Source organism: Culex pipiens, chromosome 3 (assembly GCF_016801865.2).
Source record: "Culex pipiens pallens isolate TS chromosome 3, TS_CPP_V2, whole genome shotgun sequence".
Classification (NCBI taxonomy): domain Eukaryota; kingdom Metazoa; phylum Arthropoda; class Insecta; order Diptera; family Culicidae; genus Culex; species Culex pipiens.
This window is the reverse complement of record NC_068939.1, coordinates 64,424,944-64,488,672: the sequence shown is the minus strand read 5'-3', so window position 1 is coordinate 64,488,672 and position 63,729 is coordinate 64,424,944. Positions and strand designations below refer to the sequence as shown.

General features: G+C 34.1%; 3 protein-coding genes across 5 annotated transcripts in view; 1 reads left to right on the top strand and 2 right to left on the bottom strand.

Annotated features, from left to right (window-relative positions):
* The first annotated feature begins 4,488 nt into the window (after nt 1-4,488).
* On the top strand, nt 4,489-16,334 carry LOC120418569 (transient receptor potential cation channel subfamily A member 1-like). The gene is made up of 13 exons (XM_052709318.1): nt 4,489-4,736; nt 4,813-5,008; nt 5,070-5,366; nt 5,557-6,366; nt 6,421-6,735; nt 9,314-9,421; nt 9,495-9,707; nt 9,828-10,226; nt 10,333-10,449; nt 10,603-10,765; nt 10,828-11,100; nt 11,163-11,293; nt 15,575-16,334. Exons 1-13 carry the CDS (start codon nt 4,489-4,491, stop codon nt 15,713-15,715), a joined length of 3,411 nt encoding a protein of 1,136 aa, XP_052565278.1. The 3' UTR covers nt 15,716-16,334.
* On the bottom strand, nt 15,754-37,503 carry LOC120418567 (zinc finger protein on ecdysone puffs-like). Of its 3 annotated transcripts, none has more exons than XM_039581010.1 (6): nt 37,276-37,503; nt 32,303-32,662; nt 28,644-28,795; nt 19,081-19,649; nt 18,285-19,010; nt 15,754-17,695 (listed from the first exon to the last, which is right to left on the bottom strand). In XM_039581010.1, the coding sequence occupies exons 2-6, from the start codon at nt 32,570-32,572 to the stop codon at nt 17,397-17,399; spliced, it is 2,016 nt and encodes a 671-aa protein (XP_039436944.1). In that variant the 5' UTR covers nt 32,573-32,662; nt 37,276-37,503; the 3' UTR covers nt 15,754-17,396. The 3 variants fall into 3 exon arrangements, with proteins under 3 accessions (XP_039436944.1, XP_039436945.1, XP_039436946.1); XM_039581011.2 differs by lacking the exon at nt 28,644-28,795 and adding an exon at nt 24,425-24,510 and having other exon boundaries at nt 37,276-37,436; XM_039581012.2 differs by lacking the exons at nt 28,644-28,795; nt 37,276-37,503 and having other exon boundaries at nt 32,303-32,461.
* A 15,440-nt stretch (nt 37,504-52,943) lies between these two features.
* LOC120418524 (uncharacterized protein CG5098) overlaps nt 52,944-63,729 on the bottom strand; it is a 22,331-nt gene continuing 11,545 nt past the window's right edge. The window contains exons 6-9 of the mRNA XM_039580961.2: nt 58,399-59,477; nt 54,469-55,222; nt 54,199-54,401; nt 52,944-54,132 (exon numbers count right to left, since the gene is read on the bottom strand). Coding sequence (XP_039436895.1) covers nt 53,725-54,132; nt 54,199-54,401; nt 54,469-55,222; nt 58,399-59,477 — 2,444 coding nt within the window. The 3' untranslated portion in view covers nt 52,944-53,724. The remainder of the gene's footprint in view (nt 54,133-54,198; nt 54,402-54,468; nt 55,223-58,398; nt 59,478-63,729) is intronic.

Here is a 63,729-nt window from a genome sequence, read left to right as displayed (position 1 = left end):
TATTTGAACGTTACGCAGATATGGTTGCTGGTAAAGTTACGTAAAATCGGAGAAAATATCTTCAACTCGCGCAAGGTGGAGGACGGAGAGAATCTCGAAAATGAAGACTTGAAGTCTATTATATCACAATCAACCGTGTCGGAAGTGTGCCTGATTGCGGAGAGTCCTTTTAAAATTCTCAAGGTATGATAGTGAAGTGTTTGAGTGAAACTTTAGAAGTACCGTCATCTGGGGTGAATCGGGACACATAGAACGAATTGGGGCAGCAGTTTTAGCATATTGATCGGTATTTTGAACTTTTCGGGTGGTTTTGCATGGTTAGTTTAGATCCAGATCCACAATTTGTGCATTTATTTTTCAGTATTGATTCTTCTAAGGGTTTCAAATACTACTGTCCTAAATCAGAATGTAGTCCCGGTTCGCCCCAGTTGACGGTATTTGATTTAAATCCCATATATAATATCCCGAAATTGTCTGATGACAAATCTGATGTCCGTTTTCAAATATCTCACAAACAGTAATAAATATGTGCCATAATAAATCGTCGTTAAAGTCTTTAAAAAAATCTTCTCAAAAATTTAAAATATTTTTGAACACTTTTTAAAATTTGTTCTAAAGAGGAAGGATTTTTTCAGGAGTAAGGAAAATTTCCTATAAATTTCCTATAAATTTTGTTGTCAATGCTTGACAAGTTTTATTCAGCAACTCCCCACGAAAACAGTACGGTTCTTAAGGGGTAACATACATGTAAATCGACAAAAAAGTCAGAGGCTGGTGTGAGCACAACCTTAATTTTATTTATAATTTGTTTTCAGGGCATTAAAATATGCATTTTCATCTATTATCAAAACAAATTTGAAAACATTTGGTTGTATCATTGCCGAGATATAGCAATTTGAAGTTAGCAGTTTAAAAAAACGGGTGCCACAATATCGCAACACTGCCTTGACCAAATCGGCTCAAAATTTTGGTGAAGACTCGTTGAACCGGTCCTGTGTGCATGATGAAGGCCGATTTTCAAAAAACCTATTTAAAAAAAAAGATAGAAATATTTTTTTGTTTTTCATTTAAAAAATCGTCAGTTTTTGATTTTTGTATTTTTTTAAAAAGCAAAATTCCAAAATCGGGCTTCGTCATGCACACGGAATAGTTCTTGAGAGTCTTCATCCCGAGTTTCAGCCAATTTGGTTCATCCCATCTCGAGATATCGTGGCACCCGTAAATCAACTCGGTGTTTCGAGAAAAACGCTCAGAAAGTTTGACAGTCCGCTTTGCGCACGGCAAAATGTTGAGCTGAAAATCTTCATGAAAGTTTTAGAAGTGATTGAAAATCATCTTTTTAGTGGATTCAATAAATTTTCTGTAATATTAATTTTTGTGATTTACTACATGTATGTAACCCCTTAAAAAAAAGTTTCCCGATCAGGCCCAAAATTGGCGTGGAGGTTCCTTGGCCAAAATAATTAGACCCACATTTTTGGGAAGAGGGGAGGGGGTAACGGTCAATAAATGAACAGCCTCCGCGGAATTTTTGGCGTTTTTTTTTACACGCGAAAAAAAAATTGGAACGATGTTTCTGATCGCAAAAAATACAGATTTGATCAAATTGAGTTCTGAAAACTTCTAGGATCATCTAGACCAGGCCTGCCCAACGTACGGCCCGCGGGCCGGATCCGGCCCGTGAAGCCATTTCATCCGGCCCGCGACGGCTTTTCAAAATGGTTCTATGACCGGCCCTTCATAAAATATTCAATAAATTAATTGAGTGTCTAAATAAAAAAAAATATCTTGAGATCAATTTTTCAGATATTATAACAAAACTATTATTTGTTTATTTTGCTTTTGACATACAATGTTACTAATTCAACGTTTGTAAGGATTATGCCTTTGTATTTTTTCAAATGATTTTATTTCACATCTAAACATTCTTTATGTTTGAATTTAATTCTTATTATTTCAATATTGATGTTATAAGAATTAATTATTAAACTTGAAAAATATGCAAAAAGATTGCAAAAGACACTGAATTCTAATTTCTTAAAGTTTTGGCTGTTTTTATTTCTAATTCAATTGTTTCTTTTTTGAGGATTTTGATTAATTAATATTATTTTTTTCAGAGCAACTTTTCAATGATAAAGTTTTGCTGGGAAATAGCTTAAAAAAAGGCAAATTAGTCATATTGAAAATAAAGATCGCTGCAAATATTTAAAAAAAAATAAAAAAACAATCTAAAGAAGTCAAGAAATAAGATAGCATTTTTTATGATCTTCAATAATTCTAAGAAATTTGAAGAATGACGAATTAGATTTATATTTGTATACACTTTTTTTTTATTTCATGTCTTTAAAATAATTTTAAAATGTTTTGTAAAATATTTGAATAAAGGTGCACAACAACGCAAAAAATGTTTTTTTCGTAGAGAAGATTTGAATCCAAATTTCGTTTTAATAAATTTTATCTTGTCTTGTTGATTTTTCAAACTTGAATAAAAACTTGCAACGACGCAATTTTGATATATTTTTTAGTTTATGGTGTCGGAATTCAATTTCAACCGACAAGAACAATTACAATATAATTTTGTCCAAAACAAAATAAAAGTAAATCAATTAAAAACATCTTTGAAAGTAATCTTTGTATTTCTTTCTTAAAATCAAGTTATTTGAATCTTATTTGCAACACTTGTTTATGTAATTGTTTACTTAAATTAATCTATTAAAATAAATTTTATGAAAAAAAATGTTTACTGTTTTTTACTTTCACCAACATTAGTTCCGGCCCGCCTCTGCTTTAGAAAAATCAGATCTGGCCCGCAGGGCCAAAAGGTTGGGCACCCCTGATCTAGACATTCCAACAAATCACTGGAAAAAAGAATTGTCTTGATTGGGTGAGTTACGCCCGAGAACCAGCGAGTTGAAGTTACCGTTCCAACTTTTTGGAGCCTTGGGCGTTGGAATGTTAATAACAAAATAACTGAAAGTGTTATGGAATCTTCTTGAAAAATCCATTTTTGCATAAGGGTTTAATAACAGTTTATGATATCATAACTAAATTTGTTATTGGTCTGATATTGGTTGAAACCCAAACTAACATTTTTTGTTATGGAAGAATACCTCAAACTGTTATTGGGATGATCGGATTATGGTTGTTAAAATAACAAAAAAAATAATAACAAAGATTTTTTTAAGAATAACTAAAAATGTTATAAGTCTGTTAATACAATAACAATCCAATAGCAAAAAAAAAAAAATCATAACGACGAATAACAAATCTAGTTATAAATAACATAAAATGTTATTGGCCTAGTATTTTAAAATATCAAAAAATGTTATTCCCAAGTTATTTCCGTCTGCTCGGGTAAACAATCTGATAATATCACAGATTTTCTTAAATTATATGATGAGCCTTGGATGTGGCTCAAATATTGGATTAAAGTAACAACAAAATTAGGCCCATGTTTTTATTAAATTTATTAAGTATGCCTTACTAAGAATGAGGCGTGAAATAAATTTCGACGGATTTTGCAAAAATATACTTTCCACAAATCAAATCATAGGGTGAAAATAAAAATGGGAAATTATGAAAAATCTTTAGTGATGCCGGGAAACCGTGGTGTAGGGGTAAGCGTGATTGCCTCTCACCCAGTCGGCCTGGGTTCGATCCCAGACGGTCCCGGTGGCATTTTTTGAGACGAGATTTGCCTGATCACGCCTTCCGTCGGACGGGAAGTAAATGTTGGCCCCGGACCAACCTAAAGGTTGGGTCGTTAGCTCAGTCCAGGTGTAGGAGTCGTCTCCCTGGGTCCTATCTCGGTGGAGTCGCTGGTAGACAGTTGGACTAACAATCCAAAGGTCGTCAGTTCGAATCCCGGGGTGGATGGAAGCTAAGGTGTAAAAAGAGGTTTGCAATTGCCTCAACAATCAAGCCTTCGGACACCTAGTTTCGAGTAGGAATCTCACAATCGAGAACGCCAAGGCAATGCTGTAGAGCGAATAATTTGATTTGATTTTTAGTGATACCCCTGGTTTGATTCCTTAGACAAATTAAAGCATCTGACCAAATTTTGAGCCAAAAGAGGTCGTTGTTAAGAGTTAATGTTTGTATGGATTTAAAAAAAATACTTGGCGAATTCTAAAAATAGTGTCAACAGTGGGATTCTTGTATAAATTTAAGGATAAACAATTTTGTCAAAGAGTGCAAAGCTATCCAAGTCCTGAAAAGTTATTAGCAATTCAAATAAGTAATTAATTAGAAAAACCTCGGCATTTTTTTCTGTGGAGCGATAAGCTGTTCTGTTTTTGATAGAATTCTGCCGAACTCGAAAATCAAAATTTACCGTGAATATTTTTAAAAAATTGACTTTGAAGAATTAAAAAAAAAAACTAAAAAAATACTAAGTAGATCGAAACTTTGATAGACTAATTACAAGATTTTTTTATAGTAAGACTATTTTTTTAATATTAATAATTAATCAATTTTCCCCTTCATCAGATGGCCGAGTTCGGCAACATGGACGAGTTCAAACGGTTGTACGAGGCCGATAACGAGCGGCTGGCGTTGCAGGATCACCGCGGTCGCACCGTCATGCACCAGGCGGCGCTGAAAAATCGTATCAACATTCTGGAGTTTATTCAAGCGCACGGCGGAGACTTCCACCTGCAGGACCTCGCCGGCAACACGCCGCTACACGTGGCCGTGGAAAGCGAAGCGCTGGATGCGGTGGAATTTTTACTGAACATGTACGTAGAGTGCTTGAGGTGTTAAGGTATGAATTTAATTGGAATTTTTCGGATTTTTGTTTTTTGTTTTACTCAGTCCCGTTGCCACAAACATTTTGAACGAAAAGAAGCAAGCTCCAGTGCATTTGGCTACCGAGCTGAACAAGGTTAAAAGTTTGCAGCTTATGGGAAAATTTCGAGATCTGTTCGATATTCAGCAGGGTGGTGAGTACGGTCGAACTGCTTTACATATAGCGGCAATTTTTGATCACGAAGAATGTGCAAGGGTTTTGGTAAGTTGTTGTAAGTTGTTTTGGACACAGATATCATAACTTTATAATATGTATTTGAAAGACTTCAGAATTTGGAGCTTCTCCACAGAAGCCATGCAACAACGGATACTATCCAATACACGAGGCGGCTAAAAATGCCAGCTCCAAAACGATGGAAGTTTTCTTCCAGTGGGGTGAATCTAACGGATGTACTCGCGAGGAAATGATTTCCATGCATGATTCCGAAGGAAACGTGCCGCTGCACTCGGCCGTCCACGGGGGTGATATCCAAGCGGTTGAGCTGTGTCTGAAGTCGGGGGCAAAAATTTCCACCCCGCAGCATGATCTGTCCACGCCGGTGCATCTGGCCGCTGCCCAGGTATTATTTGATGTTCATCAAAAGTAATAATAGGTTAGATGTCCCTATTTTGAAGCTACTATGCAAAGTCCATTTCTCATTAAAAAATTGACCCGGTGCTGCGTTCAGTTATCCCATAAATATTGATGTTTTGTTTATGGAATTAAAGCTTGATCATAAAGATTCATAAGCCTTATTTACTTTCATCCAGGGTTCCATCGATATCGTGAAGCTCATGTTCGAAATGCAACCATCTGAAAAGAAGCACAGCCTTCATCGAACTGACATCCAAAAGATGACACCTCTGCACTGTGCCGCAATTTTCGATCGTCCTGATTTGGTCGAGTACCTGGTCCAGGAGGGAGCGGAACTAAATGCTCTGGACCAGGAAAACCGCTCCCCGCTGTTGCTAGCCGCTTCCCGGGGAGGTTGGCGCACCGTCATGGTCTTGATCCGGCTGGGAGCCAACATAAGTTTGAAGGATGCTAATTGTAGAAATGTTATCCACTTGGTCATTACGAACGGAGGTCATCTGGATGAATTTGCCCAAGAAGTGTCCGGTACACCGTCGGAGTTTTACTTTCTACAACTTTTGAACGCCAAAGATAACACGGGATGTTCTCCGCTGCACTATGCCAGCAGAGATGGACACATGCATTCGTTGCTAAATTTGATCAGACTTGGCGCTTCTATCAACGTGAAGAACAAGTACAACGAGAGTCCTCTGCACTTTGCCGCTCGCTATGGACACATCAATTCACTTCGGCAACTGCTTGAGTCTGAAAAGGGAATATTCATCATCAACGAGGGAGATGGCGAAGGACTGACTCCACTACATATTGCGTCCAAGGAAGGACATACCAAGATTGTTCAATTTTTGCTTAATCGAGGTGCCTTGCTTCACCGTGACCATAAGGGTCGCAACCCACTTCACCTGGCTGCAATGTCCGGTTACACGCAAACCATAGAGTTGCTACATTCTGTTCATTCTCATCTGCTCGATCAAGTTGATAAAGATGGAGTAAGTTTTTGAAATTTGGAAAATTAAAATTCAACCTCATCGAATTGTTTTCAGAACACGGCACTTCATCTCGCGACCATGGAGAACAAGCAGAGTGCCGTACTGCTGCTGCTCAACCTGGGCTGTAAACTGCAGCACAACTATTCGGACATGAGTGCGATAGATTATGCGATTTACTTTAAATATTCGGGGGTGGCCCTCGCGATGGTCACGCACGAGAAAAGGGCTACGGAAATTATGTCCCTCAAGTCGGACAAGAATCCGAGCGTTACGCTCGCGTTGATTGCCACCATGCCGCAGGTCTTCGAGGCCGTTCAGAATAATTGCATTACGCGGGCGGAGTGCAAGAAGGATTCGATGAACTTTTATGTGAGTTTTGACATTTGCTATTGAAAATTTTTAAGTAATGATTAAAAATTATTTTTTTAAGTCTCGTCTTTGTAAAAAATTGGAATTCAACAAAAATCTTCATTTCTATTAAATTTTTGTTGTTCTCTTTAGAGCAATTCTCTCAGATTTCGGTCATTCGATTTTTTTTTGCAATTTGTAATCCGACTGAAACATTTTTTTTGCCTTCGGTATGCAAAAAGAAGCAATTTGCATCATTATTTTGTCCATATAATTTTCCATACAAATTTGGAAGCTGTCCAAACATAAATGTTGTATAAAAATTCAAAAATGTGTATCTTTAACAGGATTTTTGATCGATTTGGTATCTTCGGCAAAGTTGTAGGTATGGATACGGACTGCACTGAAAAAAATGATACACGGTGAAAAAATGGTGATTTTTAATTCAACTTTTTGTCACTAAAACTTGATTTGCAAAAAACACTATTTTCAATTTATTTTTATTTTTTGATTTGTTTTAAGGGACATCAAATGCCAACTTTTCAGAAATTTCCAGGTTGTGCAAAAAATCTTTGACAGAGTTATGAACGAAATATTTATCGCAAAAAAATTTCAACTTCATTTTTCGATGTGAAATAAAGTGCATCGATTTCAAGTTAAAACCATTTTTAGGCAACTTTTTTGAAAATAGTCGCAGTTTTTAATTTTTTTTAAATTAATGCACATGTAGCCTACTTTCTCTATATTTTGCTTTTTTGAACTTTGTTAATACGACCCTTAGTTGCTGAGATATTGCCATGCAAACATTTAAAAACAGGAAAATTGATGTTTTCTAAGTCTCACCCAAACTACCCCCCGGGCAGACGGTAATAACAAAATTCATGCAATTTTAAAAACAAATACTGTTAAAATAACTAAAAGTGTTATGGAATATTCTTGCAAAATTCATTTTTGCATAAGAGTTCAATAACAGTTTATGTTATCATAACAAAATTTGTTATTGGTCTGATATTGGTTGAAAGCCAAAACAACTTTTAAATAACATTTTTTTGTTATGGACGAATACCTCCAACTGTTATTGGGATGATCGGATTAGTTGTTAAAATAACAAAAAATAATAACAAAGATTTGTTCGAAGAATAACTAAAAGTGTTATTAATCTGTTATTACAATAACAATCCAATAACAAAAAATTCATAACGACGAATAACAAATTTTGTTATAAATAACATAAAATGTTATTGACCTAGTATTTTCAAATATCAAAAAATGTTATTCCAAAGTTATTTCCGTCTGCTCGGGCCACCATTTTCTAACGTCGATATCTCAGCAACTAATGGTCCGATTTTCAATGTTAAGATATGAATTATTCGTGAATTTTCCGATCTTTTCGAAAACAATATTTTCAAAATTTAAAAATCAAGACTAACAATTCAAAAGGGTCAAACATTTAATATTAAGCCCTTTTGAAATGTTAGTCTTGATTTCTTGATTTGAAAATATTCCCGAACAGACGGTAATAACTAAATTCATGCCATTTCAACAACAAATACTGTTAAAATAACAGAAAGTGTTATGGAATATTCTTGCAAAATCCATTTTTGCATAAGAGTTCAATAACAGTTTATGTTATCATAACAAAATTAGTTATCGGTCTGATATTGATTGAAAGCCAGAACAACTTGGGAATAACATTTTTTGTTATGGAAGAATACCTCAAACTGTTATTGGGATGATCGGATTAGTTGTTAAAATAACAAAAAATAATAACAAAGATTTGTTCGAAGAATAACTGAAAATGTTATATACCTGTTATTACAATAATAATCCAATAACAAAAAAATCATAACGACGAATAACAAATCTTGTTATAAATAACATAAAATGTTATTGGCCTAGTATTTTCAAATATCAAAAAATGTTATTCCCAAGTTATTTCCGTCTGCTCGGGTTGTTTTCGAAAAGATTGGAAAATTTCACGAATGTTGGCATTTGATGACATATCAAAAAAAAAATCAAGCTTTAGTGACAAAAACTTGAAGTAAAAATCACCAAATTTTTTTCACCGTGAATAATTTGTTTTCAGTGTAGTCCTTATCCATACCTACAACTTTGCCGAAGATACCTAATCGAAAAAAAAATTCCTTCAAAAGATACAGATTTTCGAATTTTCATCATTTTTGTATGGCCAGCTGCCAAATTTGTATGGAAAATTCTTTGGACAAACTAATGATGTAAAATGGCTTCTTTGAGCATACCAAAGGCACCAAAAAAGTTTCAGCTGGATTAAAAAATACAAAAATTTAAATTAAAAAGACCGATTTCGTAGAGAATTTCTCTTTATTGATCGTATTTGTTGTTGTTTTTGCTGTTCTGATTAATAGGGACCATCCATAAATCACGTGTACACCTTAGGGGGGGGGGGGATTGAGAATGTTCTCGCTCCATACAAAAAAGATTTTATTTGTATGGAAATTGTCCACGATGGGGGGGGGGTTTAGATTTCCAAAAAAGTGTCCCCTTGGTTTGTGGATGGTCCCATAACAACTTTAATCATTTTAGTAAATAATAATACAGAATTTTCAATACGCGTTTTCAGATAAAATATTCTTTTCATGCATATCAAAACTCACAGGAAGAGGTGGAAGAAATTAGAAAGGCGGAAAATAACCCAAAGTGGCGACCACCTCCATTATATGTGGCAAATGTGAGTTACCTACTTTTGAATTTTAACTTCAGATTTCGTAAATTTGAACTGATTTATGCGTGACTCATTTCAGGCAATGGTCACGCACGGTCGCGTCGAACTGCTGGCCCACCCCCTGAGCCAAAAGTACCTGCAGATGAAGTGGAACTCGTACGGAAAATATTTCCACGTGGCCCATCTTTTGTTCTACAGCATTTTCCTGCTTTTCGTAACCGTCTTTGCGTCCCAGTTGATGCACAATGATGCCATGGAGGCGCATCCTACCGTCAATGTAAGTCCATTAAGGGTCGAGTGTGTCACAGCGAAGGTCACACAAGTGAACTAGTTAACACCCCCATGCTGCTGCGTTAGTTGGGTCACGTGTGCTGGCCAGACTTATAACTTCATTATAAATTCTACTCACTAGGAATCTTCACCCGACCGCGAACAGGCAGCAGCTGGGCACGACTTGCTGGCAGGACGTTACGGTAACGGTTACAATATTGGCCAAAGTGCTACCCACCTGCTGGTGACCATCGAGGGTCAAATGGTCATTACGACCACAACCCTTGCGTCCGGATTGGGGGTCATTACGTACATCGTCTGTAACGCTCTTCGCGAGCTTGTCCAGGTGTACCAGCAAAAGTGGAACTACCTAATCGAGCCCATCAACCTGATTTCGTGGGTGCTGTACTTCTCGGCCATCGCCATGGTGTGGCCAATATTTGTCGAGGGCCGCTGCGTCAGCGAAAACTTTTCATCCGCTTCGGTGACGGTTTTTCTGTCGTGGTTCAACTTGCTCCTGTTTCTGCAAAGATTCGACCAGGTTGGTGTGAATTTAAATAAATTGAAAACTACTTTCTGCTTCAACAAATCAACTTTGGTTCCAGTTGATAGCAGAGATGATTTATTTCTGCATTTGTTCCGCACAGGTTGGCCTCTACGTTGTGATGTTCCTGGAAATACTTCAGACGCTCGTGAAGGTGCTGGCAGTCTTTTCGATTCTGATAATTGCGTTTGGTCTTGCTTTTTATATTCTACTATCGAAGGTAATAAACGGGTAAAACTGTTGACATTTTTCAAAAGCAGGAGAGTTTAAAAAAATATGTATTATAAAGTTTTGCATCTCTTATTTAAGAGTATTTGTTTTTCTATGTGGGTCCATTAGAAGGTTATAATCATACGTTTCCCATTCTTCTTAGATTCAGGACCACCAAGCGAACCACCAATCGTTCTCGTCGATCCCGATGTCACTGATGCGTACCTTCTCCATGATGCTGGGCGAGATGGACTTCCTAGGCACATACGTCCAACCCTACTACAATTCTAACCTTCCCTTTCCAATACCAGCTTTCATTGCGCTCTGTAAAAATCTTGCCAACTTTGACTTTAAATCAGTTTCATCCAAAATGAACACAACATTCCAGGCCTCTTCATGGTACTGATGCCGATTCTGCTGATGAACCTGCTCATCGGTTTGGCCGTCGGAGACATCGAATCGGTGCGTCGGAACGCCCAGCTGAAGCGGCTGGCCATGCAAGTTCAGCTGCACACCGAGCTGGAGCTGAAACTGCCCCGGATCGTGCTGGACAAGGTGGACCGGATGGAGGTCGTTGAGTACCCGAACGAGCACAAGGCCAAGCTGGGCTTTCTGGACACGGTGCTGAAGAAGTGGTTTGGGAATCCGTTTTCGGAGGGTGGTAAGCATGTTTTGTAGCGGGAAAAGATGTCAAGTTGTCTTTATCTATTAAATTTGGTTTAGGTGAAGCTGATTCAATGCTGGACAACAACGAAGATTTTATCATGATGGAGTTGGGTAAACAAAAACGTAAGCTTCGTGAAATTGGAAACGCTTTAGACAACCAAAGTCAAATGTTGAGGCTCATAGTGCAGGTAAATTGATCACTAATCGTCAAAAACAATCCCATACATTTTATGCGTTTTCAAAAGTCATCAACATCTAACATTCCAAATCATCAGTGCACAGAAAAATAATCATGGTAATATTACATCTGGGAAGTGTGTTCTAACATTGACCAAAATATGAGATCGATTCGACCTCTACAGCCAGAGCAATCCAACTGTCTCATTGTAGACGCACTTGGCAGGAACAATGAGACAGGTGGGGAACAATGAGACACTCTACGGAAATCAATACTTTTCTAGTAAAACGTCATGTTTTTGTATTGTTCCATTGCAGGTGACTTACCTTGAACATTTTAAAGCAATTTTGCCAACTTGAAGCTTTCATTAACAAAAGTTATACTAAAAAGTATTTAAATTTAGTAAAATCCATTTATTTATACCATATAACTTTATATGTTTGGCTAAATGAAGTCAAAATTCATTAAATATGTCAAAAATCACTTCCGATTCATGTTTTGAAGGATTTCTCTAGATTTTGAAAAGTTTAATGAAGAAAAATCAAAGTGTCTCATTGTTACCCATAGGCTGAAAAGAGTGGGGAACAATGAGACAGCCCTGGATTCTGGGTAAATTCTTAATTTTGGTCAATTCTAATGAAAGGCCATTGTAGCCCAACTCATGCCCTATGAAATGACGAAAAAAGTTTGGAGAAATTTTAGTTTTTGTATTATTGGCAGCCTATAAGCGAAAATGTAATTTTCAGTCATAATTTACTTTTACACCCCAAAATCAAACATTTATGAATAACTTTGCAAGGGAGCGTCCATAACCAAAGCCACTATGATGGCAGACGTGTATCCAGTAGATACACCTTTCCCAAAAATATCAGCCTGATTGGTTGAAACTACGACTTGTGAGAGCCATTTTATCATTGTTCCCCGTGTCTCATTGATGACTACTCTACCCTACATCTTTTATGTCAGAAAAAGGTGTAATTTTACCTCTGGAAATGTGTAATTTTACCACTTTTCTGGTGAAATGTCACTTTTTCAGTCTAAATTGAGGTAAAATTACATCATAAAAGAGGTAATATTCAACCTTCCAAAAAATACAGCTTCCAAATTTACATTGTTTTTTTACTGTGTGGGGATAATAATTTCAAATTTGTACGTTTTTTGTTTTAACTTTTATTTTTCACAAATCGATACCTCTGTGCTCTCTTGTTTTTAGCTTGCTGGTTTTCCTATCTAGCTAGCATAAGAGAGCACAGAGGCATCGAAATATCTGTATTTGAGACGATCTGCCGTGACGTTACAACGGGTTTACGTTTCTTTTTCCGTTTTTTGCTGCATCTCGGGAATTTCAGATATTTTCAATAATTTTACAGATTCTGAAAGTACGTTAAATTTGCAATAAGAATCAACATTGGGCTAAGGATTTCGACGGCAACATTTCAAAAGGCATCGTGTACATTTTGACACTTTCTGGGTTATTGCATATTCTTAAAGTACTTCTAATAAGCTACTTTTCAACCAAATATAAGCAAAAGTTACTTTAGTAAAGTCTGTTTAATAGTGAGTTTAAATAAAGTAACATAAACAAAATCTCTGGCGTCAGCCTATTTAAAAAGACTACATAAACCTCGTGACGAAAAAAAGCATCATGAAAAAGACGCCAAGTACATTCGGTGAAGAAAAACGAATTATAACAAAGCTCCCCCTCCAATTACAGCAAGGTGATATAGACGTTTGCGATTTCAAAAGAAGCTATGTTTTTTTTTTCTTAAATATAATTACGAAATCCGTCAATTTTGCGGGCATTCCAGGGCATGATCTCCTAGGTGTACTGAGCTCCAATCCCAAATATGAGATTGATTGGTTGCGACAGTACCTGGCGCTTTGACTTTGAATTTTAAATGCCGAAGAGTGCGAAAAGATTCATCCACTATTGAAAATGGCAGCGGTATTGTAAATCCTGTTACATTTTAAATAGTGGACGAATCTTTTTGCACTCATCGGCAAAATTGTTCCCTGGAACACGAAAATAAGGTTTTATAAAAATGCAAAAATCGTTAAGGGGCTCATAACTGGCAAAATCCAAAACGCACCGATTCTACGGGTTAAATTCCATTTAAAATTCAAAGTCAACGCACCAGGTCCTGTCCTGAAATGCCCGCAAAATTGACCCGTTTTATTACATCCTAATAAAATATAAGTTGTCATTACTTGAGACAGGATTGCCACATTTCAAGCTTTAAGATTCGTTTGAAAGGTACAGTAGTTGTTCGGTAATTGGGCTGAGAACGTAGCCCAGTCACCGAATGCTGCTCGTTAACTGGGCTGAACAAAAAATAACGAGGGGACCACCGGTGCATAATATTTTCCAGATGAAATATAAAAATAAAAGCTACTCAAATTTATTTACAATGCTTACTTTTCATATTTCTTTAATTGTAACTTGAAATTAAACAAAAGTTTGAAAAAAGCTTTTTTGTTTATTGAATATGATTTTTGCATCCATTAACCCCTCGGTCATTTTAGTTTGTTTTGGTTGTTTGACGTTCGTCTGCTTTTTAACTAGGCTACGGCCCAGTTATCGAGCGCCCAGTTGGAAAGCAGCCCAGTTTAACAACGCCCAGTTACCGAACAACTACTGTATTTCGATAATTTTTCCAACGATAGGTCACATGATACATAAGTGTAGATAAGTGGGACCCGAGTTAAAAAAAATGTACATAAACATCACTTAAGCGGTCATAACATGGGTCATGGTTGCCAGATCTTCGAAGTTTTTGACTTGTTGGATAGGTATTTTGGTTACCTATCCTATGAAGGTTCGGATGATGGATCCCATAGTTTACATGCTGATAAGTGAGATCCGGCTTATAAAAAGTACATAAATATCGCTTAAGTGGTCATAATTTGAGACAAGGTTGCCAGATCTTTATTTTTTTCTACTCGCTTAATAGATCTTTTGAATACATAAGCAAAGATTGGTGGGATGTAGTTCCGGATATAGGTATTACATGAATTAGTGTGAATACATAAATAACATGCAGGTGGCAATAACTTTAAACAGGTTTGCCGGATCGTCAACGTTCAGATTCGTGAGGTTTTTTTTACGAATAACTAGGGGAAATTCTCGTATGTTTGGCAGGTTAAGCACTCGCTCCTAACTCCATCCAATTGGCTGATTTTCACTATTTAAACAACTAATTTTGCAATACTTTTGATAGAAACTTGCTTGCTCACTTCTTATTGAGCTATATATCGCTCGATTTCAGTTGAAAACGCTTTTAATTAGCTTTAATTGAATGCCAAAGTTCTCAACTGCCAACATTAGAGGCACGCTGGAATAAGATGCTGTTCCCCTAACTAACGATCGTTTCATACTGATGACTACGATCAAGCTTAAAAAATACATAAATATTAATTGGTAATAACTTTGGACAGGGTTGCTGATTTTCCAAATTTTTTTTTTTTAAGGTCTTTCAATTACCTATTCGAACATAAAATACGGTTTTTAAAGGTATTTTGAGTCGATTTCTCGTGTTTTTTTTATATCCGAATTTATGCGATTAAAAGCTTAACGATGCAGAGCAACCAAGAAAGTTATTGTCTTCTGTTAACAAAATTGTCAAATTTACGGACTCAATCATGCAACAATGTGATTGTAAAAATAGTCAAACTTTATTGTAAATTATTTTTTTAGGGGATGAATAAAAAACTATTCAGATAGTTCCCGTAATTTTGAAGATACCAAAAACGGCTATAACAATAATCTTAGAGCAAAATAACAGTTAATGAAGACTCAGACTTACCTTTGAGCATAATTTATTCTGGATTTAGCTGGTAGCTGGATTTTCTGGCATCTTCTCACGGTCATTGGAAACGGTCGTGGATATACCTAGGGGTTCCCAATTGGTGTGAAAAAGTTGAATTTATAGAAAAATTGTGGATTACAATTTTCACTTTTAAAAACCACGCCAACATCAGGAATAATTGTTTGAACAAGCTCGCAAATTTTTAATTCAGTTGAAAAAATATTATTTTTCTTGAAAAAACTTTCATCCTTAACCACATGATCACCCCTAATTCTGGCTCGATGCCGCCATCATGCGACCACGTGCTCCGTTTGTTTGTCAACAAAGCTGCAGCTGGATGGTGAGACGAAGTAAGGGGGGAGAGGTTTTGACATTTGTATGCCCGCATCTGACCCGCCGCCTATTTCGTTGGTCGTTGAGCCGACAGTCGTTTCCAACGACCGAGTCCAGTTAGGAACTGATCGTACAATAACTTTCAATTGCAGAAGATGGACATCAAAACCGAGACAGACGATGTCGATGAAGGAATTGCCCTAGGAGGGGATGGAAAAGCTTCGGCGTGTTCTCCGAAACTCCGAAAAAAGATCCGCGCCGCAATGGTTGTCACCAAATCTATTCGCAAATAAATTATATTCTTTCAACGAAACCAAATAAAACAAACGTATTTTTTAAACTCAGATTTTTGCATGGTTTTATTTTTGTCAATCACTAGAAGAATATTTTTCGGTTTCACAATTATGCTCCGTTACATCGGTACCTGTTTTGTTTTTGTATGCTTTGTATTTTTTTTTTCGTTTTTCATTGCATTTTAGCGGTGATGTCGCGTGTAATTTATTAACTTTTGTTTGCTTGTTTGTTGTGAATATTTTTTTATTGGGAATTTATTTTTTTCTCTTTTTTCAAATCTCCAATAAGTTAGACAGGGAGTTTCGCACGGATGATGCACGTTTGCTACAAATATATGCTTGTCAAATGGGTTGCCTTTTTTTCTCAAGTTCAAACATGTTTGCGTGCACTTCTATAACACAAATGGATCGCTACGAATTACGCAAGCGTCGTTTCCGTTAACTGTGGGTGTTTCTGCTCTTGCAGGACCAACGATTGTTTTTCGAATGATGCACCCAAACAGTCATGTGGAGTGTGTGGTAAGGGATGATGACGACGGTCCTCTACTAAACTGCCCGTGGTTCAATTTTTGCGCCCATTGTCCAATTATTATAAAACTAAATCTTTTTTGTTTGAATTTTTCAGTGAAAAAATCAATCAATTCGAAGCACAATATTAAGGTGATTTTTTGCTGTAACTACACAAAGAGAAGCATATTTTTTCGCAGAGTTTTCAACGTTTGCCCCACAACAATGCTACTACTGTTTTTTTTGTTTCCTGTGAAATACAATTACATTTTGTTCATTATTTTTAGGTAGATTACTTAACGATACCGAGAATTTAGTGTTTTTAATTTTAAACTTGTTTTGTTTGCTTACATTTGAGAGAATATATTATGCTTTTGTTTTCATTAAATATTATTTGCTTTCTGTTTTGCTGGCAGATCAGCATCAACGGTTTACACAATTATCCATAAATTACTAATAAATACGTAAAAATGTGCACTCGTCTTTCTGAAGTATCGAGGTTCGATAGAAGCATTAAGCAACCCGCACTTTTGTGTGTGGTTGGTTGTTTATGATTTGTTTTATTATGGAAAGCCTGGACGACACAGAAGCGTTCGAGTGCACATTTACTAGAAGTATTTGTTTCCGTTTGCTTGAATTGTGGTGATTAATTTCTTCTTTGCAGGATTCTTTTTTTGTTTATATCTGTAACAAACACATTTTCTTGGTTTTCTATATTTAGTCATGCATAAACATTTCTTCTGTACTTGGCGTTACAGCGCATTGATGAAGTGTATTTAAATAATGCAAATTTAAATAATATTCTATAATATTGGACGCAATGCCCTATCTAGGATTACACAAAGGAAAACTAAAATGATCGTTAGTAAACGAAAAAAAAGATTATCATTACAGGATGTTAAAATCATTGAAGATTGCTATATTTGTGTGTGGCATCATTACAAACGTTATCATCAAATAGTAGAGTTTGATAGAATAAAAATACAATATTTTGAATGTGTCGTGTGATTTTTTTGTTTTGTATCATTGCAGAGAGTAAGTTTTTTTGGCTTCAGAATTGCTCTGAAAATAGCTGACTTTGCACAAAACCCTTTTTCTTTTGTTATGATCAGTTGAAGCTGAAAGTGTTGTGATGAATCTGAGTTTAAATTTTTTGCTTATTTTCTTTGCCGCTTTAGTAGCGTCCACCGTAACGGCCGGAACGTGCGGCACGTCCCCGCCCGCTGTTTTTCTTGCCTCCGGGGGTGGTTTTCTCCTCCTCTTTCTCCTTGGCCTCGTCCTGGGAGGCGTCGTCGGATTTGGCGGGAGCCGCCTCACCGGAAGAAGCGGTGGACTTTTCGTCCGCGGACGCGGCCGCGTCACCGCCCTTGTTCGCTTCGGCGCCGTCCGTCTCCATCGGTTCCTGCTGAGATTCGCTGTTGCCGTTGGCGTCGTCGCTCTTGCTGTCGTCGGCCATGCTGGCGTCGCCAGATTCTGGAGCGATTGGAAAAAGTTTGCTATGAAAAACCTGTTGAAAATCTAAAAAATTGTTGACAAATTACATTAATCTACAAAAATGTCTTTTTTAAATCGCTAATAACTTTTCAAGATCAACTCGGATCGCTTTGCACTCTTCGACGAAATTGAGCTTTAAATTGGGGGGATAGGCGTTATAGCCTGTACGGTTGTCAGACCGTTGAAAAGTGGTGCGGATAAACGCCCTATAAGAACTTGACATTTCGCTCAAGTAGGTCTCCCATAATGATGATATGTTTGGTTCTAAGAAATGCAGTAATAAAAAAATAATATGTACTAATAAAATAATGCGCAGGATTTCACCTTTTTTTTTTGCTTTGTACAGATATGTTGAGTGATTTTTTTAATATCTCGGATTAAATTTAAAAAAATACACCATCAAAAGCCATTTCAGGGAGGAGAAATACAACAACGTGGTATATTTAAATTTCATCAGGCCACAAATTCAATAGGTGGTGTCGTGTCTGCATTGTACATGTAAGTTATAAATGGATGAAAAATAATAAAGATTTGTCAAAAAATATATACATAAACATTCAATCCTGACCTTCACCCGTAGCCTCCGACGGGTCGTACAGCTCGGAGTCCTTCTTCTCGGCGTCGCCGTTCTCGGTCTCCTCCGCGGCCTTCTTCTCCTCGGCGGCAGCAGCGGCCAGCTTCTGCTTCTTGGCAGCCTCAGCCTCCTCCAACGCGACGGCGGCGCGCTTCTGCGAGATGCGCACCTCCATGGCCTTCTCGTTCAGGAAGCGAATGAACGCACGGTAATGGGAGTGCGTACGAGCGTGGATCTCACCGGTCTCCTCGGTGTCGAAGTACTTGTGACAGATGCGGCACTCGTGACACTCGAGCTTGCTGATCAGGCTGATGCCGAGGGCACGGTTCTTCTTGTACCGCGGCAGCTTGTTGTCGATCTCCGGGGCAATCTCGTCCCCGAACTTGTAGTCCAGGATGCAATCCGCGCTCTCCTCGTCCTTGACGATTTCGTCCTCGGGGACGTCCTCGTCGGGCTTCGGTTCTTCCGCAGCTGCGCCATCTTCCGCGCCTGTTGCGGGCACCTTTTCGGCACCCGCCTCCGAATCGGCTGGCTTGGCCGCATCCGCACTAGTAGCAGTAGCAGTGGCCTCACCAGATTCGGACGTGGCTGTCGAAGCTTTGTTCGATTCTGTTTTTTTCGCTGCCGAAGAGGCAGCATCTTTGTCCTTCTTCTTGTTTTTCGGGGCCGTTTCTTCACGAATGTCTAGCAATTCATCATTAGCAGTGGAGATAACCAATTCTGGAATGAAACGGAACCTTGGGTCAGTACAACAGCCGATGACCAAACATGTACAAACGGTACAACTTACGTTTTGCTTTCTTCTCGATGTCAAGTCGGCTTGGTTTTGTCTTGCAGTTCTTCATATGAACCACAGACAACAAATGGTCATCGTACTCGGTGCGGTTGTGGAACTCCAACTCGCAATCATCGCACTTGGGGTGCAAGAACTTCTTCAGGTCCAGATGCTTCTCCGATCTCCGATGGGCGATTATATGGCCATAGAAGAACAACTCGCACATCGGACAGTACTCGCGCATCTTGGAGTAGTTCTTGGCCTTGCCCATACGCTTCAGCCGGTCGATCTCGATCGTCTTGAGCTGTTCGGCGATCCGGGCCTCCTGGCGCAGCAGAGTGGCCCGCATGCGGTAGCTCTCCTCGATGCTCTCCTTCATGACCCGGTGGGTGCGACCCGTAATATGGTTCTCAAACGAGGTCGCATCGTACATGTGCTTATCGCACATGTGACAGTACAGGTACTCGTTCGAAACCTCATCGTACGGCGAACTCTTCGACTGCTGCTGGTTCTGCTGCTGTTGCTTGCTGTTGTTTCCTGCATTGCTCGAGTTTCCCTTCTTATTGTTTGCTCCCTGCTTGTTGCTGTTTGCGGAAAAATAATAAAATAGTTGAAATAAAACCAAAAAAAACTCAGTTAATGTTACATCATTGAAAGCGTGAAGAAAATGACCACATTGTTTCAGCTTTTAAACTTATATAACTAATGTATATTAGGGTGGTCCAAATCCGGACTTTTTTGGGGCTACCCCCTGAAATCAAAGATTGACCCATCACTAGGCTAAATTCCAAATTTGAGCTCATTCTGACCACGGGAACCCCTCCCTCCAATCGCTTAAAGTTTGTATGGGAAAAATCGTCAAAATGTATGGAGAAAAGCAACTGTTTTACTTTTTTACCTGTGGAAGGCACCATAATTATCCGATTCTTACCATTTCTCAAATGTAGAACCTTCATTAAATTTAGAACAACTTTATCGAAGACACCATATTTTTAGGATTTTTTCCCGCGAAGTTATTAGCGCCCAAAACTGACCCTTTTTGCGCGTCCAGCTGTAAGGGGCTACCTAACAACGATGTTTATTTCCAATTCGTACACGCACGTGCTCTCTCTCAGGTTCAAACTCTCTCACGAGCTTGCTCGCCTGCCTGCCTGTTTACCAACAAGCGCGCGCTGTTTCTCTGCTTGGACTTTTGTCGTCGTCGTCGTTTTCGTTTGCTATCCGCTGCGCTGCGTTCTTTACATGTTTATTATAATGTTGAACTAAAATAGCAGGATTGTTTTGAGATATATTTAGCATATAAATTCTTAAATTATGAAAAAAAAACGAAGTTGACTTTATAGCTGTCGGCCACCATTGCTGGTACCAACCACTAGTGTCTTCCTTTTTATCTACAAGGACTTCGCCACCCTGGGCTCCTAAGTGTATGAAAGTATGGCACAGAGCGACGGCGCCGAATACCCATATTTACACAAAGAATTTTAAATTATGACAAAAATAAAAAAAACTGCGCTTAAAAAATAGTTTAAAGAAAAGACAGCTTAGGCTCGATTAAAAAATTACAGCAAATGTCATGAGAACAGGGTTTGTTTGTTTTTCCAAGCATTACACGAAGTTTTTCGTATATGCTAAAGAAACATGATAATGATTCAATTATTTAAAAATCTTCAGGTAATATAAATGTTGTTCCTTTAGGTAGTGTGCTTTATCAAAAATATACTTAATTAAATTATTTTTTTATTCTTTCTGGATATTTCTTTCTGTGTTCCTAGACCACCTGCAACAAATATTGCAACTGTTTATGACCGATTTTTTGCGAAGCTACACCAAAATGTCACTTTTTTCAATTTTCAATGTGATTTTTTATATGAAAAATTTCATTTTAATTATGATCTAATAATTGCAATGTGCTTTAAATGCGTTTTCTTATCTGAAATGCCAAAAATATTGACCAAAAAAGGTCTGCAAGTCATTGAATGGAAGAGGAGTTTTTTTCATAAATTTGCTCCTTTCGTTGTCCCGTCACGAAAAGAAATGACTGGCAAAAACTCAAATCTCAAGCAAATCTTTCAGTTCAAGGAGCAAAAGATTCGTTTTTCAATTTGTGATAATGTGTAGAAGAGCAAAAGTTTAAAAAAATCAATTTGGCAAAACTGTGTCGATTTTTTTGGTGTGCCTTTTAAAATTCCAGTTTTACGATGTTGTCCCGTCACGCTACATTTTCATTTCAGGAGAAGCACAGGTATAATAGTGTTCATTATGCATGTCATTTCTATGTTGGAAAATCAATTATCTTTTCAAATATGTAATAACATTGGGGGGTTTCTTCTTTAATTGTGCCACTACAGCCAAAACGCTGAAAAAAAATTGGGAATTTTTCGAAAAGGAGCCGAAGAATCGGTCTTATCATATTTTGTCAGTTTACCTGTAAATTTTTCGATTAAGGAAACATCTCTTTCTGCACAATCGTTAACTACCTTCAGATCTTGCAGTTGCGGCCTTCCTTAAAGATACTCATTTGGATTCAGTTAAAAAAAAAACTAAAGAAAATTCCTTCCTTTTATAAAAAAAACTGCACGGTATTTCTTGTAACAAAAGCAGATAAATTAAAATCCAAAACGTTTGCAATTGTCGTCGTGCTGTCACACCCGCCATTTTGACGTTCCGAGAAAAACGCGTTTTAATGTTTGACCTTGAATATTCAAAAACGAGAGCACGCAATGTAAACAATAACAAACACGTTTTGTTTGGCTGACCATTCTGTGCATTGTCCCAAAGTTTGGTTGAAGTTGGTTGCTGGAGTCCCGAGTTATAATTACAAATGTTTACGGTAGTCTAGCTTGTACGTGCGACAAACGCATCCTGACTTTCCTGGCCTGAAATCCCTTTGGCCTTTTGTCGCACTTACATGAATTTTCATGGTGTGACAAGATAGCACGACAAGATTGAAACTACTTTCATATGTAGAGTGACAAAAATGCACGGAGTTTTTTCGGTTTTTGTTGAATATCTCAGGATTGAAATCGAAATTTGGGGATCTGTGAAGGTCAAAAGGTGAGGCTTTGTGAGCTGCACAAAATGGCGTTCTTAACTCAATTTGGCCCAAAATGCACGTACGACAAGTTAGCACGATGGCGACGAATTAGGTTTGGATCAGAACAGATGACGATTCATGGATGAACTAATTCATCAAATTTGTATTCTCTCTCACAAGCTCTTATAATATGATAACTTTTGTTGATCACATATTACATCAAATTATATATCTTAAAACAAATCTGGTTTTTCAGTTCAACATTATACAGTCATCCCACATATTCGGAACACCCACAAATTCGGAACACTTTTATGATAATTTGACAATAGCATGCCAAAAGTAGCTTTTCTGTCCACCTTACTATTTTTAGAAACTTCGTATGGACATTATCTTGCTATTTCACTAATAAAAGTAGTACTTTATGAACAAAAAACTTCATTCCAAGACCATTTTGTCCAGAGCACCAAAACACTGCCTTCAAATGGCCTGTTTCATAATTGTGGGATGTTATTGTGCCTCCCACTATTGTGGAACACCTGAATTTAACTGATATTTTCACAAACAAAGTTATCAAACCATGTATAAATCATGACTAAGCTTGAGTTTCATTGGTTTCAGTGTGTGAAGTCATTATTTGGTAATAAATATGTACTCCTGGAGAGATCCAAAGTTTGTTTACATTCGTAAGAAAAAAGTGTTCCGAATTTGTGGATTTCAAGGGTCAAAGTAATTCTTCAAAAACTTCATATAAAAGTTAAAATTTGCAGATGTTCGATACAGCATTCGAAAGATCGCAAGAAAAGCTTTCAAATGAAGGTAAAAGCGAATCATCAAGTTCAATGATCGATTTGCTATGATTTTTTTAACATTGGCCGATCTGGAAACCGTTCCGAATATGTGGGATGACTGTAATAAACATGTAAAGAACGCAGCGCAGCGGATAGCAAACGAAAACGACGACGACGACAAAAGTCCAAGCAGAGAAACAGCGCGCGCTTGTTGGTAAACAGGCAGGCAGGCGAGCAAGCTCGTGAGAGAGTTTGAACCTGAGAGAGAGCACGTGCGTGTACGAATTGGAAATAAACATCGTTGTTAGGTAGCCCCTTACAGCTGGACGCGCAAAAAGGGTCAGTTTTGGGCGCTAATAACTTCGCGGGAAAAAATCCTAAAAATATGGTGTCTTCGATAAAGTTGTTCTAAATTTAATGAAGGTTCTACATTTGAGAAATGGTAAGAATCGGATAATTATGGTGCCTTCCACAGGTAAAAAAGTAAACAGTTGCTTTTCTCCATACATTTTGACGATTTTTCCCATACAAACTTTAAGCGATTGGAGGGAGGGGTTCCCGTGGTCAGAATGAGCTCAAATTTGGAATTTAGCCTAGTGATGGGTCAATCTTTGATTTCAGGGGGTAGCCCCAAAAAAGTCCGGATTTGGACCACCCTAATGTATATGTACAGTACCAGAAAGCCACTCAAAGATAACTTCCCAGAATTACATTCAAAAAGTAATTCACAGAAAGTCGAGCATCATGTTCTTAGAAATCATTTTGTTTAAAGATTTGAAGAATCGTGCAACTGATTTTACAAGAAAATAAATTGCCTTTCGACAAAAAATAACTCTAATAAACTGGACCAGACAGCGTTAGTAAAGAAATCGTATTGATAAGAGACATTTCCACCAGGCTGAAATGCTGTCTCGCAATACGATAACTCAAAGAAATATTGATTTCTTTATTCATAAATAAAAAACCACTGTATGAAACTCAGGTAAGTTTCAACCTTCTGTCTTACATTGAAAAAAGCTATTGATCACTAGTTATTCCGGTGTTGACCAAGTAGAATGGATTTGGGTCAGACTTGGATAGCATGAGTGGTGAGAAAACGAGTATATCGAAAGAGAAGTTCTGTTGTTTGTTTTTGAAGGACTTTTCATGGCGATATTGTTTTTTTTGTTGCTTGAACTGTTGTGATGATATTTACAATATCTAACAAATTGTATTAACATGAATATTGTGTTAATATTTCTCAAAACAACTAAAAATTTGCTAATGGAATGGTGTGATGAAGGAGCAAACAAAAGTACAACGATTTAAGCACACAACATCAAATATAAAACAAAATGATGTCAAATATAAACGAAACAAATGTGATGATGTACTTAACAACCGTATAAACAAATCAAGTGTCAATTAAAATCATTTTACATCAACAACAAAAAAAAAACAGGTTTTCCCTGTTATATGTGTGGTTCAGAGACATGTTATAAGTTCACCTACGAAAACAAAATGAGAGAATGTTTGAGAAAGCTGTCGGTATTACCTGTTCTTATTTTTACTATTATTATTACTAGACTGAATTGGATTTCGTCTTTGATATCCAAGATTTAACCTTGAAATATAGTCGTTCTGAAAAGGACAAACCGATAAAAGAGAAATATATATATAGGATTTAAATTAATGAGAATTTAGTCCAGGAAAAACGGGCGTGGATGTGAAAACACAAAAAAGGGGTTTGTGGGGAGGGTGAAAAAAAGGGTTTTCAGTTATTGCTACCACGACGGGAAAAATAACAAAATAATGGTTAAGAAATTATTTGGTTACAAGAAAGTTATACCAACGGAGAAAATACATCGGGAGAGGAAATCAAATTTGAATGATGGGAGCACAAATTTGGAGTTTTTTTGATAATTTTCTGATCTTTTCGAACCGTTTTCAAAATTTTGTATGTGAAGGTAATTCCTTCGTTTGCTAAATATCAAATTAAATCCAATTGAAGTCTAGCAGATTTTAATTTCAGCTAATTGTTATAATTATACCTGTTTTAAACTAATTACAGAAATGTGAGATTCGTGGCTTTAAAGGTTGGTAAAAGATTCTATCAGTATAGAAAACCCAATAAATATGAAATTCGTAATTTTTCGAACATGAACTTGTTGAAACCGTTTGAGTATCCTGAGATTGTAAAATGATAATTAACACTTAAAAAAGTGAAATGTGAAAATTGAGCATTATGCTTATTCAAAATAAATTATCCTATATTATCCACTTACATGAATAAAACTGTTGTAAATGAGCAGCCCTCTACGAAATCGGCCGATTTCGACAATTTTTATTTTTTGTATTTTTTGATTTGGCTGAAACTTTGTTTCTGCATGAAATTTCGATTTTTTCCAAAAATCACTATTTTTTCAAAAAACACATAAGTCGGTGGTAGATTTTGGGAAATTGTGTTTTTGTGAAAAAAAGTATATAAAAAATATGGGTAATTCTCTACCAACTCACACGAAATCGGGAAAAGTTGCCCCGACCCCTCTTCGATTTGCGTGAAACTTTGTCCTAAGGGGTAACTTTTGTCCCTGATCACGAATCCGAGGTCCGTTTTTTGATATCTCGTGACGGAGGGGCGGTACGACCCCTTCAAGTTTTGAACATGCGAAAAAAGAGGTGTTTTTCAATAATTTGCAGCCTGAAACGGTGATGAGATAGAAATTTGGTGTCAAATGGACTTCCCTAGTAACATTTTAGGTTTTAAGTAGGCCATAAAAGCCTATTTAGGCCGTATGAGGGTTTTCAGAACCGTGATAAAACCTGAAAGTTTAAAAATGTTACTAGGGTTTTATGTAAAATTAGACGCCCGATTTGATGGCGTACTCAGAATTCCGAAAAAACGTATTTTTCATCGAAAAAAAACACTAAAAAAGTTTTAAAAATTCTCCCATTTTCCGTTACTCGACTGTAACAATTTTTGGAACATGACATTTTATGGGAAATTTAATGTACTTTTCGAATCTACATTGACCCAGAAGGGTCGTTTTTTCATTTAGAACAATTTTTTTCATTTTAAAATTTCGTGTTTTTTCTAACGTTGCAGGGTTATTTTTTAGAGTGTAACAATGTTCTACGAAGTTGTAGAGCAGATAATTACAAAAATTTTGATACATAAACATAAGGGGTTTGCTTATAAACATCACGAGTTATCGCGATTTTTCGAAAAAAAAGTTTTGAAAAAGTTGGTCGTCATCGATCATGACCGTTCAAAACTTTTTTTCGTAAAATCGCAATAACTCGTGATGTTTTTAAGCAAACCCCTTATGTCTACATATTAAAATTTTTGTAATTGTCTGCTTTACAACTTCGTAAAACATTGTTACACTCTAAAAAATAACCCTGAAAAGTTAGAAAAAACACGAAATTTTAAAATGAAAAAATTTGTTATAAATGAAAAAACGACCCTTCTGGGTCAATGTAGATTCGAAAAGTACATTAAATTTATCATAAAATGTCATGTTCCAAAAATTGTTACAGTCGAGTAACGAAAAAGGGGAGAATTTTTAAAACTTTTTTAGTGTTTTTTTTTCGATGAAAAATACGTATTTTCGGAATTCTGAGTACGCCATCAAATCGGGCGTCTAATTTTACATAAAAGTCCCTTTGACACCAAATGTCTATCTCATCACCGTTTCAGGCTGCAAATTATTGAAAAACACCTCTTTTTTCGCATGTTCAAAACTGGAAGGGGTCGTACCGCCCCTCCGTCACGAGATATAAAAAAACGGACCTCGGATTCGTGATCAGGGACAAAAGTTACCCCTTAGGACAAAGTTTCACGCAAATCGGAGAGGGGTCGGGGCAACTTTTCCCGATTTCGTGTGAGTTGGTAGAGAATTACCCATATTCTTTATCTACTTTTTTTCACAAAAACACAATTTCCCAAAATCTACCACCGAGTTATGTGTTTTTTGAAAAAAAATTTTTTTTTTTTTTTGAAAAAACCGTTTCAGGCTGCAAATTATTGAAAAACACCTCTTTTTTCGCATGTTCAAAAATGGAAGGGGTCGTACCGCCACTCCGTCACGAGATATCAAAAAACGGACCTCGGATTCGTGATCAGGGACAAAAGTTACCCCTTAGGACAAAGTTTCACGCAAATCGAAGAGGGGTCGGGGCAACTGCTGTGTGAGCTGGCGGAGAATTAATTCTCAACAGTCCTCAACAATACCTAAAACTTTTCCGAAGCTGCTGTTTGAATATTTACGTACCATTTTCGCATGGACAGCAGCCAAAAGAAGGCCCCCACAAAGTTTGAGCCAAATAAAAAAAAAAATACAAATAAAATCAATTTCCGGTTTTTGTAGCGGATTGCTCAAATGTCAATAAACTTGGAAATTAATTATAATTGAAACTGCCGATATTTGATTTCTAGTACTATTTTCTATTTTACAAATAATATTAAGAAATGTTATCAAAAGCATGTGTAGAGCACTTGTAGATTCGATCACTTTTTAATTTAACTCAATATTGCAAAAAAAAACGTAACACTACCGAAATATTAGAGCGATTTCGGGAAACTCTAGCATAGAGAGCAATTGAATAAATCCCAGAGGAAATCTTGTCAATCCATTAGGACATGCAAACACGCAAGTAGCCAAATTATAATTCATTCAATTACCGATCTGAGACCAGAGTACATTTCTCTGACGGATTTTTCGCAAATTACGGAATCTACGTTAAATTTGATCCAAGTGTTGCGTTACAGTTTGTTGATATTTGTGAAATCGATCAATGTTTTTAAAAACATCGTCATTTTATACTTACAATACATGATTTTATAATCTTTCATTAATATGTTAAATGTTACGTAAACTAGGGGAATACCCATTACACCTCTCATCCGTAAAATTTTAAAAGTTAATTAAAAATTTCCGAATACGCCAACATTTAAGCCAACAATATCGTCTTGTACGGCGTTTTTAGCTTGTTACAAAAATATCTTCAGATTATGAGGAAAACTTCAATTGGCCAAAAACTAATTGCTAGGAGTTTGTGGTGCACTAAATTTCATAACTTTTAACTTTTGAGTATGAGTGTTGGGGGCAGCTCCAAAAAGATATTTTGTTTTTAACACATTTTTTCAGTAATTTGAACAAAAAAAAGAGAAAAAGTGAAACGTATGCTGAAAGACCTTGGTAATTGATCGCTCACTACTGGCTCTTAAGCTAAATCTAGCAGAACTAAGCTTTAACAGTATAATCATGTCTCATGGTTAACTCAAAACTAGAAGTATCATGCGCCTCCACCGCAAAGTTTCAGTAAGTATGGAGACGCATCATAGTTTATAACCTTAAGAATAAGTTTTTTTTTGTGTTTCGCTGAATGTAGTCTGTACAGTTCACATACTCTCTAGAAGTCACAGAAATAGGGCTATAACGGACTATAACCAGAAGTTTCGGCTTTAGTGAACAGAATGTGCAGCAAACTAATGATCTAGAAGTGTCTAATCGAGGAAAAAACTGCCGAAGTGCAGCTGTACACATACTCTCTGGACCGGGGGAGGAAGTACTTTGGGAGCTTTTTGGTACTGGCCGAATACACCGCAACTCTTCAAAGGAAGAACACACGTGACCACCACGTGCTTGTGTGTGAGTTAGGCAAAAGCTGAATCATCCGAAACAGAAGTGGTGAGCTTTTTTCACGTGAATTATTCGCTTTTTGTTGTTGTTGTTGTTGTTTTTTGGAGAAAATGGTAGAAAATCTCTTACCTCTCTTTCTTGTTCGAGGAGTCTCTAGCATCGGATTTGTTTTTATTATGGGAATTTTTGGCCAGAACATTTTTGGAACGGGTGAATGCATCCGGCTTGCGAATGCCACCTTTATAGGGGCCGTTATTGTTACGGTTCTTGCCGTACCGATTCTGAATGTGGAAGAGAGAGAAAACAACGAAGAGAAGAGAATAGAAGAGATGTTTTGTTTTATGGACAACACTTTTTTCTTGTTTGTTTGTTTTTTTTTTTTGCGGGGTGTGTGTATTGTACTCGAAAGTTGCATTTTTGGGTCGGTGTTTGCGCAGCGACTTGAAAGCTACAGTTTGGACCATGTGGCAGCCTGGGAACACTGGAAATATTGCGCTGCCTAAACACCTTGGGAGTGAAATGCACACTGGAGCTGGTTCTGTGGTGGATTTGTTCGAAAGCATGGAGAAAGGGCCAGAAACAAGGAAATTTATCTCGTTCGATGTGTAGTTGCGATGAGAATGTTTTAACAGTACGGTAAACACGGTATTACTATTAGTATCGATATTAATTTGGAAACATAACATGAGCGAAAGTGTTCTATAACTAGGCAGTAGCACTTGGAAATCAATCTTTGAATCGCTGAGAGTATGATATTTAGAAAACAAACGGAAATATTAAAGGTAAATATTTGTATGTGGTTGACTAGATGAAAGATCAGAAAATTGGAATTTAAATTTGACTGAACGTAACTGAAATTGTTCATAAGGACTGAAGGTAATTTTTAAAAATAATAACAAAATGGTTTGAAATGTTCACGATCAAACATTGTAAGAAACTCAAACTTTCATTTCCTCTTTCACCGACATTACACTTTTAAAGAATAAAAAAAAGCTGCTCCACGTTATTCTCTTGCGGATATTATTAGCCTAACTATAAAGGATAATGATAGTAGGAAGTAACTGAAAACCAAACGAAAGCAATCAGTTGTTGTGCTAGTGCTAGTGCTCTTGGACAATTCTCTGGGAGATCAAATTATTTGTTTATAATGCAATTTTAAATGTAGACTAAATCATTAAAATTCTTTGTTTTGATAATCCCAACAATCTCAGATTTTGGTCCAGACAGTCGAAAAAAGGAAAACAATTTCTTTGTGATTTTCCATGTTTAGTATAATAATGTCGAACTAATATCTTTAAAACATGCAGTCAAATTATAACAACAGGTTTTAGGAATAAAATATTAGTTCCTGAATCTTCAAAGAAATTGAGAAATCTTTTAAAAGGTGTTAATACACCTAGCTTGGCTTATTGTAATAATTTTCAACCAGATTATAACAAGTTTCTTGAATTTTTAATATTGAATTGAATGTCATAAGGGGTGACATTGGGTCTGGGGTGAGATTGGGTCATCCATATTTCAGCATTTTGGTATGACTTAGTTTCAAATATTTTGGCCTAAGATTTTTTATTTAATTGATAGGGTTTGATTTAACAAAAATACGTTTTTTTTTCATAAACTTATAATTTTGGGAGGTTACAGAGCTAAGAATAACAACCAACATGTAACTCAAACCAGATGTAACTCCTACACACCTACTTAGAAATATACAGTTAAAAGTAACCTTTTTGATAAATTATTGAACGTTTATAAAAGAATACTACATAAGAATACTTTTTCTAAATATAAAATTTAGAAGATTAAGCTAGTATTTCAAACTCGGGCTCAGTTCACACAATCACTTGAAAGTTCGACAAGGGTAATTGTTTGTAGGTTTCTTTACTTTTAGCGATTTTTTTTATTCAGCAAATCGGCCAATTTTCATTCGATTTTGATTATTACTGTTGAATTTGACATTTTTAACACTCAAACGTTCGAGTAGTCATTTGACCCCTATGTTTTACTTAAAAAATTTATAACTTTCGGTAGAATTGACCAAACTGGATGCTTCCGATTGCAAAAGATCCAGATTTGTCTATATTTTTAACTGTAAGATTAGGGACAAATACGGTCCATTTTTACCGGCGATATTCCGGATTCCGTTAGGGTACCTCGGCTCTCCTATATGGGTTTTTGGTCAATATAACAAAAACATTCCCACAGAATAATGCCAGAAATGATACAAAACTTCAAGGCATCATCCTAATACCACTGACGGCACGTGATGGCACGTCAATTCGTCAGTGCTAATACGCCTTCAACTTCAACTTCATTGGCTTCATTTTCGTCTCAAATCACTCGATGTTGCAAATGTTGATAAAATTCTAATATTTTGCGTCAGCTGTCTGAAATTTTTAAATCCACGTTAATAAATCCAAAATTGAGGGTAAAATTTTTATAGTTTACTCTGTATTTATCCAGACGTTTAATTCTATTGGCAATTTGAATTTATAGAATGACGAATCCAAGAAAAATCGAATACTTGACTATGTAATACCGTCAACTGGGGTGGATTGGGACACATGGGGCAAATTGGGACAGCAGTTTTAACCATGTAGGAGCACAATATTTTGATTTTTCTGGTTGGTTTCAGTTAGAACAGACTCAGACCAATAAAATGTGTACATCAATTTCCAAATTTAAAACCTTTAAGAGCTCTAAACACTGCTGTCCCTATTCAGACTAAAGTATCGATTCACCCCAGATGACGGTATCTTATGTTTGAAACTTGATGAATAGTTTTGGAAAAAACAAGTTTTTTTTTCTTCGCATTTTAATCTTTGTAAAAGTATAATTTAAATTTGTTTATTTTCATCCAAATTTCTTTTTTTTTATCTAAGGCTGGTACAAATTTTATTTAAAGTTTTTGTCTCCCCCCCCTTCAAAGTTGGTCCGAAAAATCAGGGGGCAAAAAAATATTTTTTCAAAAATCTTCAGAATTTCAATGGAAATTGAAGTGAAATTGGCTGAAATCAATTGAGAATGCATTCCCCTGCGTTTAGAATCATTTTTAGCATGTTTGGGTTGATTTAAAAATCCTTTGAATTTTTGAAAATTGTCGATGTCGATAATCGCAAAAAAAAAATTTCGCTAAAATTTTTGTTTTTGTCAAATCTTAAATTTTTTGAAAACTAATGATTGCAAAACAACTGAACTAGTGTAAAATGCATTTTAAAACACTTTTTCCATGCAAATGTTGAAACTATGGCTTGTTATTTCAATATTTATATTTTTTTATTTTTCTTTCCCCCCCCCTCCCTCGACCCCGGCCAGAGCCGAGGGACAAAAACTTTGAAAAATATTTGCATCGGCCTAAATTTAAAAAAAATACACAAATATTTGCTATTTGCTCACCAAATGTAATGAGGACTGGAATTTAATTTTTTTTATGAAAGCCACGGAAAAACTTTTGAATACACGAAGGAGTTTGAAATTTCAACAAAAACGTGTTGTGGGTGGTTCCTAACAAATAATACATAATGATTTTGTCACACATAGCAACTTATTTAGTTAATTTATCTTCAACAAGAAGTGTCTATCCAGAGAATTTTTCAGCTTTGTTTAGACAGGTAGAGCACTAGCGCACGGGTGAAGAAAATAGTATATCGTAGAGGTAAAAGTGAAACTAAAGTGAATGAACAAGTTTAAGAGAAGGGGCTTTGAAAGAATGAAAAATAAACAGGTCGTTTGTGATGATGTAGGAAAGAGAAGGGGGCGAAGGGGCGATCACCGGAACGGCCACAACTTACCCGGACGAAGGGGAATCCATTCATATCGTCGAATCGGGACGATTGGACGCCGTCCAGGAGCGACGGCGGAACCTGGTTGGAGTTTTGATTGCGGAGTAAATTATTGATCAGACTGTTGGCTAACGTGAGGGCGTCATTATTGCCACGGCCCCCGCCCACACCCGTGTCCCAGGGGTTGATTCGGCCAGCACCATAGTTGTTGCCGAAGTTGCCACCGCCACCACCACCACCACCTCCTCCGTTGCGACGGTTATTGTTGCGATAAGCCATTTCTAATTTGCTTGTTGCTTCTTTTTTTTCGTAGAGATTTGAAAGGGCGGTGATGTGTGCTGCACTGGTTCAATTCAAACGTTGGAGTATCTGCAAAGGAATCGGAACACGGCGGGGCCGATTAGAACAGGTGAAAAAGTTGGGCGCCTCGACGCCGGCCTGGCCTGGAGAAAAGTGGTTATGAAACAGTTTCACAGCATGGAGCAAGTCATCCACACTGACTGTTGCCGGCACCGCCGCCGCACGCCGTCACATGTGGCGGCACTATGGAACATGCGCATTTTGGGGGGAACATTGTTCTTATGGGAGACTTGGGCTTTTTTGAGACAGAAATGCGTTTTTTAAAGGAATTAAGTCCTTTAAATTTAATTTCAAAAAGAAAAAGGAAATTGATAACTCAGCTTTTCTAAATTTTCTTGATGGAAGCTCTGCAAATCATAGTAACCCTAATTTCCCCTAAATTATTCGTCCTCTCCATCCAAAATCCCGGCTTCTCGCCAATTTAATCCTCAACCTGCACTTCGTTGACGAACCACTCATGGAAAAAGATTGATTCCAAGTGTTCCCACGGGATTAGCACGTGGCTCTGGCTGTGGAATATCTACCATAGAACTGGTCTGGAGCACTTTCACTAATGACCACATGTAGAGTGCTCATTTGGTTACGACGAAGACGCTTTAACTGACATGCATCCTTTCCTGAGAGATGGGGTGAGGGCAGCTCTCTGACTCACAATATTATCGATTGGTGAATTTTTCCATGTGGAAAGCACATTATACAAATTGCATCCTTTATTAGGTAACTTTGGGAACTCAAAAGTTGCCCAGCTCATCCGCACTTTCGCACCATTATCGGTCTACAAACTGCAAAAAATGCTCATTAAAAATTTGAACCACGTCCACAATTAGCGTCACGGTTAGTTTAATTCCCCCTAGCACTCGCACACACTCACACTCGCCAATTATCCAACTCCCACGGGGTTGGTTCTTGGTCGGTTCCCGATCCAGCTGTTTATTCACCTTCTCCAATGGGATGTACACACTGCGTGGTCAAGAAACGCTCCCCTTTCGGGTTATTGCTAGCCGGCAGAAGATTGAAACGGATCAAGTATCACGGTTCTCTCGGACTATGTGGTCAAGCGAGCTAACCCTTAAATGTCCAAAGTTTGATCATCTTTGATCGTTCTCTTAATATACAACAACTCTGGAGTTTTTTTTTGAAAAGGTCCAATAAACCAAAATTTCAGTTTTTGCTTTTTGGGTGTTTTTTAATACCCCTGACTCAAGGCGGTTTCAAAAACACCCAAAAAGCAAAAACTGCAAATTTGGTTTATTGGACCTTTTTAAAAAAAAACTCCAGAACTGAAATGATACCTTCATTTTGTTTTTTTTTTTTGTTTTGTTAATGTAGTTACATATATTTGTTGCTATTTTCTTTTTCAATTTAATTGTGTTGTATAAAAATTTAATATATATGCTCAATAATTTGGAGAACTTTTCAACTGAGTTCAATTCATAAGCTTTTTCAGGGTGAGTACATAAATAGATGTTTAAATGTTGCCAAGGAATCAATTGTGAGAAAAAATTGTGATTTTTTGTGTTTAACAGTCTGGACCCGAAGCCTGATTTTTCTGTTACATTCTTATTGGAATTCCATATAAACTGTCACGGGAACAGCAGGCACCGGGTCCTGACTATTAATTTGTTGTTTTTACTGGATTTATTCCGCAAAGATTGAACCTGCTCCATAATAAAAAAAAAAAAAATATTGTTTTTAATGGCTTGTGTCGTTAAGGGTTATCTCCAGCAGATTGTTTCCAGCAATAAGTACGAAGTAGAAACCTTTCGTAATATGCCGGCCGGCTGGTTGCAGATTTCATTTTATCGCTTCTAATGTGGACGTTTGGATCAAAAACGCACACACACACTTAAATCCACTTTTGAGATTGTCGAGAATCGCGTCGGAAGGAAAGTTGGAGCAAGTATTGGAGAGCAAGTGCGTGCGTGGAAGTGTGCGAACGTCAAGTAGATCAAATTCAGCAGAGTGTGGAGCAGCAAGTGCAACCCATGTGCCCTATACATTTCGACGTCGTCGTGCTATCTTGTCGCACCCGCCATTTTGACGTTCCGAGAAAAACGCGTTTTAATGTTTGACCTTGAATATTCAAAAAAGAGAGCACGCAATGTAAACAATAACAAACACGTTTTGTTTGGCTCACCATTCTGTGCATTGTCCCAAAGTTTGGTTGAAGTTGGTTGCTGGAGTCCCGAGTTATAATTACAAATGTTTACGGTAGTCTAGCTTGTACGTGCGACAAACGCATCCTGACTTTCCTGGCCTGAAATCCCTTTGGCCTTTTGTCGCACTTACATGAATTTTCATGGTGTGACAAGATAGCACGACAAGATTGAAACTACTTTCATATGTAGAGTGACAAAAATGCACGGAGTTTTTTCGGTTTTTGTTGAATATCTCAGGATTGAAATCGAATTTTGGGGATCTGTGAAGGTCAAAAGGTGAGGCATTGTGAGCTGCACAAAATGGCGTTCTTTACTCAATTTGGCCCAAAATGCACGTACGACAAGTTAGCACGATGGCGACGATTTAATGATGGGATGTTATTCTACAGAGTGACGTGTTAGAGAGTGGCGTGGATATTGCTGCTTATTGTCAAAATGCAATTTAAAATGACTTTTTTTGTATTTTCATACGATGAAGAGGAAACATTTTTTGAACACATTTTTTTCTATGATATATTTTATTCAAACATATTTTTTGAAATTTGTTTGGCAAAATTCAAAAATTTCGATTATGGATTATGTAAATGTGATAGATTTGGTTTAAAATTTTTTATATTGTTAAATACGTAATCAGGAAACAAATTTGTTGTAAAAAATCAAAGAATATAAGGATCCTATCCTAAGTTATCGTGGTTTAAATTAAATTTACTAATTTACTAAATTTTATTAAATAAAACAAAATTACATTTCTATTCATATTGGTTGATTCCTTTTTCCAATAAATCACAAAGATGATGATCTAGCAATACTGTCTTGAGATGTAGAAACTTAGTGAAATTTTTGGCGGTTTTGGGATTGGATGTTATAATTTTTTGAATTACGCAATTTGAAGCTTTCCGAAAAGTTTTAACGTTTGATGATGTTCTGGTGTACTGCAGCTTAAGTAAAATTCATAAAAAATGCGTGACTGGATGTTGTAATTTGTTGCCGTCAAACTAACATTCAGAACCACCTTTGACAACAATGATGGTCTAGCAACCCTTTTATTTAAAATTGTTGAGTCCATAAAAATGTGTGGAGGTGCTCACTTGTCACCTACAGGTGAAAAATACTAGATTGAACAACAAGTTGCAAAATGGTGGCATACCAATTCTGAATAACATTCTGGATAGAATTTTTCAGTTTGGTTTGGCATCTACGTTTGGTCAACTCAAAAAACAAAACAGGTGCCGAAAAGTATTTTTTATACAAGTCATGAAAATTTGAACTTATTATCAATCAAATGAATGCTGCAGCATTGTTATTTTTGGCGATGAAAATCAGGCTATTTCGTCATCACCGAATGACAGGAAAATTTTAATGGTTTCAAAACGAAATTTCAAAACGAAATTTGTTTACTTTTTTTAATTTAATTTAATTTTATTGTGGTTGATAAAACTTTTCATGTAGCTGAAAAAAGGTTTGCTTTCAAGATAAACTTCTAAGTAACACAGATTTTAGATAAAAAGCAAACATAACAAAATCCATCCAAACCGATGTGAAATCTGGAAATAACTATAACTTGTACCCTTTAAAAAAAATCAACACCAAGAAACTATTTAAATTATTGATGAAGTGTGTTTTTTATGTTTCTACCGATACCGGAACCACTTTTAACCAAAGATAATATCCACTCGCGAGCACTGCAACGGGGGACTCCCCCCATCCTATCTGTAACGAATCTCACCTCACCTCTCTATCGATTGATATTTTTGACGCAACTGTACAAATGGCAGAAACTAGAAAATTATTCTTGAATGATTTTACTTGTGCATCCATAAAGAAGAATTATAACATTTTTTATGTCTCCTTATGATATTTTATCCGGCTTTATGAATCATTTTCTTTTGCCAATGGTGGCCATCACAAATTGGTAACTTGTCATAGCCCAAAAAAGCCGGCTACATTTCTTATTGCTTCTACTACGGCATCATCACCTTCATCAACAGCAGTAGCAATAGCAATACCTATATGATTGAGGGGTGAACGCCAGGCAGACAGACGAAAAATCGATAATTTTTTGCTGCTAACTCCGCTATTTCACTCTCTCCCTCTCGTAACGAGAGTCGAAATGGGATTACGCCCTGCCTTTTTTTCCTATAGGAAAAAATGGTCCGGCATTTTTTCCAAACTTTTATTGGAACAATTGAAGCATAATTTAAAACCAAATATTGCGTGACCTATTGCACACGGAACGCCAATCTGAAGCTTCCTGGTTCGTAATTTACTACAAACGCAAAGTCCCTCACGAGACAACTTTTCGCAAATGGTGGCCACCAGTGCCGATTTCGATCTCTCTGGCAGGCTCCCTGAAAATTTTCCATTGCCACTTTACCACAAATAGTTGGTGGGCAACTCCATACTATTCCTACTCTGCCACCTACCGCGGCCATTTCGGAAGCTTTTCCGGCCACATTTACTTACTTCTTGACGAGGAAAAACCACTTGAAAAAATTGAGACACTTTCTTTGAAATTTACTTGGAGAGAAAAAGGGTACTTGACACCGCGAAAGAACAAAATCAATTGAAAGCCGGAGCGAGTGAACACGGCATTGGCCACTCTGCTCACGAGGTGTTCTACCCTAGTCGGTGGTACCTCCTACCCTACCCTATCGAACTTGACAGCCGGCTGCGCATAAGCGTTCATCGGATAGTTAACAGGCCCTCCCTCAGCCACAGCCGGCCGTATTTACTAATACTGCTACCTCGGACTGTCAACCCGCAAGCCGGTGTTCATCATTTGACATGACTTGTGTATCGTGAGCCGGCTTCTTATTTTCGAGCGAAATCTACAAAAATGAACGTAACTCGCCCGTTCAGTAGTGACGTCTGCTATAGAAGTGAAATATGCAGTTCGAGAGAATTCAATTTGATTGAATGACAAAGTTATTAAATTTGTTAAATATTCAAATCTGTTAAATCTATTGAATTTATTTATTTAAGCTGGAAGGAAAAAAAAATCATCCACATTAACGACCCCCGGGTCTTTTGTGGTCTCTATTGCAAGTTTCTGCTCGAACCTAGGAGTCCGAAGGCTTGAATGGGGAGAGCACCCAAACCTCTTTTTACTCCAAGGAACCTTCCACCCCAGTGTTTGAACTGACTACCTTTGGATTGCGAGTCCAACCGCCGCCAGCGATTCCACCGGAGTAGGCTTGGTTTGGTTGTTGTTTGTACTTATGGCATGGAGACAACTCCTACACCTGGAATGACTTAACGGCCTAACAACCAAGGCCGGGACCGACATTTTACTTCCTCATCCGATGGAAGGTTGCAGCAGATGGGAATCGAACCCAGAATCATCCGCTTACAAAGCGGACAGCGTAACCATTCGGCCACGCACGCTGGAAGGACTCCCCTTAAAATTTAAGATCAAATATCTTTAAAAAATATTATCTTATTTAAAAATCACGCGACACCCATACTTTCCATTAATATAATTAATAATTCGGTTTTTTAATATATTTTGGATACGAAGTTTCAAATAAAAACGTTTGCAAAAGCATGCACCTCACACAACCGTTTTACTACAAATAACTAGTTCTTACGCTCCAAAATATAGAAGAAAATGCGTCTACAAAAATTCATTGAAAAAAATACACGCACTGACTTCAAAACTACTTTCAAACCCCAAAAAGGAGACGCACGGTAGTTCAATCACCCACGCGGAAGAGCGCGAAAAAGGAACGGGGAAAAACTCTCACAAGCAACGGCGCGCAGAACGAGAGAGCGCGCGCTGGTTTTTCCTTATTCTCTCTCAATGCGTCATGCATACTCGCTCATAAGAGAGACGCACGGCGAGGACGAGCTGGCTGCAGCATGGCGTCGGTTGCTCTGAAAAAGGCGAGAGTGCAGAGGCTCGTTTGATGCACACATTCCCATCGCGTTTTGAGCGCATAAGTGCATCTCCAGCGCTGGGTGCAAACATCGAAGCAAAGCTAATTTGCACCCGACGTCAACCCCATCGCGGTACCTGTCGCGGTAGCAAATTTGCTCTCAGTTCTTCGGGATTTCACTTTGCTACCCGGTATTCAGTCTGTTTGCTACCGCTTCAAATGGAATTATGCACGGAAAAATCGAATCAAGCACGGAAAAAAAATAAAAAAATTAAAAAAAAATCAAAAAATTTCAAAAAAATTCAAAAAATTTCAAAAAAAATTCAAAAAATTTCTAAAAAATTCAAAAAATTTCAAAAAAATTTCAAAAAATTTCAAAAAATTCCTAAAAATTTCAAAAAATTTCTAAAAAAAAATCTAAAAATTTCAAAAAAATTCAAAATTTTTTTAAAAATTTCAAAAAATTTCAAAAAATTTCAAAAAATTTCAAAAAATTTCAAAAAATTTCAAAAAATTTCAAAAAATTTCAAAAAATTTCAAAAAATTTCAAAAAATTTCAAAAAATTTCAAAAAATTTCAAAAAATTTCAAAAAATTTCAAAAAATTTCAAAAAATTTCAAAAAATTTCAAAAAATTTCAAAAAATTTCAAAAAATTTCAAAAAATTTCAAAAAATTTCAAAAAATTTCAAAAATTCAAAAATTCAAAAATTCAAAAATTCAAAAATTCAAAAATTCAAAAATTCAAAAATTCAAAATTTCAAAAAATTTCAAAAAGTTTCAAAAATTCAAAAATTCAAAAATTCAAAAATTCAAAAATTCAAAAATTCAAAAATTCAAAAATTCAAAAATTCAAAAATTCAAAAATTCAAAAATTCAAAAATTCAAAAATTTAAAAATTCAAAAATTCAAAAATTCAAAAATTCAAAAATTCAAAAATTCAAAAATTCAAAACTTCAAAAATTCAAAAATTCAAAAATTCAAAAATTCAAAAATTCAAAAATTCAAAAATTCAAAAATTCAAAAATTCAAAAATTCAAAAATTCAAAAATTCAAAAATTCAAAAATTCAAAAATTCAAAAATTCAAAAATTCAAAAATTCAAAAATTCAAAAATTCAAAAATTCAAAAATTCAAAAATTCAAAAATTCAAAAATTCAAAAATTCAAAAATTCAAAAATTCAAAAATTCAAAAATTCAAAAATTCAAAAATTCAATAATTCAAAAATTCAAAAATTCAAAAATTCAAAAATTCAAAAATTCAAAAATTCAAAAATTCAAAAATTCAAAAATTCAAAAATTCAAAAATTCAAAAATTCAAAAATTCAAAAATTCAAAACTTCAAAACTTCAAAACTTCAAAACTTCAAAACTTCAAAACTTCAAAACTTCAAAACTTCAAAACTTCAAAACTTCAAAACTTCAAAACTTCAAAACTTCAAAACTTCAAAACTTCAAAAATTCAAAAATTCAAAAATTCAAAAATTCAAAAATTCAAAAATTCAAAAATTCAAAAATTCAAAAATTCAAAAATTCAAAAATTCAAAAATTCAAAAATTCAAAAATTTAAAAATTCAAAAATTCAAAAATTCAAAAATTCAAAAAATTCAATTTGAATTTGAATTTTTAAATTTTTGAATTTTTGAATGTTTGAATTTTTGAATTTTTGAATTTTTGAATTTTTGAATTTTTGAATTTTTGAATTTTTAAGTTTTTGAATTTTTGAATTTTTGAATTTTTGAATTTTTGAATTTTTGAATTTTTGAATTTTTGAATTTTTGAATTTTTGAAATTTTGAATTTTTGAATTTTTGAATTTTTGAATTTTTGAATTTTTGAATTTTTGAATTTTTGAATTTTTGAATTTTTGAATTTTTGAATTTTTGAATTTTTGAATTTTTGAATTTTTGAATTTTTGGATTTTTGAATTTTTGAATTTTTGAATTTTTGAATTTTTGAATTTTTGAATTTTTGAATTTTTGAATTTTTGAATTTTTGAATTTTTGAATTTTTGAATTTTTGAATTTTTGAATTTTTGAATTTTTGAATTTTTGAATTTTTGAATTTTTGAATTTTTGAATTTTTGAATTTTTGAATTTTTGAATTTTTGAATTTTTGAATTTTTGAATTTTTGAATTTTTGAATTTTTGAATTTTTGAATTTTTGAATTTTTGAATTTTTGAATTTTTGAATTTTTGAATTTTTGAATTTTTGAATTTTTGAATTTTTGAATTTTTGAATTTTTGAATTTTTGAATTTTTGAATTTTTGAATTTTTGAATTTTTGAATTTTTGAATTTTTGAATTTTTGAATTTTTGAATTTTTGAATTTTTGAATTTTTGAATTTTTGAATTTTTGAATTTTTGAATTTTTGAATTTTTGAATTTTTAAATTTTTGATTTTTTGAATTTTTGAATTTTTGAATTTTTGAATTTTTGAATTTTTAAATTTTTGAATTTTTGAATTTTTGAATTTTTGAATTTTTGAATTTTTGAATTTTTGAATTTTAGAATTTTAGAATTTTAGAATTTTTGAATTTTTGAATTTTTGAATTTTTGAATTTTTGAATTTTTGAATTTTTGAATTTTTGAATTTTTGAATTTTTGAATTTTTGAATTTTTGAATTTTTGAATTTTTGAATTTTTGAATTTTTGAATTTTTGAATTTTTGAATTTTTGAATTTTTGAATTTTTGAATTTTTGAATTTTTGAATTTTTGAATTTTTGAATTTTTGAATTTTTGAATTTTTGAATTTTTGAATTTTTGAATTTTTGAATTTTTGAATTTTTGAATTTTTGAATTTTTGAATTTTTGAATTTTTGAATTTTTGAATTTTTGAATTTTTGAATTTTTAAATTTTTGAATTTTTGAATTTTTGAATTTTTGAATTTTTGAATTTTTGAATTTTTGAATTTTTGAATTTTTGAATTTTTGATTTGTTTTGAATTTTTGATTTTCTTTGAATTTTTTTGAATTTTTGAATTTTTGAATCATACATCATACATATCATAAAGAGAGCAGACATATAAAAAGCATTCAAAACTTTGCCCCCCGGCTTGCCGGTACTTGTCGGGTATCAGAAAATGAGTACCCGACAGGTACCGACACATATTTTTCTTCTACAGATGAACTTGAGATCAAATTTGATACCTGCTTTGCTACGCGCGGTGGGAGACTCGGGGGCAAACTCGAGAGCAAATTTGGTTGGAATCAAATCGGGTAGCAAATAGTTAAACTTTCGACAATTTCGAAAAATGAAATTCTTTGAAATTTTCAATAGGATTAAAAAGTTTAATAAACTTTTAGCATTTCTAGGCATGAATCAACACATAATTATTGATTTTGAAGGTAAACGAGAGCAAAAAATGATAAAAACCCATATTTGTCCCCCGCGGTGGGCTTGTTTCGGTGGCAAATTTGCTACCCTAGCGGTGGGGATGACGGAGTTTTTTCAAGGTGGCAAATTTGATCTCGGTATTCATGAGCCGGGTGCAAATTTGATTTGCACCCCAGCGCTGGAGATGCCCTAAACAGTCAACATAAGCACATAAGGGAGTTTAATGGAAGCAGTCATGCCCCGGTTTTGCACGCCTCGGTTTTGCACGCCTCGGTTTTGCACGCCTCAGTTTTGCACTGCTCCGGTTATGATTTGTTCAGCTGCCTCGGTTGTTATGAACCATTTGATGAATTGATCATATTTTTCATTTTTTTTATTAACTAAGTTTAGTAATATTTTCATTCGCTGTTATAAAAAAATTACTGCAATTTTATTTGAAAGGTAGACAAATTAAAAGAATCAAGCTTTGTTTTATTCAAAATAAAATGAAAGCTTTGAAATCAACTTTTAAAAACATTACAGATTTTTTCTGTTTCCTGTTTAATTTTAACGATATTTGATTATTTGGGTGGACGATTCCCGTGAAAGATAAAATACTACTTTTTGTTTTGTTTTTATTTAAAATTAAAATGTCGGTTTCGTAACAAATTATATTATTTATGCCTTTTGATTTAAAATTTAAATTTTGTAAAAGGAGATAAAAACCTTTAAAAAAATGTTAATGTGGCAAATTTCGCAATAAAATCAAATTATTTTACTCATTTTTTGCTGGACACGATTGTTAAATCTTGCTTTGATATGAAATTCAGTTAACTAAAGCAAATCAGTGAAAACTTTTTAATTTTATTAGTCGAATATTCAAAAAAGCAGTTCAATAAATGAGAATACGAATGCCCTAGATTTTATTTCAAAATATATGTAGAGTAGAGCCCACCCATAAACTAGATGGAATCTTCATTGAAAATTAGGAGATTTTTTGTGTCACCTTCAAATTTTTTAAAGATTTTTTTAAGTATATTGAAGAATAATATATATTGAAGCATAAAAAGTAGTTTCTGTTATTTAAATATAAGATTTTCAGAGTTATTTAAACATTTTTATCGTTCCGCGAAATTTGCGTGAAATTTGGTGTTTTGAAATTGAGGTCCTCTTGAAATTTGCAATTTTCGAGTGTGAAAAATCACTAAGCCTAGCTATAATCGTATGAAATATCATACTAACATCAAAAATTATAGTGTTTTGGAATCGGGATGATGTCAGCTATCGATTGCACTTGTAATTACATGAAAATTTTCTCAAAAATACATATTTTCCTGTATTTTAAAAATGCAATGTTTCTCGAAAAAATACTCAACATTATTTTTATTGCAATATGGGTATCAAACGATCGGGGTTTTTTCATAAATTTCGAAATTTATAGCCCATTTTTTTGATAATAGTGAATTTTTCACAAAACTGCGTATTTATGAAAAATACTCAAAATTTCATTCTTTTTGCTAAGGCCGATGCAAATATTTAAAAAAGTTTTTGTCCCTCGGCCCTGGCCGAGGTCAAGGGGGGGGCAAAAAAATAAAAAAAATATAAAAATTTAAATAACAAGCCATAGTCTTCACATTTAAATGAAAAAAGTGTTTTAAAATACATTTTACACTAGTTCAGTTGTTTTGCAATCATTAGTTTTCAAAAAATCTAAGATCTGACAAAAATAAAAATTGTATCGAAAAAAAAGATTTTGCATCGAAAATTTTCAAAAAAATTTAAGATTTTTTAATAAACCCAAACATGCTTAAAATAATTTTAAACGCAGAAGAATGTATTTTAATTTGATTTCAGCTGGTTGCACTTGAATTTTCATTGAAATTTTGAACTTTATTGTAAAAATATTTTTTTTGCCCCCTGATTTTTCGGGCCAATTTTGAAGGGGGGGGGGGTGACAAAAACTTTTAAAAATATTTGTACCAGCCTAATGGGTATCAAATGAGCGGTTTTTTTACATTTCGAATGTACTAACAACATTTTTTTTAAAATACTTTAAAAAGTCACAAAACTACGTATTTTCGAAAAAATACTCAAGATTTCAGTTTTTTTCAATGTTGATATCAAATGATTGGGATTTTTTCATACATTACGAATAAAGTATCATTTATTTAAATACCTAAAAAACACTAAAATTTTTAGTTTTTACAATATGGCTATCAAGCGATCGGGATTTTGCATACATTTCAAAAGTTGTAACACAATTTTTTGAATATACTTAAATTTTTCACAAAACTACGTATTTTGGAAAAATGGTCAAAATTTCAGTTTCAACTGATCGAGATATTTTAATAAATTTCAAAAACTATAAAAAAATTTAAATACTCATTTTTCTACAAAACTATTTATTTTCAAAAATATACTCAAAGTTTCAAAGTTTCAAAATTTGGTATAGTCGAAATGTTTGAAAAAATTCCGATAATTTGTTATAGAACTGAAACTTTGAGAGTTTTTATTTCGAAAATACGTAGTTTTGTAAAAAAATAGTATTTTCAAAGAAGGTTGTTATAACATTCAAAATTTATGAATAAATTCAGATTTTTTGATACTTATATTGCAAAAAAAAACAGAAAATCGAGTATTTTTCCGAAAACACGTAGTTTTGTAAAAATGTTGAGTATTAATGTTGTTATTACCTTTGAAATGTATGAAAAAATCCCAATAATTTGATACCAATATTGCAAAAACTGAAATTTTGAGTATTTTTTCGAAAATACGTAGTTTTGTGAAAATTTTCAGTATTTTCAAAAAAACGTATGACATTCGAAAATTATGACGAAAATACGATCATTTGTTACCCGTATTGCAATAAAAAATATTTTGAGTTTTTTTAAGAGTAAAAAATTGCATTTTCGAAATACAGGAAAAATACGTATTTTTTGTGAAAATTTTCTTGAAACTATAATTAAAACGATAACTGCCATCATCCCGATTCCAAAACACTATAATTTTTTGATGTTGGCATGATTTTTCATTCAATTTTAGCCAAAAAATCAAATTATTCGCTCTACAGCATTGCCTTGGCGTTCTCGATTGCGAGATTCCTACTCGAAACTAGGTGTTCGAAGGCTTGATTGGCAATTGCGAACCTCTTTTTACACCTAAGCTTCCATCCACCTCGGGATTCGAACTGATGACCTTTGGATTGTTAGTCCAACTGCCTACCAGCGACTCCACCGAGGCAGGACCCTGGGAGACGGCTCCTACACCTGGACTGAGCTAACGACCTAACCTCTAGGTTAGACCGGGACCAACATTTACTTCCCTGTCCGACGGAAGGCGTGATCAGACAAATCTCGTCTCAAAATTTGCCACCGGGACCTTCTGGGATCGAACCCAGGCCAACTGGGTGAGAGGCAATCACGCTTGCCCTACACAACGGTCCCGGCCAATTATAGCCAATGTCTCCCATATAACCAAAATCATATAAGCTCTGTGCTTCAGTTATGCACGCCTCGGTTTTGCATCCCCCATATGCGGTGCTAAACCGAGGTATGACTGTATGTTGTTTGTGGAGACATGATATTGACAGATTTTGTCAGATTTATGACATTATGACCATTTTGAACAAATTTTTGGTTAAAATTAACGAATTTAATTGAAAATAAAAAAATAGCTTCAATATTAAACGGGACAAACCCTGAACGAAAAGCTCCAGGAGGATAATGCGGGAATCGAACCCGCGCCCTAGGAATCGGTAGCTGAAGCCGCTAACCACCGCTCCACGATGCCCTGCAAGATTATGATATTTATAAATTGATACCAATTACAGTCACGAAACGTAAGAAAATAAAAAAATAAGGAATACAGTAGTTGTTCGGTAACTGTGCTGCTTTTTAACTGGGCGCTCGATAACTGGGCCGTAGCCCAGTTAAAAAGCTGACATACGTCAAAAAACCAAAACAAACCGAAATGCCCGAGGGGTCAATGAATGCAAAAATCATGTTCAATAAACGAAAAAAAAATTGTTTTTTTCTCTATTATTTAATTTCAAGTCACAATTAAAGAAATATGAAAAGTAAGCATTGTAAATTAACTTGATTTACTTTTATTTTTATATTTCATCAGTAAAATATTATGCATCGGTGGTCCCCTCGTTATTTTTCGTCCAGCCCGGTTAGCGAGCAGCATTCGGTGACTGGGCTACGTTCTCAGTCCAGTTACCGAACAAGTACTGTACAAAATTTTGTTCTTGACCTCGAGGAATTCATAAAAAAAAACAATGTTTTTTCCAAGTTCCAAGTTTTTTTTATTCAATGTTGATTTATCTTGTGGTCAGTATTTAACTGATGTTTTTTTAAATAAAGCTTCAGTTTGGTATGATTTTTGTTTTGCCACATATGTCAAGCAAAATGTTTGAAGAGACTATTTTTAAACAATTTTGAAATTACTGACTGATTCCAAGAATGGATTGATGTTTTTTTTCATGTAATTTCAATGTCTATAGTAGGAGATTTACAAGTACTCACAAAAAAGTTCTAGAGTAACATTTGGAAATAAATAATTTGAAATTACTTAATGAATTTAGCTGAACAATTAGAAAAATTTACCAAAAAACCATTGCCAAACTCGAGTTGGATTCTGTTTTCAAGTATTCAATCTATGTGACAAAATGAAAAAGAATCTTAACTCTAAGCTGGCCATAGAGCCCTTTTTTATGTTAGTTTTTCATTAACCCCTTCCCGCCCAGAGCAAAATTGAGATTTTTCACGGTTTTCACCACAATTCGTAACTGGATCGACCGAATTGGATGAAATTTTGATGGTTATAAGCCAACAATCTATATAATCTAACGCAAGTTGAATCAGGTTGAAAAAATGCATAGTTGCAGAGAAATTTAGTTTTGAAGACAAAAATTAGTGGTGCTGGAGTAACCATGGGCGGTAGAGGGTTAACTTTACGTCTTGTTTGATAAACAAAAATTAATAGAGATCATTTGATTCATAAAACATGAATATTCAGGCGGGGTAATTGTAGTTGCTGAGAGCTGGGTCTCGTGGCGCAGGGGTAGCGGCTTCGGCTGCCGATCCCGATGATGCTATGAGACGCGGGTTCGATTCCCGCCTTATCCACTGAGCTTCTATCGGATGGTGAAGTAAAACGTCGGTCCCGGTTTCTCCTGTCTCGTCAGAGGCGCTGGAGCAGAAATCCCACGTTAGAGGAAGGCCATGCCCCGGGGGGCGTAGTGCCAATAGTTTCGTTTCGAGAGCTGATATTTTTATATTTTAACAACTCTGCTAAAGATGATTCAATATGAAATCATATTCCAGTAAATGGCCAGGTGGCAGTTATTGATCTGTTATTGCCTGTGTGCAGATGCGGCGAATGACACTTTGGGCACTTTGGACACTTTGGGCTGCATATGATAAACTTGATCAAAAGTAACGCGAATCTGGGCGCGGTTTAACCCTATGTGCTCATATGCATGTGGAATAGCAAATGGTTCCAATACCCTAAATGGATAAAATGTCCGCAATCTGAATGATAAGGAAAGACTCTGCACAGGATTTGTAAGAGCGCCTTGAGATTAGAAAGAGAGATATGGATGGGCATACACGGAAGTTGAGTTAAGATTACAGGACACTCTCATAACACGAACTTAAAATTATCGAAAGATATCTGCTCGTAAATCTTCCATACTACAAAAACTGTGTATGGGTAAGAGGTGGGCCATCCAAGGAAAAAAAAATGAAGCTTATGTAGGTAATCTCAAAAACTCAAAACTTTAAAATTCGATATCTCTGGAACGAAATGTATTCATTTCTGTCGATAAGTGATGCTTATGTAAAATTGGACGCGGAACACGATGGTGAGGTCAAATAAAAAAAATAAGTTGGGGTGTTTTGAGATACGGCCATTTAAAGTTTTCAATTGCGCAATACAGGTAGAAACAATAAATTAATCAAAATTTTGAACACGGAAATTGATTCTACGTCCAATTTCCTTCAAGACCGCCGTTTGAAACTAGGAGGTTCGCTCAAAGATCGCCAAAAAGTCGATTTTTTGGGGAGGTACAAAAATGGAGGGGTGGTCCGATTTGGACGAAATTCGGGATTCTTGCATGTTTTGATAGTATCAACAGCCCTGCCAAATTTGAGCAGGATTGGAGAGGGTAATTTTCAAATTTGCACTTTTTCGTGCACACACACTAAAAAAATTGGAATTTTACATTTGACGTAATTCTTTATCAAACCGATTATCAAATCATGTAAACGTCTTTTCGATGTAAGATTAGGTTTATTTTGATGTAAATCGATAAAATTCCTTTGCGTGTACCTTTACATCTTGCGTACCCTAAAATTACATCAAAAATAACCTAACTTCACGCCTAATTAGATGCACATGTCTGGAGCATCAAATTTGATGTAATGTTACATCTAATAAAACCCAATATCACGCTCCTTAGCCACAACACGTTTGTCAGAATGGTGAAACGTCAAAACGTCAGCAAGGGTTCACGTCGCAGCGGGAATCAATTTTTCGTTCAGGTTTTTTGCAATTGTGTCGTTTACTGACCGGAACCTACTACAGTTTAAGATAAAAACAAGCAAATCGCTCATAGAGGTGAGTTTAATCGATCTTGAGGTGATATGGAACAGATTGCTAATATATTTTATCGATTTCTCTTCGCTTTTAAGATCGCGGACATGGAACGTGAGGGAAAATTTCGGTTCAAGCCAAGTTCAAGCCGCTGTTCCGATGAAGCTGGCTGGATACTTTCTGAAAACGATTCAAAGATGTTCCCGAAGTGAACCGAAACTGTCACCTGCTGGAGGGTTTGCCAACATGCTTCAAATGGCTAGTGGAACAAAAACAAAAGCAGTGATTGAAATGGAGCAATTGTGGTGATTATTCGCAGTTGAAAACACAAGGATAGACAAGTTTGTGTCATGAGTAAACATTTTTGTAATTTACTAAGATTCGCTGAGTGATAAGTGCAATAAAAACGTATTGTTTTAAGAAAATTTAAACACGTGTTTTCTCGTCCAATAGGAATGACAAGATTCCAATAAGAATTATGTCCGATCAATATTACGATTAATGTAATTTTACACGATCTTCGAAGCTCTTTGGAACGTGTAATATTACGTTTCATTTGACCCAGCTTTGCGTCTTATTTGATGCTCCAGTTATGTGCATCTAATTTGACCGAATATTACACGTTTTTTTCGTAGTGTGCAGTTGAGATGGAATGACCCAAAATAATTCAAGAGTTAAAAAACAATTTTCAAACAAGAATGTAATTACCGTCTTTTTGACAAAAAATCATAAATTCCCGTCTTGTTCCCGATTTTCTGCGGATTTTGGCGAATTCCCGACTTGAGTGGCCACTAGAGTGTAACAAAAATGACTTTTTGGCGGGCATTCAGGGGTTTGTTCAGGTGGGCATACTGAGCCTAAACCCCAAATATGAGCTTGATTGGACGTAACAGGAGCTGGCGCTCCGCCCTTCAATTTTAAATGGGATTTAACCCGTAAAAAAAGATTTTTTGAAAAATGTCACTTTTTGAGGCATATTGGCCACCAATGCGTTTACCAAAAACATCACTGGCGTGTAGGCCAGATCCTTGCGCATCTTTTGGTATATATAACATTGAAGTTTGGAGCATCCTGGAGCTCGGTACAGACCTTCAAAGTTTGGCATTTTTTTCGAAAAATCGGCCCCGGCTAAAAAGATATGCGTCGCACCTCGCGACGCCCGAGACGCCCTTTGATTTTGCTGGGACCGATTTTTCGAAAATATGCCAAACTTTGAAGGTCTGTACCGAGCACCAGGATGCTCCAAACTGCAATGTTATATATACCAAAAGATGCGCAAGGATCTGGCCTACACGCCAGTGATGTTTTTGATAAACGCATTGGTGGCCAAAATGCCTCAAAAAGTTACATTTTTGAAAAAATCTTTTTTTACGGGTTAAATCCCATTTAAAATTGAAGGGCGGAGCGCCAGCTCCTGTTACGTCCAATCAAGCTCATATTTGGGATTTAGGCTCAGTATGCCCAGCGGAACAAACCCCTGAATGCCCGCCAAAAAGACATTTTTGTTACATCCTAGTGGCCACCCTTAACGCGAACCTCGAGTTTTAAACCGAACTTTGCACCTAGGGTACAAAAAGCCGTGCGGGCTACGACGCAGAAAAGATACAAATACAGTTCCCTCACGTTGTTTCATTTTCCGCTGCAGTCACACAACACAATTTGCTGCAGAGAGAGTGAGAAGCAGTTATTTTTCGTTTCTGGAGTTTTTGTTAAAATGTCAAATAAACAAAATTTCCGAGTAGTGCGGTGCCTGTGTGGACGCGCAGTCCTGTTTTTTCGTGTTATTTTCCATCTCTTTTGTGTCGCTGTTCGGGTGAGTGGATAATTGGCAAAGGGAGCGCGTGGTCGTAAAAAAATATTCGGAGTGGGGTAATTCTCTACCAACTCACACGAAATCGGGAAAAGTTGCCCCGACCCCTCTTCGATTTGCGTGAAACTTTGTCCCGAGGGGTAACTTTTGTCCCTGATCACGAATCCGAGGTCCGTTTTTTGATATCTCGTGACGGAGGGGCGGTACGACCCCTTCCATTTTTGAACATGCGAAAAAAGAGGTCAATAATTTGCAGCCTGAAACGGTGATGAGATAGAAATTTGGTGTCAAAGGGACTTTTATGTAAAATTAGACGCCCGATTTGATGGCGTACTCAGAATTCCGAAAAAACGTATTTTTCATCGAAAAAAACACTAAAAAAGTTTTAAAAATTCTCCCATTTTCCGTTACTCGACTGTAAAAAATTTTGGAACATGTTATTTTATGGGAAATTTAATGTACTTTTCGAATCTACATTGACCCAGAAGGGTCATTTTTTCATTTAGAACAAAATTTTTCATTTTAAAATTTCGTGTTTTTTCTAACTTTGCAGGGTTATTTTTTAGAGTGTAACAATGTTCTACGAAGTTGTAGAGCAGATAATTACAAAAATTTTGATATATAAACATAAGGGGTTTGCTTATAAACATCACGAGTTATCGCGATTTTACGAAAAAAAGTTGGTCGTCATCGATCATGGCCGTTCATAGTCACCCGCGACAGACACGGACGACGAAACGAAGAAAAACGCAAAAAGTAACTTTTAAAAAACTTTTTTTCGTAAAATCGCGATAACTCGTGATGTTTATAAGCAAACCCCTTATGTCTATATATCAAATTTTTTGTAATTGTCTGCTCTACAACTTTGTAGAACATTGTTACACTCTAAAAAATAACCCTGCAAAGTTAGAAAAAACACGAAATTTTAAAATGAAAAATTTTGTTCTAAATGAAAAAATTACCCTTCTGGGTCAATGTAGATTCGAAAAGTACATTAAATTTCCCATAAAATAACATGTTCCAAAATTTTTTACAGTCAAGTAACGGAAAATGGGAGAATTTTTAAAACTTTTTTAGTGTTTTTTCGATGAAAAATACGTTTTTTCGGAATTCTGAGTACGCCATCAAATCGGGCGTCTAATTTTACATAAAAGTCCCTTTGACACCAAATTTCTATCTCATCACCGTTTCAGGCTACAAATGTTGAAAAACACCTCTTTTTTCGCATGTTCAAAAATGGAAGGGGTCGTACCGCCCCTCCGTCATGAGATATCAAAAAAAGGACCTCGGATTCATGATCAGGGACAAAAGTTACCCCTTAGGACAAAGTTTCACGCAAATCGATGAGGGGTCGGGGCAACTGCTGTGTGAGTTGGCGGAGAATTACCCAGTGAAAAGTGATTTTTTTGTGTGTGTGCCTTTTGTTTCGCATTTTTGTCGTGAATTGTGTGCTGCGAGGAGAAGATTACCCTCTAAAAATGCAGCGTCATCAGTGCATAATTGGCAAAGGGAGCACGTGGTCGTAAAAAATATTCAGAGTGAAAAGTGATGTTTTGTGATTTTCAAAGCCCTTTCTATATCATCGTTGATCGGAAGGCACGGCGTCGGGTGGACTGTGTTTAAATTTTTCGAATAAGGTTTTATTTTTTGCGGTGAAAAAGCTATTTCTATATAATGATCGAAAGACGCACTGACAATTTGAATCGTCGAGTTAATAGTGGAGCAAAATAACTGTGTGTGAGTGTTTTTGTGTGTTAACCAGAAAGACCTTCCCATAGCATCGTTGCTCGGAAGGCTCGCCGATGGGTCTGTTATGAAAGTCCTCCCCATAGCGTCGTAGCTCGGGAGGCATCGAAAAGCCAATACCTTATCCTACTAACCAAAAAAAAAATAATCACGTGATGCTTGAAGGAGATGCTGTGGATTCAACGGTCTCAAGCGGTATCAACAAGTATATAGCGAAAAACTATGTGCTTGATGAGTCTGCAACTTCAACTATCGGACTAACATTCCTCCCTTTCGTTGAACTGCAGGCTTCTTGGGAGGGCGCCGGTATTGACTAATAAAGTAGAGATCTTCAGAGGTTAAACAGTGAACGGATGGTTGGCTCCCACTGATCATTTTTGATTCATTGTTTAACTTCAGCTGATCTGTCAATAACGGAGTAGCAGCTCATTGGCAGTCAACCATGCTCATGCTCATGCTCAAGGTCAAATAAACAAAATTTCCAGATTTTGCTTTTTGGGTGTTTTTGAAACCGCCTTGAGTCAGGGGTATTTAAAAACACCCAAAAAGCAAAAACTGAAAATTTGGTTTATTGGACCTTTTAAAAAAACTCCAGGTTTCTTTGTATAATATTCGCTCGCACGGCGTTCTACTCAAGGTTTGCACGCCCTGTTAACACCGCGTGCAAACCTTGAGTGCGCCGTTCGGGTAGAACTCGGACATAGTGGCCTTGTGTGTTTGAGATTCGCCTGCACTGGAAACTTGTACGGCTTGAAAACATATACTACGAGACTGATAAAAACACAAATGTCATAAATTTTTCATACAGTTTTATTTTTGCTGCACTTTAAGTTTGCTTACTAAAACTTTTTTTTTACGAGAATTCAATATAGATTTTACTTCTCCAGATTAGACACTATTTTACAGACTACACACGTGGTGATCAATTTTTATCAATTATTTTTTATTTAATCACATGCATCCAACGAATTGCTCAATTCGTCTATTGTGTTGTTTTTCTTTCTGTTGCTCACTTTTCAATGTGTTCGATTCAATTTCCTCAGTTTAGTGTTTTTTTTTGTGATTTCTTTTGCAAAAAGAAAACTTCCCTAGCCTAGACGAAAATATGTTCATTGTATCCTTCTGCTTGAGAGACAGTACCTAACATTATTAAATAAATTACCTTGCTGCTCACAACTAGTTCAAAGATATCGCCCTGAAAATACACTCCCGAAACACGATCGAATATCTTCCTCTCTTGCTTTTTTGATCTGGCTTTCCCGTCTAATTTAAAATTAAATTAAAAAATATCATACACTAGCTGACTGACTGCTATATTTACACGAGTAAAATGTACATTTTCGTGAATTGAATCTGGTGACTGCTTTGTGTTGGCAAAATACTCAATCCACCGTAATATCTTTCGTTTGAACAACTGACACACAGTTGCAGAGTGGTTTAATTTATTTTGTGGCTGGGGAAAAAATGACCCAAAAAAAAAACAACGGAACATAATACAAGTTTTAACCAAAACGAAAAAAGAAAAACGAACAAAAGCAACAAGTCCTAGCGCCTAGCCCTAGTTCCGTAATACTCAAGAATCGCCGCCCTCGGAATGATCCTTGCAGTGCGCTTTGAACTCGTCGCTCAGCTCCCAGTCGTGCTTTCGCGCGCACACGACGTGCGCTTCCGCGTTGCAGCCCCGCCTCAGGCAGCTGACCACGGCGCCCGAGTGGCCACATATCCGACACGGGTGCCGGCAGCAGTTCCAGATGGCCGCCTCCAGCCCGACGATGCGCGTCCCGATGATGTGGACGCCCGGCGCCCACACCAGGCAGTCCTCGTGCAGCCACACCTCGTACGAGTCTTCGCCGGCCTTGACCATGCCGTAGAACATGTCCGGGGGTGGAGGAGGAACGGTGGCCGTTAGCGGTGGTTGTGGTGGCGCCGCACTACTCGTGCTCGCCGTTGGTTCGAGCGACTTTCGCTTTTTAGACTTAGTCTGGGAATGAGAAGGGGGAAGGCGTTTAGATACGGCGTTGAGGTTTGAAATAATTGAGCAACTCACCCCACTTCCGCCGACCGGTTCCACCTTCGGCTGCACCAGCTTCGAGGCCAGACTCTCGCGCGTCCGCTTCTCGCTGAAGAAGTCCTGGTCGGTTTTACTCTCCGCGAACTCGCCCGACTTGGTGCTGATGATGTACGGCCCGAAGAGGTCGCCGAGGCGCATCTTGTGCGGTCCCGTCTTACAGAATACGCACATCCACGAGGCTGCAGGGTAATTTAGGAAGAAATTGGGTTATTGAGGAAGAATGATAACCTTGAGTTTCGAACTTACCATCCGTCGTGTCCGCGTCGTACTTGGTGCTGAGCGTGCTCACGTGCAGACCACGGATTTTGCTCTTCTCCGAGTTGTTCATGCTGTTGGCAAACTTTTTCGTCTGCTTCTGCGGCTTGTCCGAGTCGTCCTCGTTGATGGGCGCATTAATGACCATGTGGCTTCCGTCGGACTTGACCTGCACGAACGGTCCCTTGTACTTTCCGTTCATATCCGCCGCCGACGACGACGACGCCGTCCCTCCCGCTTCGTTTGATTTTACTTTGGCATTTTTGCCCCCGTTCGATCCTGCCGCCCCCTTCTTCCCCCCTTTGGTTATCGGCTTCTTTCCGAGGCCCGCCTTCCCTGCGCCAAAGCTAGCCATCCTTTCCTCAGCCGCCGCAAAGCTGGTCCCCTTACCGTGCGCGGATTTCTTCTTCAACACCTTCTTCCGCTTGTTCGGTGGCGTTCCGGCCGCTTTACCAGCGCTGGCCCGTTTCGCCGCCGGAGTTAGTACCTTTTTCTGAGTCCCACTCGGGCCCGGTTCCGCCGGTGCCGCCGCCGCCACCGGTGAATTACTGCTTCCGGGTCCGGCCGGAGTCGATTCGGACTCTGCCTTCCCAGCCAGTTCGGTGAGAATATCCGTGGCAGGTTCACTGGCTGGGGCTTGTTGCTTCGCGGAAGGGGACGACTTTTTCGCTGGCGAAGACTTGGAACAGGACGGCGGCATCGATTCCTCAATTCCGGCGAACATCTCCTCGAGTTTGTTCTCGATCTGGAAGACATCAGTGTTAATTAGGGTGGCCACTCAAATCCCAATTTCAAATTCCCGACTTTTTCCGACTTTTCCAAAACAATTGACAGGAAATTTAGAATTAATTTCAAACCAACCTATGAGTCATGAGTTTCCTATGCAGATAGAACCTTTTGAAAATTTAATCTAGAAATGAAAATTTTAGTTTTTTCAAAAAAATATACGGTATTTTGTGAAAATTTGAATTTTATGCAAAAAAAAACAACTCTAATAAAGTGAAAAAAATGCATAACAATTTTCACTTCGTTTGATAACCATACTGCAAAATATGAAAATTTTAGTATTTTCAAAAAAAAATTATTATGTGAAAATTTAAGTAACAAAAAACTCTAATAAAGCGAAAATGCATACAAAATTTTGTTTCATTTGATACCCATATTGCAAATTGTAAAAAAAATATTATTTTCCAAAAACAACGATATTTTGTGAAAATTTGAGTATTTTACAAAAAAAATAGATTGAAAATGCATACCAAATTTCGCTTTGCTCGATAACCATATTGCGAATTATGAAAATTTTACTTTAAAAAACGGTATTTTGTGAAAATTTTAGTTTTTTACAAAAAAAATCAAATAAAGTGAAAATGCATACACAGCAAATTTTGGGTTGCCATTTCAGTAACATAAATAACTGAATGCGATTTAGTAATCATTAATAAACAAAAACATTACTGAAAAATCAGTAACTGCATATCTCTCAAACTGAAATGTCACTTCTGACCAAACTTCTGACTTATTGTTTGAATGCTGAAATAACAAATGTATTGTTTTTCAAATTTTTTGTTGTGATCTTCAGAAAGAAAAATGTAAGGTAAGAAAAATGTTAATAACAATTGCCTCGTTGCTAACTACCTGTTTTTTTTTTTTAGGTTTGGACGATTGATGAAATAAATGAATAAATAACAGTATTTTTAATGACAAGCAAAATCAAATTTTGTTAACTGAAATACCAGCAATGATTCCTGAATATTCAGCAAATGATCTGTCAAACTGTCACAAGAAAATTACTGAATTTTCAGCAAAATAATTTAACGTTTCTTTTGCTGAAATTTCAGTTGTTTTGACAACCATTTTACGGAAATTTCAGTAAATCATCTCTCAAAGTGACAAATATCAGTTAACTGAGAATTCAGTAAAATCTAAATTACTGAATCGTTTACAGAAATTTCAGTAAATGAAGATTCAGTAAAACTTTACTGAATTTCAGCAAAAAAAATTTGGTGTGTACACAATTTCGCCTCGTTTGATACCCATATTGCAAATTATGAAAATTTTAGTATTTTCTAAAAATACGAAATTTTGTATTTTTTTTGTATTTTACCAAAACAAAATTTCGCTTCATTTGACCCATATTGCGAAATATGAAAATTATAGTATTTTCGAAAAAATATACGGTATTTTGTGAACATTTTAATATTTAACAAAAAAACAACTCTAAATAAAGCATAACAAATTTCGCTTCGTTTGATAACAATATTGCAAATTTTGAAAATCTGAGTATGTCGAAAAAAAACGGTATTTTGTGAAAATTAATTATTTTAAAATTGATTATTTTCTAAAAATACGATATTTTGTGAAAATTTTAGTATTTTACAAAAAAAAACTCTAATAACGTGAAAATGCATACCAAATGTCGCTTTGTTTGATACCCAAATTGCAAATTATGAAAATTTTAGTATTTTCAAAAAATATGATATTTTGTGAAAATTTGTGTATTTCACAAAAAAAAACTCTAAAAAAGTGAAAATGCATACATTATTTAGCTTCGTCTGATACCCATATTGCAAATTACAAAAAAAAAAGATTTTCTCAAAATACTACATTTAGTAAAAAAATTGTATTTTACCAAAAAAGCTAATAAAATAAAAATGCATGCAAAATTTCGATTTGTTTGATATTGCGAATTATGAAAATTTTAGTATATGCAAAAAAATACGATATTTTGTGAAAATTTGAGTATCTTACGAAAAAAAAATCTAATAAAGTAAAAATGCAAACCAAATTTTGCTTTTTGATACCCATATTGCAATCATATGAAAATTGTAGATTTTCGAAAAATACGGTATTTTGTAAAATTTTAGTATTATACGAAAAAAATCTAATAAAGTGAAAAAGCAAACCAAATTTTGCTTCGTTTGATATCCATTTTGCAATCATGAAAATTTGACAATTTAAAAAAAAAGGTATTTGATGATTTTTTTTTGAGTTTTTATACTTTGAAACTTACTAAATTTTCAAAAATATATTCTTAGTGAAAGCTTTCAAAATTTAACCGCTATCATTAGACGTTGATATTATTGACAATTATATAATTGATTAACAACCTTGTATCATGCTTTACCATTCATTTTATGCAAAATATTTTAAGAGAAATTAAAAAAAAAAATTAAGCGTTTTTGATATTTTCAAATAGGTACTAAAATAGCCTACTGTGTTGACATTCAACCCGAAAGTCATTTGAAGTGGATTTGATACTTAAAGTATTTCGATTTATGAAAATCAAGCTGCACGTGGCAAAATTTCTGAAATGGCTCAATGAATTTAATTTTCAATTTTATAAAATTTACTGCAGAAAAAACCTTTGTCAAACTTAAGTTGAAATCGTTTTTCAACATTACAGTTTACTGTATCCTTTGTAATTTAATGAACTTAGTCAAATCCAGAGTTTTTTTTTAAAAAAAAAAAAAGGACCAATAAACTGTTGTCTTTCATATGTTTATAGGACTTAATAAAAAAAAACTCTAGAAATTATATCAAATTCAATTTATTAATTAAAATGGTTGTGCTAATCTGTGTCAAGCACATGCCATCATAATCATCCTATTTTTATTAGGATTTTGATGTCTTAATTAACATTTCCATTCTAAAATTCATGAAACTAGTGAAAGTAACCATAAAAATTGAGTTAAGTGCTCAAAACTTATTGAGTGTAATTGATTAGAAAATTGTATAAGAGGTTTAAACATTATTCAAGAGTTATAACACAATAATTTTAAGACGAATACCTATGCTTGGGATTCTCGATTTTTTAAGATTTTTGCAAATTCTTGATCATTTTCCCAATTTCCTCACTCGAGTGGCCACCCTGATCTTAATTTTATCTGGCCCATTTCAAAACTAACAACCACCATCACTTACCTCTTCATAACTTTTATCCGCGTCCGGTTTGTGCTGAGATTCTGGCTTTGAGCTAGCGGAACTTGAGGAACCTTCCCCCGCAGGAACCGCCGTTCCTTCAGCGCTTACACCAGCGGGAGGACCATTACAACTACCACCCGTCGTCGTTGTCGTCGCTGAAGACGCCACCGCCGCCGCCGCAGGAACCTGTACATCACCTTCCGTGCTGGAAATCATCGCCGCAATCTTGTCGATCGTCTCGCAATCGTCCGACGTGGACTCGCTGTCCTTGCGCGACTCGGCCATGGCTGCCGCCGCCGAAAGCACGCTGGAAATGACCGAACTTACGGCGGCCGCGGGTGATTTAATCCTCGGCGACTCCCGCGTCGTCTCCGGATGCCGGTTATTGCTTTCGTTCAACGCCGCTGCCGTCGTCGCCGGCGTCCCCACTTGCTGCTGCAGGTTTATCCGCGTGCTGTCGGACAGGTCGGTAATGTGCGGACTATGACTACTATCACTGGCGAGGCCCTGGCTGAGGCTGCTAATGCCTTCCAACGCCAGCGTCGCAATATCGTTCCGAACCGCAATGTTGGGCCGCATCGGATCGATCCCGTCGATCCGGTCGACGCCGCACTTGTCCGCGCTATTTTCCCCCGTCAGAAAGTCGTGCATCCGTTCCAGCTCGTCCGCCGAGCTCATCTTGTTCGTTCGGTCCGGCTTTCTCCGGCGGCGCGACTTGCTCGAGTTCGAGTCGGCCGAGTCGTCGTTCGACGTGATGCTCTGGCTGGGCGAGGGAACGGGAACCGCTGCCGCAGGTGCCGCCGGGGACGTTGAGGGAGCTCGCAGCAACGGTGGACTGTCGGTTTTGGCGGTGGAGGAAGCCGCGGCAGCAGCGTCGGGCGTCACTTCCGGTGGTGTCGATGGCACGTTTGCAGAAATCAACGGGAAAGACTTGGCGGCTCCCGGTGGAAGGGGTGGTGGTGCTGCTGCCGATTGGTGGCCACCGCCGTCCAGGGCGGCAGAGGAGGATGATGATGCCGGTGGGCTGCGACTTCGGTTCGGGCTCTGGCCTGGGGGAACCGGAGTTTGCAGGGATGAGTCTGGAGTGGAAATAGAGCAGTTAATTAATTTTTGATTGCTAACTCTAGTGTAATTTTTTACTCAAAGATTTTTGAGAGTCAAAATTAATTGAAAATATATTTTAGAACTTTTTGAAGATTCTTTAAGATTGAAACCCATCAGCCAAAGTTGGTTTAAAAAAGATGAATTACCTAATATTCGAATGTTTTTAAAAGAAATCTGAAGTCGGATTAAGATTGTACGGCCAATCGAATACCGTCATCTGGGACGAATCGAGACACATGCGCGAATTGGGACAGCTGTTTTAGTCAGTAACTATTTGATTATTGCATTTATTTATTTAAATTTTACAATTTTTAATTTTTAGAATTTAAATTTTTAAATTTAAATTTCTTAAATTTTATTTTTTTAATTTTTTATATTTTTATAGTTTTGATTTTCTGAATTTTTAAATTTTATAATTTTATAATTTTATAATTTCAGAAGTTTAGAATTTTCGAATTTAAGAATTTAAGAATTTTAGTTTTTTAGTTTTTTAGAATTTAAGAATTTAAGAATTTTAGAATTTTAGAATTTTAGAATTTTAGAACTTTAGAACTTTAGAATTCTAGAATTTTAGAATTTTAGAATTTTAGAATTTTATAATTTTATAATTTTATAATTTTGTAATTTTATAATTTTATAATTTTATAATTTTATAATTTTATAATTTTATAATTTTATAATTTTATAATTTTATAATTTTATAATTTTATAATTTTATAACTTTATAATTTTATAATTTTATAATTTTATAATTTTATAATTTTATAATTTTATAATTTTATAATTTTATAATTTTATAATTTTATAATTTTATAATTTTATAATTTTATAATTTTATAATTTTATAATTTTATAATTTTATAATTTTATAATTTTATAATTTTATAATTTTATAATTTTATAATTTTATTATTTTATAATTTTATAATTTTATAATTTTATAATTTTATAATTTTATAATTTTATAATTTTATAATTTTATAATTTTATAATTTTATAATTTTATAATTTTATAATTTTATAATTTTATAATTTTATAATTTTATAATTTTATAATTTTATAATTTTATAATTTTATAATTTTATAATTTTATAATTTTATAATTTTATAATTTTATAATTTTATAATTTTATAATTTTATAATTTTATAATTTTATAATTTTATAATTTTATAATTTTATAATTTTATAATTTTATAATTTTATAATTTTATAATTTTATAATTTTATAATTTTATAATTTTATAATTTTATAATTTTATAATTTTATAATTTTATAATTTTATAATTTTATAATTTTATAATTTTATAATTTTATAATTTTATAATTTTATAATTTTATAATTTTATAATTTTATAATTTTATAATTTTATAATTTTATAATTTTATAATTTTATAATTTTATAATTTTATAATTTTATAATTTTATAATTTTATAATTTTATAATTTTATAATTTTATAATTTTATAATTTTATAATTTTATAATTTTATAATTTTATAATTTTATAATTTCATTATTTTATAATTTTATAATTTTATAATTTTATAATTTTATAATTTTATAATTTCATAATTTTATAATTTTATAATTTTATAATTTTATAATTTTATAATTTTATAATTTTATAATTTTATAATTTTATAATTTTATAATTTTACAATTTTATAATTTTATAATTTTATAATTTTATAATTTTATAATTTTATAATTTTATAATTTTATAATTTTATAATTTTATAATTTTATAATTTTATAATTTTATAATTTTGTAATTTTATAATTTTATAATCTTATATAATTTTATAATTTTATAATTTTATAATTTTATAATTTTATAATTTTATAATTTTGTAATTTTATAATTTTATAATTTTATAATTTTATAATTTTATAATTTTATAATTTTATAATTTTATAATTTTATAATTTTATAATTTTATAATTTTATAATTTTATAATTTTATAATTTTATAATTTTATAATTTTATAATTTTATAATTTTATAATTTTATAATTTTATAATTTTATAATTTTATAATTTTATAATTTTATAATTTTATAATTTTATAATTTTATAATTTTATAATTTTATAATTTTATAATTTTATAATTTTATAATTTTACAATTTTATAATTTTGTAATTTTATTATTTTATAATTTTATAATTTTATAATTTTACAATTTTATAATTTTATAATTTTATAATTTTATAATTTTATAATTTTATAATTTTATAATTTTATAATTTTATAATTTTATAATTTTATAATTTTATAATTTTATAATTTTATAATTTTATAATTTTATAATTTTATAATTTTATAATTTTATAATTTTATAATTTTACATTTTTATAATTTTATAATTTTATAATTTTATAATTTTCTAATTTTCTAATTTTCTAATTTTCTAATTTTATAATTTTATAATTTTATAATTTTATAATTTTATAATTTTATAATTTTATAATTTTATAATTTTATAATTTTATAATTTTATAATTTTATAATTTTATAATTTTATAATTTTATAATTTTATAATTTTATAATTTTATAATTTTATAATTTTATAATTTTATAATTTTATAATTTTATAATTTTATAATTTTATAATTTTATAATTTTATAATTTTATAATTTTATAATTTTATAATTTTATAATTTTATAATTTTATAATTTTATAATTTTATAATTTTATAATTTTATAATTTTATAATTTTATAATTTTATAATTTTATAATTTTATAATTTTATAATTTTATAATTTTATAATTTTATATTTTATAATTTTATAATTTTATAATTTTATAATTTTATAATTTTATAATTTTATAATTTTATAATTTTATAATTTTATAATTTTATAATTTTATAATTTTATAATTTTATGATTTTATAATTTTATAATTTTATAATTTTATAATTTTATAATTTTATAATTTTATAATTTTATAATTTTATAATTTTATAATTTTATAATTTTATAATTTTATAATTTTATAATTTTATAATTTTATAATTTTATAATTTTATAATTTTATAATTTTATAATTTTATAATTTTATAATTTTATAATTTTATAATTTTATAATTTTATAATTTTATAATTTTATAATTTTATAATTTTATAATTTTATAATTTTATAATTTTATAATTTTATAATTTTATAATTTTATAATTTTATAATTTTATAATTTTATAATTTTATAATTTTATAATTTTATAATTTTATAATTTTATAATTTTATAATTTTATAATTTTATAATTTTATAATTTTATAATTTTATAATTTTATAATTTTATAATTTTATAATTTTATAATTTTATAATTTTATAATTTTATAATTTTATAATTTTATAATTTTATAATTTTATAATTTTATAATTTTATAATTTTATAATTTTATAATTTTATAATTTTATAATTTTATAATTTTATAATTTTATAATTTTATAATTTTATAATTTTATAATTTTATAATTTTATAATTTTATAATTTTATAATTTTATAATTTTATAATTTTATAATTTTATAATTTTATAATTTTATAATTTTATAATTTTATAATTTTATAATTTTATAATTTTATAATTTTATAATTTTATAATTTTATAATTTTATAATTTTATAATTTTATAATTTTATAATTTTATAATTTTATAATTTTATAATTTTATAATTTTATAATTTTATAATTTTATAATTTTATAATTTTATAATTTTATAATTTTATAATTTTATAATTTTATAATTTTATAATTTTATAATTTTATAATTTTATAATTTTATAATTTTATAATTTTATAATTTTATAATTTTATAATTTTATAATTTTATAATTTTATAATTTTATAATTTTATAATTTTATAATTTTATAATTTTATAATTTTATAATTTTATAATTTTATAATTTTATAATTTTATAATTTTATAATTTTATAATTTTAGAATTTTAGAATTTTAGAATTTTAGAATTTTAGAATTTCAGAATTTAAGAATTTTAGAATTTTAGAATTTTAGAATTTTAGAATTTTAGAATTTTAGAATTTTAGAATTTTAGAATTTTAGAATTTTAGAATTTTAGAATTTTAGAATTTTAGAATTTTAGAATTTTAGAATTTTAGAATTTTAGAATTTTAGAATTTTAGAATTTTAGAATTTTAGAATTTTAGAATTTTAGAATTTTAGAATTTTAGAATTTTAGAATTTTAGAATT

Excerpts from the sequence above, each read along its gene's own strand:
- LOC120418569 (XM_052709318.1), top strand. The coding sequence starts at position 4,489 with ATGGCCGAGTTCGGCAACATGGACGAGTTCAAACGGTTGTACGAGGCC. Across the intron at positions 4,737-4,812 it reads GTGGAATTTTTACTGAACAT|TCCCGTTGCCACAAACATTT; the intron begins GTACGTAGAGTG and ends TGTTTTACTCAG. Across the intron at positions 5,009-5,069 it reads AAGAATGTGCAAGGGTTTTG|ACTTCAGAATTTGGAGCTTC; the intron begins GTAAGTTGTTGT and ends TGTATTTGAAAG.
- LOC120418567 (XM_039581010.1), bottom strand. The coding sequence starts at position 32,572 with ATGGCTTATCGCAACAATAACCGTCGCAACGGAGGAGGTGGTGGTGGT. Across the intron at positions 28,796-32,302 it reads ATGGATTCCCCTTCGTCCGG|AATCGGTACGGCAAGAACCG; the intron begins GTAAGTTGTGGC and ends TTCCACATTCAG. Across the intron at positions 19,011-19,080 it reads CATCGAGAAGAAAGCAAAAC|AATTGGTTATCTCCACTGCT; the intron begins GTAAGTTGTACC and ends GTTTCATTCCAG.